A 72089-nucleotide genomic window follows, 5' to 3' on the forward strand; every position below is an offset into this window, starting at 1 on the left:
ACATGAATTCAAAGGGATATATGCACCCCATTGTTTATAGCAGCATTATTTACAATAACCAAATTATGGAAGCAGCCTGTGCTCTTTGATATATGCATAGATAAAGAAGATGTGCTATATATATACACAATGTAATATTATTCAGCCATAAGAAAAGAAAGAAATCTTGCCATTTGTCATGACAAGAATGGAGCCAGTGTGTAAAATGCTAAGTGAAATATGTCAGTCAGTGAATAAGAAATACCATATGAGTTCACTCATGTGGAATTTAAGAAGCAAAGCAAATGAACAAGGGGAAATGGGAAAGAGAGAGAGAGAGAGAGAAGCCAAGAAACACATTCTTCGCTATTGAGAAAAAACTGATGGTTACAGGAGGGCAGGTGGATGGGAGGATGGGTGTAATAGGTGATGGGGATTAAAGAGTGCTATGTTGTGATGAGCACTGGGTGATGTATGGAGTTGTTGAATCACTCACTGTATTGTACACCTGAAACTAACATAACACTGCATGTTAACTAACCGGAATTAAAATAAAAACTTAAAAACGAAGAAAAGTGACAAAGAAAAAAATTAGGTGCTCTGAAGGGCTAGTAGTCTCATAAAATATTAAAACAAATTGTAAAGCTATAATAAACTAGTCAGTATGATACTGACTTCAGAATTGTTAGATAGATCAATTGAAAACAATAAAGCTATGATATGTGATGAGATTACTTCATTAATCAGAAACCAAAAACAGCTTTTCAAATATATGGTGCTAGTGAGGTTTTGTCAATATTTTCAAAAAATAAGTCTGAAGCAATTCACTTATTGTGCCCATAAAGAAATTCCAGGAAGATTCAATAGTTTGGTAGATCAAGTGATAAGAAGTTAGAAAAATGTAGGTATTTCTCTAATTTCTTTATGGACACTTTCTAGAAAGAAAAGAAATAGGAAAAAAAAGCACAAGGGGAAAGAATAGTTTAAATAAAAAATAACATAAAACATGTTTTACGTCTTTTTAATATAAATCAGAAAGAGTCAAAATGACAAAAATAAGCTGGCTCTTTGCTATCTTCAAGAAACACATTCAAAGACACAAGAAGTTTTAAAAGAAAAAAAGTGAAAAATACATATGCCATGGGAACAGTCAGTGGAATTGAACTGGAGTGGCTGTGCTAATATGACAGAAAATAGACTTTAAAGCAAAAATTGTCACTAAAAACAAGGAAGGGAATTTTATAATGATAAAAGTGGCCAATCCATTGTTGAGATATAACCTTTATGATCTTATATGCACTATACAACAGACCTATAATTATGTGAAGCAAAAACTGACAGAAGTGATAAGAGTTACAGACAACTCAACAATAATAGTTGGAGACTTTATTACCTAACTTTCAATAATGAATAGAACAACAAGACAGAAGATCAACAAATATATAGAAGATTTGAACAACATTATGAACAAACTGGACCCAACAGATATCAATAGAATACTCTACCCAACAAATAGCTGAGTACACATTAATTTCAAGTGGACATAAAACATTCTCCAGGATAGATCATGTACTGGCTCATAAAAGGGGTATTCTTTGATTTAAAATGGTCAAAATTGTACCAAGTATGTTCTCCAACCTAAATGAATGTAATTAGAAATAAATAATACAGGGAAATCTGGGAAGTTCACAAATATGTGGAAATCAAAACATAATCCTAAAGGGACAACAGGGAAAAAAGAAACCAGAAGGGAAATCAGAAAATACTTTGAGATCAATGAAAACATAATCACAACCTATCAAAGCTGAAGTGATGCAGTCAAAGCAGTGTTTAGAAGAAATCTATAGCTGCAATCATACATAATAAAAAAAAGACCTTAAATCAATAACTTAAACTTTCACCTTAAGAAACTAGAAAAAGAGGACTAAACTAAATGCAAAGCAAGCAAGAACAAAGGACGAAAAATTATTAGAGTGGAGACAAATAGGGAATTAAAAAATCAGTAGAAAAATTATCATAACCAATAACTATTCCTTTGAAGAGATCAGCAAAATTGACAAATCATTAACTAATCTGGCCAAAAAGAAAAAAAAAAGAAAAAAAATAGAGTAGACTTAAATACTTAAAATCAGTAACGAAAGATGGGACACCACTACCAACCTTACAAAACTAGAAAGTATTGTAAGAGAATACTAGGAAAAGTATGTCAAAAACGAGATAACCTAAACAAAACCGGTAAATTCCTAAAGAGCCTTGAAGCACCAAAAGTGGCTAGGAAGAATAAATTGGTAACCCACATGAAACAAGGAAATAGCTCTTATTAGAGAGTTTTCAAAGTTCAGGATCCGATGGCTTCACTGATGAATTCTATCAAACATTTGAATAAGAATAAACACCAACCCTTCACACTATTTCAGTATATGAGACCGATATTACCATGATACCAAAACAGACAAAAACATCAGAAGAAAAGGAAGCTATTGACCAATATCTCATGACAGAAATCCTCAAGAAAATACTAGCGGTCTGAATCTACCAAGTGTAAAAATGTTTATAATACCATGATCAATTGGGACTTATTCCAAGAATCCAAAGTTGCCTCAACATACCAAAATCTATCAGGTTATTACACCATATCAATGAAGTAAATAACAAAAACACAGGATCATCTCAATAGACACAGAAAAAGCATTTCACAATACCATCTCATGACAACAGAAAAACACACTGAAAACAACTAAAATATAGAAGCAACTTCATCAGCCTGAATAAAGGGCATCTAAGAAAAACCCAAAGCTAATACCATACTTCGTGGTGATAGACTAAATAGCTTTTCACCTAAGATCAGGAAAAAAGACAATGTCTATTCTCACCACTCCTATTCAACGTGGTACTGAAGGTTCTAGGCAGGAGAATTAGAAAAGAGAAATAAACAAAAGGCATCCATATTGGAAAGAAATATTTTTTGTTCACAGATGATATGATCTTGTATGTGGTGAATCTAAAAGGATCATACAAAAGAAAGGAAAAAAAAAGCCAATGCACAAGTTTGGTAAGGTTATAGGATACAAGATCAGTAAAGGCAATTCATGTGTACTTCTATACACTAGTACTGAAAATGGACTTAAGAAGACAATTCCATATTTGCAGTGGCATCTAAAAGCACAAAATACCTAGGACTATATTTAATAATAGAGGTAAAAAGATTTGTACAATGAAAGCTACAAAACATCATTGAAGGAAATTAGACTTATCTATGTGAAAAGACATTCTCTGCCAGGAGACAGAAGACTTCATATTATTAAGATGGCAATACTCCCCAAATGTATCTACAGATTAAATGCAAACACTGCCAAAATCCCAGTTGGCTTTTCTGCTGATATTGAAAAACTAATGTTAAAATTCATGTGGAAATTTAAGACAATCAGAATTGTCAAAACAGCCTAAAAATATAAGAACAAGTTAGAGGACTCACCCTTCTTATTTTCAAAATCTACTACAAAGCTACAGTAATGAAGACGCGTGGCACTGGCAGAAAGACAGGTATATGGACCGATGGAATAGAACTGAGAGTCCAGGAATAAATTGACAATAAATTTGTGTTCAATTGATTTTCAGTGAGGTACCAGGATAATTCAATGGAGCCATAATAGTATTTCCAACAAACGGTGCATAGACAACTGGGTACCCCATGCAAAAGGAATGAAATTGGGTCCCTACATAACACTATATATAAAAATTAATGTATAATATGGATCAGACCTAAATATAAGCATCAAATCTATAAAGCTCTTAGGAGACTGCTTGGGTGTAACTCTATGAATTCATCTAGGCAATGCTTTCTTGGAATGACACTAAGAGCAGTAGCAACCACAAAAATGATAAGTTGGACTTCACCTAAATAAAAAAACATTTGTGATTTCACAAGAAAATGAAAAGACAAGCCCTAGACATGAGAAAATTTGTGAAGTCATATACCTGATAAGAATTTTATACTCAGAATATATAAACAACTCTAACAACACCTAAAACACAAATCATTCAATTAAAACGTGTGAAAAGGATTTGAATAGATATCCCCCCCAAAAGATATGTAAATGGCCAATAATCACATGATAAAAATGATCAACCTCATTAGTCATTAAAAACTGCAAATCAAAACCACAGTGAGATACTCCACACACACTAGGATGGTTATAATAAAATCAACAGAAAATAACAAGTGCTGGAAAGGATGTGGAGAAGTCAAAACCCTCATACACTGCTGGTGAGAATGTAAAACGGTGCAGCCACCTTGAAAAACGGTTTGATATGTCCTCAAAAATTACATGTAGATTTACCTTGTGACCCAGTTATTCCACTTGTAGGAGTATACCCAAGAAAATTGAAAACAAGGTTCAAACACGTATTTCTATAGCAGCATTATCTGTAATATCCCCAAAGTGGAAACTATCCAAATGCCCATCAATGGATAAATACATTGCGGTACACTCCACGTGATGAAGTGTTATTTATTCATCGATAAAAAGGAAGGAAGTACTGATACATGCTACAACATAGATGGACATTGAAAAAATTATTATGCTAAGTAAGTGTAAGAATCCACTCAGAAAAGGCCACATATTGTATTATTCCACTCATATGAACTGTCCAGAATGGGCAAATCCATAGAGACAGAATGCAGATTATTGGTTGCCAGGTGCTAGGGGGAGGGAGGATGGGGACTGACTGCTAATTAGTATGAAGTTTCTTTCTGGACTGATGAAAATGTTCTGGAATTAGATAGTGGTGATTGTTGAACATCCTTGTGACTATACTAAAAAACTACTGAATTGTACATTTAAAAAAATTTATGTTTATTTATTTTTGAGAGAGGGAGAGACAGAGTGTGAGCAGGGGAGGGGCAGAGAGAGAGGGAGACACAGAATCAGAAGCAGGCTCCAGGCTCTGAGCTGTCAACACAGAGCCGGATGCGGGACTCGAACTCACAAACCGCGAGATCATAACCTGAGCCGAAGTCAGATGCTCAGCCTACTGAGCCACCCTGAAATGTACATTTTAAAAGGGGAATCTCTTTGTTATGTGAATTATATCTCAACTAAAAATGAGCATCATTTTGTTACTTGAAATCCTCAGGAATTCCCCCACCTCTAGCTGACCCCAACAGAATGTGTCCTTCCTTCCTCTGTACTCCTTCTTTACCTGATAATACTTCTTATCCTTATCACTTTGAATTGCACTCCTATAATGTTTGGCTCACTTCACCCCATCCATCATTTAACATCCAAATAATGATGCTCAGCGTTATCTGAGATTCTCCTCTCCAGTAGTAGGTGATCAAAAATCAGTTGTACAATTCCTTGTGTTCATATGCCCTCCATAGCATATATTGCATTGTATTCAATGAACATTAGTTGAGTGGAGGATGAGCGGGAAAGGTAATAAACTTAATTCAATGTTTTGTTGTTATTTTCTTCCAGTGGACACTCCAAGTGCCCCATCTGTGAGCAACATGAGATACTGCCTCTAGTATCAATGCACCTTTGTACTAGAGGATTCTTATATTGGTAACGAGCAAAGTATTCAGAGTTCAGAGGCAGATACTATAGTAAAGCGCTCCTGGTTTGTAGACTCATAGACATGGCTTAGAATCACAGCTCTGCTGCTGACTATCTCCATGCCTTCCCTATCCCTCATCCCATTTGAGCCTCCATTTTTCTTCTGTAATCTGTAAATTGAGCATGAAAATGCACACCTGAGTATGTGAACTCAGTGGAAAGAAGACACATCAATTAGCCAGCATAACAAAATGAAAATAAATAATTTAAATAAATGAAAAATATCATGTGACATTAATTTGGTCTTAGATTCAGTATAAAAAAAAGTAAAATCTGGAATTCAGAGTCATATGAATCAGGAAGCATTGGCATCTGGGGAAGGCACTGTAGGAAAAGGAACTTGCCCTTTACCACTGGAATCTGAAATCTAAGTTTATAATGTGACCACAAACACACCAGGGAATACTTTCTAAAAACAAATTCCTGCAAGTCATAATGACAGGTGATCCTTTGAAAATGAACTAGAAACCCCACAAGCCCAAAAGACACTTTAAAAAGAAATTGATGTACAGGGAGGTTTAATTGCCCTTTTAGTTTGATGATAGTTTTTAATAGCACCAAATGATCTTTAAAGAAGTTAAAAATTGGGAAAAAAACTGGGAGTGGGATCAGCTCTGATACTTGAAGCTGATGAAAAACCATTGATATGTAGAATTAAAAGAAACATACAAACAAAAAGTACACACACATACAGGCACACGCACACGCACGCAGACACACACACAGGCACACACACACGCACGCAGACTCACACACACACACATACACACCTCCTCAATTCCCATCTCTCTTCCTCTACCATCTATTTCAAGTAAAATAAAATTGTTTTTGAAAGAAATAAAACAAATTTTGAATATAAGGAAGCAAATCCATGGATAGAAAGAAAGAGAGAAGGGTCTAAGTAAATACCTGGTAATTTCTAACTAGTTCACATCTCAAAACCTGGGTAAGTTATGTCCTTGGGCACTGGGAGATGCTGAACGGGTGACTGCTGATGCAAGGCTTAATGTCTTTTTAGGAGGGAGTACCAGGAGGTATGCAGAAAGTCTGGGGATAAGCAAAGGTAGTGTATTAGTTTCCCAGGGTTGTCTTAACAAATTGCTACCCTAATTCAATATGACCTCATCTTAACCTAAGTAGGTATATCTGCAAGGCCCTATTTCAAAATAATTTCACATTCTGAGGCTCCACATGGACATGAATTTTGGGGGGACACTATGCAATGCACTACAGGTGGGGAACAAAAATGGGGAGAGTGGGGCTATCTCAATTCACCTATAGACCAAAGCTCTTTGTGTCCCCAAGATTCTAGAATGAAATAGAAGAATGGCTTGTGAACACTCAGGGAAAGATGTGGTGATCACCAAGAGTCAGTATATAGTTCTGCCACATTTCCTTTTATGAGTAGACATTAGCATTATGTGTGCAAAGACTATGGGGCCTTCAGCTGACAGGAAGTCAAGTAGGAAACGTCAGAGCTGTAACAGCTCTCAGAAATAACAGAGACTGAACCTACTTTAAAAGTGTGGTCTGTCCCATCAGACCACACTTGGAGCACTATACTGACTCTGGTGAGTGGGACAGTTAATAGGAACAGAGACAGGTTAGGGTCTGCTTAGGAGGGAGAGGACTCAGAGTAAGGACTGTTGAGTTTACTTCCCTATGGCCCTCTAAAATTAAGATGTAACCCATCCCAAGGAGAGGAAAAACTCAGCAAATTACCGGCAAAATTGATGATACAGCTAGAATGCAGACATACCTGATAGCAAATGAATCACACTGACATTTCTCTAATTATCTTGCATTAATTTCTTCAACTTTTACCTAGGGAGCAGCTGAGTTGTTATACTTCTGTGACAAGTGATAGAGACAAATACTTCTGCAATAAGATACCCAAGTCAAGGCAATAAGATAGGCCAAGCTCCCTTTCTCATTATGGCTTTGTCAACATATTGCAAAATGCCTTGCTGAATAAATAATGCTTTCACCTTCTTCTGCGGTTGTGTGGGGACAGTATCTTACATTCTTCATTGTCATGAATTGCAGTGACAGACTTTCAAAACTGCTTCATATCTTAATTTTTTTTAATGTTTCTTTATTTTTGAGAGATAGGGAGAGACAGAGTGTGAGCGGGGGAGGGGCAGAGAGAGAGGGAGACACAGAATCAGAAGCAGGCTCCAGGCTCTGAGCTGTCAGCTCAGAGCCCGACGCGGGGCTCGAACCCATGAACTGCGAGACAATGACCTGAGCTGAAGTCGGAGGCATAACCGACTGAGCCACCCAGGCACCCCAAGACTACTTCACATCTTATTGAGCTGTGTCTCATGCAGCCCCAGCAGAGGGAGACAAAAGGGCTTGGGGATTTTCCTGGATAAAAATGGGGATGAGGTGATCTCTGTCCCACTATTGAGAGAGGGTTTCCACAAGAAGGGAAGATACCTCTATGACTCCCTGAATGGGTCTGCTATGACCTCCCTAGAAATATATTCCCACCACCTATTCCTTGGTACTTAGAGAAGGACTCCAAATCTTCTCACCTTCATCCCCTGAGCAGGCTGCAAAGACTTCCCAAGTCAAGCTCTTAATTTCAGCCACCAATCTACTCCTCTTCTGGAGATACCTATGAATGAAAAGAGAAGGAATATTAGGGACTTCCAAAGGTCAGTGGGGGATGAACTCTTTAGTCTGGTTTAAAATCAACTATCTCCACTTAATACATGTGTTCTTGGGCTGGATGCCAATATATAAATGATACTAGAGTTTTGCCAACAAATGCAAAAATCTGTTCCCTGGTTTTATACAATAGACACCCAAGCACCTTGTATCAGAAAATGCAGGAGTAGAGCTTAGAAGAGAGTGAGAACAGCAGAAGCAGCAGAAGCATACACTCTAAAAGGTAAAGAATGAAGAGATAAAGTGGTACAAAGTTATCTCAGAAAACTTTTGACAAAGACCTTCTGATGTACCAAATGTTTTCAAGTCTTCTACCCACGGGGAGAGTGTGTAGGTTTACAACAGAGGGCTCTCCTACACTAAGGCGGGGGGTTTCCACTGTCTATTTCTCCCTGCCCATCTGTCTCTGTGTCTTTTTTTTCTCTGTGTAGTGCCTGTTATTTTCTGTCTCTCTGTCTCTAATGCTCTGTCTCTTTTTGCCTCTATTTTTCTCTCTCTATCTTTGTCTATCAGTTTCTGTCAGTCTCTATCTCTAGCCATCTGTCTATATGCCCACTAATCTCTGTCTCTCTTTGTCTGTATGTTTGTCTATCTATCTCTCTTTATGGTGGTGTATCTTTGTCTTTCTCTGCCTGCCCCAACTCTGTTTCTGTCTCAGTCTGTTTCTGTAGGTCTTTGAGTCTGTCTCTCACCTGGTCTGCTTGTCTCGCCCTGTTTGTCTGTATGTATGCATTTCTGTTTGCCTCTATCTCCCAGTGTCTGTTCTTCTGTCTTTCTCTGCCTAGATTTCTTTCTCCATGTGTCTATTTATGTCTATATGTCCCACTCTGTCTGTGTGTCTGTCCTTCTGTGTCTGGATCACTCTATCTTTGTTTTTCTCTCTGTCTCTACCTCTCTGAATGAATCTATCTCTGATTATGTCCCTGTCTTCTTTGTCTCTTTCTCTATGACTTTGTTTGTCTCGGACTATCTCTCCCTGACTCTGTCTCCATGTATTTTTTTCTCCTTCTGTCTTTTTTCTTTATGCTTAATCTGTTTTTCTCTGCTTGTCTGCCACTGTCTTTATGTTTCATCTGTCTTTGTGCATCTTGCCTCTTAGTGTCTATCTCCTCTGTCTATCTGTCTCTGTTTCTGTCTACCTATTGCCCGTTTTTTAAAATAAGCTTTTATTTTTATTCCAGTGTAGTTAACATACAGTGTTATATTAGATTCAGGTGTACAATATAGTGATTCAACAATTCTGTACATTACTCAGTGCTCATCATAAGTGTGTTCTTTAATTCTCATCACCTATTTTACCCATCCCTCCACCCAATTGCTCATTTTTTATTCATCTCTGTCTTTCTGGATTTTTTTTATTGTCATTCTCTTTCTATAAGTCTCTATCTCTGTTTTATCTCCCTTTTGCTGTAGGTCTATCTGTCTCTGTCTGTCTTCCTCTTTCTCACTTCTGTCCTTTAATCTCAGACCATCTGTGTAAACCTTTTTTCCCCCTCTTTATCTCTGTCTTTGCATTTCTGTCTTTGTCTCTGCCTCTGTCTTTTCCTGAATTTGCCTCTCTCTGTCTCTGCCAATGTGTCTCTATCTCAATCCTCAATCTACCTATTTATTTTTATCTGTTTCTCTCCATCTGACTCTTTGTTAGCCTGTTTATCTGTCCAACTCTGCTTGTTTCTGTCCATCTCCCTCTTTCTTTGGTATGTCTCTGTCTGTCAGTCAGCCTCTGTCTATATGTCTGTGTCTCTCTGGTTGTCTTTATATTGGTTGTCAAATCAAATATGTCCCTGTAAGTCTCTGTCTTCCTCTATCTTTCTCTGCCTGTCTTTTTACATTTCTCTATTTCTGTGTCTTACCCTGACTTCCTGTCTCTGCCTGTCTCTCTCATTTGGTTCATCTGTCTCTGCTTGTCCATCAGTCAACAGCTCTTCCTCTACTGCTCTGCCTAAACATCCTTTTTTCTGTGTGTCTGTCTACCTTTCTCTGCCTGTCTTTCTGTCTCTATTACCTGTTTGTATCTGTCAATTTCTATCTTTCAGTCTCCCTGTTTGTTTTTGTCTCTGTCTGTAGGTCTGTGTTTTTCTTTTTCTGTTTCTGCCTCCCTTTAGATCTTGATCCATCTGCTTGCTCTGCTCTTTTCCTGCATCTCTATCTCTATCTGTTTCTGTCTCTCCCTTTCTCTCTGTCCATCTTTGTTAGTCTGTCAGTCTGGTTATCTGTCTGTCTCTCACTATCTATGTCACTCTGCCTGCCTGTTTCTCTTTCTCTGGCTGTCATTCTTCATCTGTCTCTGTATGGTTGATTCCATCATTAGTGGACACAGGGATGGAGTGAGGAAAGAAGAAAGACCAGGAGGAACATCCAGCTTCAAGGTAAAGAATGAAGAAATAAAAACGTACAAAGTTCTATCAGAAAACTTTTATCAAGGAGCTCGTCACATCTTAAAATTTTGTCTAGTCTATGAGGGAAGAACAGGGAGTCTTCAATGGAGGACAAAGTAGGAAGAGAAGCTCTAAAGCTGTGAGTGGAGCAGGCATTAAGAGAAGTCTTCTGGTAAATAACCCCCCTACACACATACACACCACTGCCACACTAAAGACAAGGCATCACTAAACTAATGTAAGACCTGTGGTGTACTGAGTGTACATAACAAAAATAAACCACAAAGCCAACCCACCTCCATCCTCTGACTAGATTATTTTCAAACATCCAGACCAAAGTGTAGCAGAACAAAAGGCATTGCCCATTTTTAGACATAAAATCTATTGACCTTAATCTCTACTGCTCTACACATAATGTCTGGCCTTTGACAACAACATAAATTTCAAGGTATGAAAAAAGGCGAGTAAAAATTACACACAGCCAAGTGACAAAGCAATAATCAGAATCAACCTTGGATATTACATAAATATTAGAAATAAATAACAGGGAATTGAAAAGAATTGCATGTTAAAGTCCTCATAGGAAAAGATGGGCAACAGAATTTCAGATGGGTAATTTCAGCAGAGAGATGGAAACTATATCAAAGGGAAATGCTGGAAGTGAAAAACCCAGTAACAGAGATGAAGAATGCTTTCAGTGGGTTCATCATTAGAGTTACAACTGGGGAAAGAATCAGAGATTTTGAACATGGGCTGGCAGAAATTACCTAACTGAAACTCAAAAAGGAAAAAAAGTGCATCAACACACCCAAAAAAACAAAACAGAACAAACCAAAAAGGGACAGAGCACCCAAGACATGTGAGGAAAAATTAAATGGTCTACTTCAGTGTTTGGCTGTCTGTCTGCCTCTCTGTCTGTTTTAAAAGGTTATGCTTTTGTTTCATTCCGTTTTACCTATGCCATTTTTGTTTGTATGAATACATTTGCTTCAGTACTAAAGTAATGCCCATTCATCAGCAGAGTTCAAGAGAAGTACTCCACATTATTTTAATATACCTGAATCTTTTTTTTAATATATGAATTTTATTGTCATATTGGTTTCCATACAACACCCAGTGCTCATCCCAAAAGGTGCCCTCCTCAATACCCATCACCCCTCCCCTCCCTCCCACCCCCCATCAACCCTCAGTTTGTTCTCAGTTTTTAACAGTCTCTTATGCTTTGGTTCTCTCCCACTCTAACCTCTTTTTTTTTTCCTTCCCCTCCCCCATGGGTTTTGGTTAAGTTTCTCAGGATCCACATAAGAGTGAAACCATATGGTATCTGTCTTTCTCTGTATGGCTTATTTCACTTAGCATCACACTCTCCAGTTCCATCCACGTTGCTACAAAAGGCCATATTTCATTCTTTCTCATTGCCACGTAGTATTCCATTGTGTATATACACCACAATTTCTTTATCCATTCATCAGTTGATGGACATTTAGGCTCTTTCCATCATTTGGCTATTGTTGAGAGTGCTGCTATAAACATTGGGGTACAAGTGCCCCTATGCATCAGTACTCCTGTATCCCTTGGATAAATTCCTAGCAGTGCTATTGCTGGGTCATAGGGTAGGTCTATTTTTAATTTTCTGAGGAACCTCCACACTGCTTTCCAGAGCGGCTGCACCAATTTGCATTCCCACCAACAGTGCAAGAGGGTTCCCGTTTCTCCACATCCTCTCCAGCATCTATAGTCTCCTGATTTCTTCATTTTGGCCACTCTGACTGGCGTGAGGTGATATCTGAGTGTGGTTTTGATTTGTATTTCCCTGATGAGGAGCGACGTTGAGCATCTTTTCATGTGCCTGTTGGCCATCCGGATGTCTTCTTTAGAGAAGTGTCTATTCATGTTTTCTGCCCATTTCTTCACTGGGTGTGGAGTTTGGTGAGCTCTTTATAGATTTTGGATACTAGCCCTTTGTCCGATATGTCATCTGCAAATATCTTTTCCCATTCCGTTGGTTGCCTTTCAGTTTTGTTGCTTGTTTCCTCTGCTGTGCAGAAGCTTTTTATCTTCATAAGGTCCCAGTAATTCATTTTTGCCTTTAATTCCCTTGCCTTTGGGGATGTATCGAGTAAGAGATTGCTACGGCTGAGGTCAGAGAGGTCTTTTCCTGCTTTCTCCTCTAGGGTTTTGAAGGTTTCCTGTCTCACATTCAGGTGCTTTATCCATTTTGAGTTTATTGTTGTGAATGGTGTGAGAAAGTGGTTTAGTTTCAGTCTTCTGCGTGTTGCTGTCCAGTTCTCCCAGCACCATTTGTTAAAGAGACTGTCTTTTTTCCATTGGATGTTCTTTCCTGCTTTGTCAAAGATGAGTTAGCCATACGTTTGTGGGTCTAGTTCTGGAGTTTCTATTCTATTGCATTGGTCTATGTGTCTCTTTATGTGCCAATACCATGCTGTCTTAATGATGACAGCTTTGTAGTAGAGGCTAAAGTCTGGGATTGTGATGCCTCCTGCTTTGGTCTTCTTCTTCAACATTACTTTGGCTATTCGGGGCCTTTTGTGGTTCCATATGAATTTTAGGATTGCTTGTTCTAGTTTCGAGAAGAATGTTGGTGCAATTTTGATTGGGATTGCATTGAATGTGTAGATAGCTTTGGGTAGTATTGACATTTTGACAATATTTATTCTTCCAATCCATGAGCAGAGAATGTCTTTCCATTTCTTTATATCTTCTTCAATTTCCTTCATAAGCTTTCTATAGTTTTCAGCATACAGATCTTGTACATCTTTGGTTAGATTTATTCCTAGGTATTTTATGCTTCTTGGTGCAATTGTGAATGGGATCAGTTTCTTTATTTGTCTTTCTGTTGCTTCATTGTTCGTGTATAAGAATGCAACTGACTTCTGTACATTGATTTTGTATCCTGCAACTTTGCTGAATTCATGTATCAGTTCTAGCAGACTTTTGGTGGAGTCTATCGGATTTTCCATGCATAATATCATGTCATCTGCAAAAAGCAAAAGCTTGACTTCATCTTTGCCAATTTGGATGCCTTTGATTTCCTTTTGTTGTCTGATTGCTGATGCTAGAACTTCCAGCACTGTGTTAAACAACAGCGGTGAGAGTGGACATCCCTGTCGTGTTCCTGATCTCAGGGAAAAAGCTCTCAGTTTTTCCCCGTTGAGGATGATGTTAGCTGTGGGCTTTTCATAAATGGCTTTTATGATCATTAAGTATGTTCCTTCTATCCCGACTTTCTCAAGGGTTTTTATTAAGAAAGGGTGCTGGATTTTGTCAAAGGCCTTTTCTGCATCGATTGACAGGATCATATGGTTCTTCTCTTTTTTTTTTATTAATGTGATGTATCACGTTGATTGATTTGCGAATGTTGAACCAGCCCTGCATCTCAGGAATGAATCCCACTTGATCATGGTGAATAATTCTTTTTATATGCCGATGAATTCGATTTGCTAGTATCTTATTGAGAATTTTTGCATCCATATTCATCAGGGATATTGGCCTGTAGTTCTCTTTTTTTACTGGGTCTCTGTCTGGTTTAGGAATCAAAGTAATACTGGCTTCATAGAATGAGTCTGGAAGTTTTCCTTCCCTTTCTATTTCTTGGAATAGCTTGAGAAGGATAGGTATTATCTCTGCTTTAAACGTCTGGTAGAACTCCCCTGGGAAGCCATCTGGCCCTGGACTCTTATTTGTTGGGAGATTTTTGATAACCGATTCAATTTCTTCGCTGGTTATGGGTCTGTTCAAGCTTTCTATTTCCTCCTGAGTGAGTCTTGGAAGAGTGTGGGTGTTTAGGAATTTGTCCATTTCTTCCAGGTTGTCCAATTTGTTGGCATATAATTTTTCATAGTATTCCCTGATAATTGTTTGTATCTCTGAGGGATTGGTTGTAATAATTCCATTTTCATTCATGATTTTATCTATTTGGGTCATCTCCCTTTTCTTTTTGAGAAGCCTGGCTAGAGGTTTGTCAATTTTGTTTATTTTTTCAAAAAACCAACTCTTGGTTTCGTTGATCTGCTCTACAGTTTTTTTAGATTCTATATTGTTTATTTCTGCTCTGATCCTTATTATTTCTCTTCTTCTGCTGGGTTTAGGCTGCCCTTGCTGTTCTGCTTGTATTTCCTTTAGGTGTGCTGTTAGATTTTGTATTTGGGATTTTTCTTGTTTCTTGAGATAGGCCTGGATTACAATGTATTTTCCTCTCAGGACTGCCTTCGCTGCGTCTCAAAGCCTTTGGATTGTTGTATTTCATTTTCGTTTGTTTCCATATATGTTTTAATTTCTTCTCTAATTGCCTGCTTGACCAACTCATTCTTTAGTAGGGTGTTCTTTAACCTCCGTGCTTTTGGAGGTTTTCCAGACTTTTTCCTGTGGTTGATTTCAAGCTTCATAGCATTGTGGTCTGAAAGTATGCATGGTATAATTTCAATTCTTGTAAACTTATGAAGGGCTGTTTTGTGACCCAGTATATGATCTATCTTGGAGAATGTTCCATGTGCACTCGAGAAGAAAGTATATTCTGTTGTTTTGGGATGCAGAGTTCTAAATTGATCTGTCAAGTCCATCTGACCCAATGTATCATTCAGGGCCCTTGTTTCTTTATTGACCGTGTGTCTAGATGATCTATCCATTTCTGTAAGTGGGGTGTTAAAGTCCCCTGCAATTACCACATTCTTATCAATAAGGTTGCTTATGTTTGTGAGTAATTGTTTTATATATTTGGGGGCTCCGGTATTCGGCGCATAGACATTTATAATAGTTAGCTCTTCCTGGTGGATAGACCCTGTAATTATTATATAATGCCCTTCTTGATCTCTTTTTACAGCCTTTAATTTAAAGTCTAGTTTGTGTGATATAAGTATGGCTACTCCAGCTTTCTTTTGGCTTCCAGTAGCATGATAAATAGTTCTCCATCCTCTCACTCTCAATCTAAAGGTGTCCTCAGATCTAAAATGAGTCTCTTGTAGACAGCAAATAGATGGGTCTTGTTTTTTTTATCCATTCTGATATCCTATGTCTTTTGGTTTCCGCATTTAATCCATTTACATTCAGTGTTATTATAGAAAGATACGGGTTTAGAGTCATTGTGATGTCTGTATGTTTTATGCTTGTAGTGATGTCTCTGGTACTTTGTCTCCCAGGATCCCCCTTAGGATTTCTTGTAGGGCTGGTTTAGTGGTGACAAATCCCTTCAGTTTTTGTTTGTTTGGGAAGACCTTTATCTCTCCTTCTATTCTAAATGACAGACTTACTGGATAAAGGATTCTCGGCTGCATATTTTTTTCTGTTTAGCACACTGAAGATATCGTGCCAATCCTTTCTGGCCTGCCAAGTTTCAAAAGAGAGATCAGTCACGAGTCTTATAGGTCTCCCTTTATATGTGAGGGCACGTTTATCCCTTGCTGCTTTCAGAATTTTCTCTTTATCCTTGTATTTTGCCAGTTTCACTATGATATGTCGTGCAGAAGATCGATTCAAGTTACGTCTGAAGGGAGTTCTCTGTGCCTCTTGGATTTCAATGCCTTTTTCCTTCCCCAGTTCAGGGAAGTTCTCAGCTATAATTTCTTCAAGTACCCCTTCAGCACCTTTCCCTCTCTCTTCCTCCTCTGGGATACCAATTATGCCTATATTATTTCTTTTTAGTGTATCACTTAGTTCTCTAATTTTTCCCTCATACTCCTGAATTTTTTTATCTCTCTTTCTCTCAACTTCCTCTTTTTCCATAACTTTATCTTCTAGTTCACCTATTCTCTCCTCTGCCTCTTCAATCTGAGCCATCGTGGTTTCCATTTTGTTTTGCATTTCATTTAAAGCGTTTTTCAGCTCCTTGTGACTGTTCCTTAGTCCCTTGATCTCTGTAGCAAGAGATTCTCTGCTGTCCTCTATACTGTTTTCAAGCCCAGCGATTAATTTTATGACTATTATTCTAAATTCACTTTCTGTTATAGTATTTAAATCCTTTTTGATCAGTTCATTGGCTGTTGTTATTTCCTGGAGATTCTTCTGAGGGGAATTCTTCCGTTTGGTCATTTTGGATAGTCCCTGGCGTGGTGAGGACCTGCAGGGCACTTCCCCTGTGCTGTGGTGTATAACTGGAGTTGGTGGGCGTGGCCGCAGTCAGACCTGATGTCTGCCCCCAGCCCACCGCTGGGGCCACAGTCAGGCTGGTGTGTGCTTTCTCTTCCCCTCTCCTAGGGGCGGGATTCACTGTGAGATGGCGTGGCCCATCTGGGCTACTTGCACACTGCCAGGCTTGTGGTGCTGGGGATCTGGTGTATTAGCTGGGGTGGGTAGGCAAGGTGCCCGGGGGGCAGGAGGGGCAGGCTTAGCTCGCTTCTCCTTAGGTGATCCACTTCAGGAGGGGCCCTTGGCAGCGGGAGGGAGTTAGATCTGCTGCCGGAGGTTTGGCTCCGCAGAAGCACAGAGTTGGGTGTTTTCGAGGAGGGAGCAAGTTCCCTGGCAGGAACTGGTTCCCTTTGGGATTTTGGCTGGGGGATGGGCGAGGTAGATGGCGCTGGTGAGCACCTTTGTTCCCCGCCAAGCTGAGCTCTGTTGTCCGGGGGCTCAGCAACTCTCCCTCCCTTTGTCCTCCAGCCTTCCCGCTTTCTGAGCAGAGCTGTTAACTTATGACCTCCCAGACGCTAAGTCGTGCTTGCTGTCAGAACACAGTCTGTCCGGCCCCTCCGCTTTTGCCAGCCAGACTCGGGGTGTCTGCTTGGCCGGCGAGCCGCCCCTCCGCCCCGGCTCCCTCCCGCCAGTCCGTGGAGCGTGCACCGCCTTGCCGCCCTTCCTACCCTCTTCAGTGGGCCTCTGATTGAAATGCCCAGAGTCCAAGAGACCCCCAAAAAAGAACCACCAGAGTCCAGAGTCAAAGCTAAGCAACAAGGGTCATTTATTGCAGGTTCGAACCTGGACCTCTGCGCCCTCGTTGCCGGTGACGCCAAGAGGTCCTGAGAGAGGTTTTTACATCCCTTTTATAGACAGGTACAAACAAGTCATGGGGAAATCAGGAATTTTCCACAGTTACAGAGCTGCGATCGGTTGGTGTTTAAAGTTGGACACTTAACAGTATTCGATTGGTTCCTGCCTTTAGGTCAGACCACAACCAGGGGTACGGGTATTACAATGATTGATCAGGGATACACGGATGTGCCAAGTAACAATGGTTGATCAGGAATATACAGATGTGCCAGGCAACAATGATTGATCAGGAGTACATGGGCGCGCCAAGGAATTGTACAGAATCGGAACAAGCTGGTTAAGCTTGGTTAGGTTTCAGTTTCCCGTAACTTAAGCTTTTAAGTTTCAATTTTCTCAGGCCTCTCATCATCTGTGCTTGGCTCCAGAGACTCCGTTCTGCTAATCCTCTGGCGGTTTTTTGGGTTATTTAGGCAAGTGTAGGTGGAATCTAAGTGATCAGCAGGATGCTCGGTGAGCCCAGTGTCCTCCTACGCCGCCATCTTCCCTCTCTCCAATATTCCTGAATCTTAACCACTTTAAGGAGCAAAGGTTTAGTTCTTTATGATTTTGGACTTCTGTAGTTAAATTGTTGCCTGTCTTGCAAACAGTGGATGGAATCCAATACAATTTCACTCCAGGTGAATGACTCAAAATTATCCTGGAGAACACCAACTTTAATAGTTTTTTCAGAATTAGTAATAGGGAAGCTTCAAAAGCCAAGGGTGAGTAGAGGGTCTGTTTTATCCCTTTGCTAAATAACTCCTGGGTACTTAAGTTATTTAGCAAAGGAACATAGATGTCACTTTTTGCTACCCGCTTTGTTGTCAGACATCATACTTTATAACTTATTGCCCTTGTCTGCCACACTTGCTACAAGTTGTGCACAGTCCTTAGGTATCAACATGAACAGTATACCTACTACCAAAGGGCTGTAGTGAGGATAGCATTATCTCAGAAGCTAGAACATAGTGGGGACTTTTGTTCTTAAAGCATAGCTCATGCTGTGTGTTCCGTTTTGCATTTTGCATGTTTCACTTGATATTGTGGTAGTTTTCACATGTCATTGTCATATTCTAAGTTAATATTTCTGGGACGCAGCCCAGGTGCAAGATAAACCCTGGTAAACTTAGACAAGGTTGTTAGTTTTATAATTGTGTAGTTTACATGGAAAAGTCCTGTTTCAATAAAAATCAATGTCCTCATGATATAAAGCTCATAGAATAATATGATGTAGTCCATAAAGTTAAGTTTTATAATTGTTTTTTTATTTCTAGCTGACTTAATCTACAAACATCAGAGCACTCAAAACAGATCAAAGAGATCACACTACTTAGGATGAAGCCACTTGTTAGTCATTGCTCTATAGTGATAAAAAAGAAGAAAAAACTATATATATATACATATATATATACATATATATGTATATATATACATATATATACACATATATATACATATATACATATATATGTGTATATATATATATATACATATATGTATATATGTATATATATATATGTGTATATATATATATTACAACCAAAACAATGTTACTATTGAAAATTACATCAGGCAAGGTCATACAGATGAAAAAATATATGACATAAGTGTTGCAAAATCCTCTACCATGTTAAAAATGTATGGTCAGGGGCGCCTGGGTGGCGCAGTCGGTTAAGCGTCCGACTTCAGCCAGGTCACGATCTCGCGGTCTGTGAGTTCGAGCCCCGCGTCAGGCTCTGGGCTGATGGCTCGGAGCCTGGAGCCTGTTTCCGATTCTGTGTCTCCCTCTCTCTCTGCCCCTCCCCCGTTCATGCTCTGTCTCTCTCTGTCCCAAAAATAAAATAAAAAACGTTGAAAAAAAAAAATTTAAAAAAAAAAAAATGTATGGTCAGTAATTAAATTCTCGGGCTATTTAAAATCACGATTTTGCAGAAGTTGGGCATTTACTCTGATAAAATTCTAGAAGGTAATATTTAAAGCAGATAAATATCTCTTAAAACCTACATTGTCTTACTTGCTATATCAATCCTCATGTTTGTAAAAACAAGCAAGTACTGTGGACAAAAATGTGAAATGGTATGAACTTTCTGGAGGTTAGTTTAACAACATATGTCAAAAGTTTTAAAATGCTACTTATTCCTTGGAACCTAGTAATTCTATTCCCACAAATAACTTTAATAGTATTAAAGATTTTGAAAAAGAAATGATGAATAGGATGCTGTTTGTACCATTCTTGTATAACAGTGAAAAACTTTTCCAAAAACAAGGTAGTGGGAATAAATGGGACAAGAAAAGATATCCAATATAGTGTTATAGGGTTATTAAACAGGTTGTGAAACAACAAAACAAAATGTGTGTTTGTGTGTGGGGTGTCGTTGTGGGTATATATATCAAAGAGGCATTTAATGAGATGTTTTGAAAAAAATAAATTGCATCAGGGAGCCAAAAGAATGTAAATGAGTAAAAAAAAAAGAAGGCGAGTTTCTACTCAAAAGAATGGTAAATATTTTTTTCTTTTTTCTTTTTCTTTTTTTATTTTTTAATATGAAATTTACAGTCAAATTGGTTTCCGTACAACACCCAGTGCTCATCCCAAAAGGTGCCCTCCTCAATACCCATCACCCATTCTCCCCTCCCTCCCACCCCCCATCATGCTCAGTTTCTTCTCAGTTTTTAAGAGGCTCTTATGCTTTGGCTCCCTCCCTCTCTAACTTCTTTTTTTTCTCTTCCCCTCCCCCATGGACATCTATTAAGTTTCTCAAGATCCACATAAGAGTGAAAACATATGGTATCTGTCTGTCTCTATATGACTTATTTCACTTGGCATAACACTCTCCAGTTCCATCCACATTGCTACAAAAGGCCATATTTCATTCTTTCTCATTGCCATGTAGTATTCCATTGTGTATATGAACCACACTTTCTTTATCCTTTCATCAGTTGATGTACATTTAGGCTTTTTCCATAATTTGGCTATTGTTGAAAGTGCTACTATAAACATTGGGGTTCAAGTGCCCCTACGCATCAGCACTGCTGTATCCCTTGGGTAAATTCCTAGCAGTGCTATTGCCTGGTCATAAGGTAGATCTCTTTTTAATTTTTCGAGGAACCTCCACACTGTTTTCCAGAGCGGCTACACCAGTTTGCATTCCCACCAACAGTGCAAGAGGGTTCCTGTCTCTCCACACCCACGCCAGCATTTATAGTCTCCTGATTTGTTCATTTTAGTCACCCTGACTGGCGTGAGGTGATATCTGAGAGTGGTTTTGATTTGTATTTCCCTGATGAGGAGCGACGTTGAGCATCTTTTCATGTGCCTGTTGGCTATCTGAATGTCTTCTTTAGAGAAGTGTCTATTCATGTTTTCTGCCCATTTCTTCACTGGGTTATTTGTTTTTCGGGTGTGGAGTTTGGTGAGCTCTTTATAGATTTTGGATACTAGCCCTTTGTCCGATATGTCATTTGCAAATACATTTTCCCATTCCGTTGGTTGCCTTTTAGTTTTGTTGATTGTTTCCTTTACAGTGCAAAAGCTTTTTATCTTGATGAAGTCCCAATAGTTCATTTTTGCTTTTAATTCTCTTGCCTTTGGGGATGTGTCAAGTAAGAAATTGCTGCAGCTGAGGTCAGAGAGGTTTTTCCCTGCTTTCTCCTCTAGGGTTTTGATGGTTTTCTGTCTCACATTCAGGTCGTTTATCCATTTTGAGTTTGTTTTTGTGAATGGTGTCAGAAAGTGGTCTAGTTTCATTCTTCTGCATGCTCCTCAGTTTCTTTATTTGTCTCTCTGTTGCTTCATTATTAGTGTATAAGAATGCAACTGATTTCTGTACATTGATTTTGTATCCTCCGACTTTGATGAATTCATGTATCAGTTCTAGCAGACTTTTGGTGGAGTCTATCGGATTTACCATGTATAATATCATGTCATCTGCAAAAAGTGAAAGCTTAATTTCATCTTTGCCAATTTTTATGCCTTTGATTTCCTTTTGTTGCCTGATTGCTGATGCTAGAATTTCCAACACTATGTTAAACAACAACGGTGAGAGTGGACATCCCTGTTTTGTTCATGATCTCAGGGAGAAAGCTCTCAGTTTTTCCCCATTGAGATGATATTAGCTATGGGATTTTCATAAATGGCTTTTGTGATGTTTAAGTATGTTCCTTCTATCCTGACTTTCCCAAGGGTTTTTATTTAGAAAGATGCTCAATTTTGTCAAGTGCTTTTTTTGCATTGATTGACAGGATCATATGGTTCTTTTCTTTTCTTTCCTTTTATTAATGTGATGTATCACATTGATCGTTTTGCAAATGTTGAACCAGCCCTGCAGCCCAGGAATGAATCCCAATGGATCATGGTGTATAATTCTTTTTATATGCTGTTCAATTCAATTTGGTGGTATCTTATTGAGAATTTTTGCTCTGTATTCATTAGGGATATTGGCCTGTAGTTCTCTTTTCTTTACTGGGTCTCCGTCTGGTTTAGGAATCAAAGTAATGCTGGCTTCATAGAATGAGTCTGGAAGTTTGTCTTCCCTTTCCATTTTTTGGAATAGCTTGAGAAGAATAGGTATTATTTCTGCTTTAAATGTCTCATAGAATTTCCCTGGGAAGACATCTGGTCCTGGACTCTTATTTGTTGGGAGATTTTTGATAACCGATTCAATTTCTTCGCTGGTTATGGGTCTGTTCAAGTGTTCTATTTCTTCCTGCTTGAGTTTTGGAAGTGTGTGGATGTCTAGGAATTTGTCCATTTCTTCCAAGTTGTCCGGTTTTTTGGCACATAATTTTTCATAGTATTTCGTGATAATTGCTTGTATTTCTGAGGGATTGGTTGTAATAATTCCATTTTCATTCATGATTTTATCTATTTGGGTCATCTCCCTTTTCTTTTTGAGAAGGCTGGCTAGAGGTTTATCAATTTTGTGTATTTTTTCAAAAACACAACTCTTGGTTTCATTGGTCTGCTCTACGTTTTTTTTAGATTCCATATTGTTTACTTCTGCTCTGATCTTTATTTCTCTTCTTCGGCTGGATTTAGGCTGCCTTTGCTGTTCTGCTTCTATTTCCTTTAGGTGTGCTGTTAGATTTTGTATTTGGGATTTTTCTTGTTTCTTGAGATAGGCCTGGATTGCAATGTATTTTCCTCTCAGGACTGCCTTCGCTGCATCCCAAAGCATTGGATTGTTGTCTTTTCATTTTCATTTGTTTCCATATATATATATTTTTTAATTTCTTCTTTAAATGCCTGGTCGACCCATTCCTTCTTTAGTAGGGTGTTCTTTAACCTCCATGCTTTTGGAGGTTTTCCAGACTTTTTCCTGTGGTTGATTTCAAGCTTCATAGCATTGTGGTCTGAAAGTATGCATGGTATGATCTCAATTCTTGTATACGTATTCTTTGTGACCCAGAATATGATCTATCTTGAAGAATGTTCCGTGTGCACTCGAGAAGAAAGTATATTCTGTTGCTTTGGGATGCAGAGTTCTAAATAGATCTGTCAAATCCATCTGATCCAATGTATCATTCAGGGCCCTTGTTTATTGATCCTGTGTCTAGATCATCTATCCATTGTTGTAAGTGGAGTAATAAAGTCCCCTGCAGTTTACACATTCTTATCAATAAGGTTGCTTATGTTTGTGATTGTTTTATATATTTGGGGCTTCCCCTATTCGTTGCATAGACATTTATCATTGTTAGCTCTTCCTGATGAATAGACCCTGTAATTATCATATAATGCCCTTCTTCATCTCTTGTTACAGCCTTTAATTTAAAGTCTAGTTTGTCTGATATAAGTATGGCTACTCCAGCTTTCTTTGGGCTTCCAGTAGCATGATAGATAGTTCTCCATCCCCTCACTTTCAATCTGAAGGTTCTCTCAGGTCTAAAATGAATCTCTTGTGGATAGCAAATTGATGGGTCTTGTGTTTTTTTTTTTTTTTTTTCCCATTCTGATACCCTATGTCTTTTGGTTGGAGCTTTTAGCCCATTTACATTCAGTGTTATTTTAGAAAGATATGGGTTTAGAGTCTTTGTGGTGTCTGTAGGCTTCATGCTTGTAGTGATGTCTCTGGTACTTTGTGTCACAGGATCCCCCTTAGGGTCTCTTGTAGGGCTGGTGTAGTGGTGATGAATTCCTTCAGTTTTTGTTTCTTTGGGAAGACCTTATCTCTCCTTCTATTCTAAATGACAGACTTGCTGGATAAAGGATTCTCGGCTGCATATTTTCTCTGTTCATCACATTGAAGATTTCCTGCCATTCCTTTCTGGCCTGCCAAGTTTCAGTAGATAGATCTGTCACTAATCTTATCCATCTCCCTTTATATGTTACAGCATGTTTATCCCTAGCTCCTTTCAGAATTTTCTCTTTATCCTTGTCTTTTGCCAGTTTCACTATGATATGTCGTGCAGAAAATCGATTCAAGTTACATCTGAAGGGAGTTCTCTGTGCCTCTTGGATTTCAATGCCTTTTTCCTTCCCCACATCAGGGAAGTTCCCAGCTATGATTTGTTCAAGTACACCTTCAGCCCCTTTCTCTCTCTCTTCCTCCTCTGGAATCCCAATTATACGAATAATACTGTGTTTCAGCACATCACTCAGTTCTCTAATTCTCCCTTCATACCCCTGGATTATTTTATCTCTCTTTTTCTCAGTTTCCTCTTTTTCCATAATTTTTTTCTTTTAATTCACCTATTCTCTCTTCCACCTCTTCAATCTGAGCTGTGGTCACCTCCATTTTATTTTGCACCTCATTTATAGCATTTTTTAGCTCCTCTTGACTGTTTCTTAGTCCCTTGATCTCTGTAGCAATAGATTCTCTGCTGTCCTCTATACTTTTTTCAAGCCCAGCCATTAATTTTATGACTATTATTTTAAATTCATGCTCTGTTATATTGCTTAAATCGTTTTTGATCAATTTGTTAGCTGTTGCTACTTCCTGGAGTTTCTCTTGAAGAGAATTCTTCTGTTTTGTCATTTTGGATAGTCCCTGGAGTGGCGTAGAACTGCAGGGCACTTCCCCTGTGCTGTCTGGAGTAAGTTGTGTTGGTGGTCGGGGTTGTAGCCAGACCTGATGTCTGCCCCCAGTCCACCGTTGGGGCCACAGTCAGACTGGTGTGTGCTTTATCTTCCCCTCTCCCAGGGGCAGGACTCACTGTGGAGTGGTGTGGCCCCTGTCTGGGCTACTTGCACACTGCCAGGCATGTGGTGCTGCTTCGATGGGATCTGGTGTATTAACCGGGGTGGATCCGCCAGGTGCACAGGGGCGGGAGGGGCAGACTCTCCTCGCTTTGCCTTCAGTGATCCACTGCGGGAGGGGACCTGTGACACTGGGAGGGAAGCCGACCTATTGGAGGGATGGATCCACAGAAGCACAGCATTGGGAGTTTGCACAGTGCAAGCAAGTTCCATGAAGAGAGGTGTTTCCCTTTGGGATTTTGGCTGGGGATGGATGAGGGAGATGGTGCTGGCCAGCGCCTTTGTTCCCCACCGAGCTGAGCTCTGTCTTCCGGGGCTCAACAACTCTCCCTCCCGTTGTCCTCTAGCCCTCTCACTCTCCAAGCAGCGCTGTTGACTTATAACATTCCAGATGTTATGTCCCCCTGGCTGTCAGAACTCACTCCATCCGGCCCCTCTGCTTTTTCAATCCAGACTTGGGGGCTCTGCCTTGCTGGGCGGGCTGCCCCTTCACTGTCCCAGCTCCCTCCCACCAGTCCCTGTAGTGCACACCTCCTCTCTGTCCTTCCTACCCTCTTCTGTGGGCCTCTTGTCTATGCATGGCTCTGGAGAGTCCATTCTGCTAGTGTTCTGGTGGTTTTCTGGGTAAATTAGGCAGATGTGGGTGGAATCTAAGTGATCAGCAGGACTCGGTGAGCCCAGCATCCTCCTATGCCGCCATCTTCTGGGAGACCCTGTTTCGGTAAATAATTTTAATAACTAGAAATAGCCAAGTAGATATTCATACATGAGTTCTAGTATCTTTTGGTGGAGTCTTTCAGGTTTTCTATATATTGTATCATGTCATCTGCAAATAGTGAGTTTTATTTCTTACTTGCCCATTTGGATGCATTTTCTTTCTTTTTATTGTCTGATTGCTGTGACTGGCACTTTTAGTATTACATTAAGTAACAGTGGTGAAAGCGGACATCCTTGTTTGCTGCTGACCATAGAGAAAAACCTTCCAGTTTTTCCCCATTTAAGATGATATTAGCTGTGGGATTTCCATAGACAGCCTTTATTATATTGAGACATGTTCCCTCTAAACTTACTTTGTTGAGGGTTTTTATCATGAATGGATGTTGTACTTTGTCAAATGATTTTTTTTCTGCATTTATTGAAATGATATCATTCTTAACCTTCATTTTATTATTGTGATGTGCATATTGAAACACCCTGGCAACCCAGGAATAAATCTCACTTTATTGTGGTGAATGATCATTTTAATGTATTGTTTGATTGGGTTTGCTAGTATTTTATTGAGAAGCTTTGCATCTATGTTCATCAAGGATGTTCTCCTGCAGTTCTCTATTTTAGTGGTGTCTTTATCTTGCTTTAGTATCAGAGTAATGCTGGACTCATAGAATGAATTTGGAAGTTTTCCTTTCATTTCTTTTTTTTTTTTTTTTGCGGGGGGGATAGTTTGGAAAGGTTAGGTATTAACTCCTCTTTAATGTTTGGTAGAATTTGAAAAACATAAATAAATAAATAAATATTTGGTAGAATTCACCTGTGAAGCCATCCTCTGTTGGTCCCAGACTTCTGTTCATTGGGAAGTTTTTAATTATTGATTCAATATCGTTGCTGGTTGTCAATATATTCTAGTTTTCTATTTCTTCTTGTTTCAGTAATTTGCATTTCTTTAGGAATTTATCCACTCCTTCCAGATTGTACAGTTTGCTGGCACATCATTTTTCATAATATTCTCTTATAAGTTTTTTATTTGCTGTCAGTTTTAATTCCTCCTATCTCATTTGCAGTTTCATTTATTTGGGTCATTTCTCTTCCCTTTCTGATAAGTCTGGAGAGAGGTTTATCAATTTTATTATTTTTTTCAAAGAATCAGCTCCTGGCTTCATTTATGTGTTTCTTTGTTTGTTTCTATATCATTTACTTCTGCTCTAATGTTTATTATTTCTGTCCTTCTTCTGACTTTAGGCTTCATTTGCTGTTTTTTTTTCTAGCTCCCTTAGTTATAAGGTTAGGTTGTTTGAGAGTTTCCTTTCTTCTTGGAGATGGGCTTGTGTTGTTTTATACTTTCCTCTTAGGGCCACTGTTGCTGCATCCTAAAGATTTTGACCATTGTGTTTTCATTTTCACTTGTTTCATGTATTTTTTTAACTTCTTTGATTTCCTGGTTGATCCATTCATTGTTCAGTAGCATGTTGTTTAACCTCCATGTCTTTGTGGTCTCTAGATTTTTTCTTGTGGTTGACTTTTTGTTTCATAGTGTTGTGGTCAGAAAAGGTACATGGTTAAGACTTCAATATCTATTGTATTTGCTGAGGCCTGTTTTGTGACCTAATATGTGATCTATTCTGGAGAATATTCCATGTGCACTTGAAAAGAATGTGTATTCTGCTGTTTTAGGATGTAATGTTCTGAAGGTATCTGTTAAGTCCTTCTGGTCTAGTGTGTCATTCAAAGCATTTTTTCCTTGTTTGTTTTCTGTTTAGATGATCTGTCCATTGATGTAAGTGGTGTTAAAGTCCCTTACTATTATTCTATTATTACCAGTTAGTTCCTTTATGCTTGTTATTAATTGTTTTATAATTTGGGTGCTCTCATATTGGGTGCATGAATATTTACAATTGTTATATCTTCTTGTTGGATAGACCCATTTATTATTACATAGTGCCCTTCTTTGTCTCTTGTTACAGTCTTTGTTTTAATGTTTATTTTGTTTGATATAAGTGTTACTACTCCACCTTTCTTTTGACATCCATTTGCTTGATTAATGCTTCTCCATCCACATCACTTGCAGACTTCCGGTGTCTTTAGGTCTAAACTGAATCTCTTGTAGGCAACATACAGACGAGTCTTGCTTTTGTATCCTTTCTGACACACCCCTCATCTTTTGATTGGAGTGTTTAGTCCATGAACATTCAAAGTAATTATTGATAGATATGTATTCATTGCCATTTTATTTCTTGTTTTCTTGTTGTTTATGGAGATTTTCTCTGATCCTTTTTCATCTTTGTTACTTTTGGTCTCTCTTTTCCTCTCAAAGAGCCCCCTTTAATGTTTCTTGCAGGGGTGAGTTAGTGTTCTCAAACTCCTTTAGTTTTTGTTTGTCTGGGAAACTCTTTATCTCTCCTATTCTGAATGGCAACCTTGCTGGATAGAGTATTCTTGGCTTCAGATTTTTCCCTTTCAGCACTTTCAATACATCCTGCCAATGCCTTCTGGCTTGTCAAGTTTGTGGTGAGAAATCTCCAACAGATTGTAAGTCTTCCATTGTAAGTGAAGGACTTCTTTTGTCTTGCTGATTTTAAGGATTTTTTTTTCTTTATCATTATATTATGCAAATTTAATTACAATATGTCTTGGTGTTGGTCTGCCTTTATTGATTTTGATGGGAGTTCTCTGTGACTCCTGGGTCTGGGTGTCTGTTTCCTCCCTCAGATTAGGGAAGTTTTCTGCTATGATTTTTTCAAATAAATGTTCTGCCCCCTTTTCTCCCTCCTCCTCCTCCTCCTCCTCCTCCTCCTCCTCCTCCTCTTCCTCCTCTTTTTGCTTCTACTCCTTCCTCTTCTGGGATTCCTATAATAAAAATGTCATTACATTTGATGGCATCACTGGGTTCCATAAGTCCTTTCTCATGTGACATAATTTTTTCTCTCTTTGTTCAGCTTAGTTATTTTCCATTATTTTTCCTTGTAGGTAATTTATTTGTTCCTGTGCTTCTTTGAACCTGCTGTTATTGCATCAAGCCACTTTTCATTCTCATTTATTGCACTCTTCATCTCGGATTGATTGTTTTTTAACTCTTTTATCTCTGTGGTAAGGGTCTCAGTGATGTCTTCTATTCTTTTATCAAGCCCAGTGAGTATCCTTATGACTGTTGCCTTAAATTCTCCATCAAGCATGTTACTTATATCTGTTTCACTTAGATCTCTGGACGTGGCTTTATCTTGTTATTTCTTTGGGGAAAATTTCCTCCATCTTGGAATTTTCTCTAAGTCTCTGCCTTCTTGTCTGTGTTAGAAAAACCAGTTGTGTACCCTGCTCTTACAAGTAATGGCCTTATGAAAAAAACATGATGTAGCGCCCAAGGCCTGATGCTTCAGGGAGTGTCCATGGTGTGTGCTGGTTGCACTCTGCTGCTGTGTTTTGGCCACTCTGTCCTTCAGGCCAATCATCTGCAGATGCTTTCCTTGCCTGCTGTGGATAGTGTTTGGTCTCTGGCCTGAATGACAAGTTTTAACTAGATGTGCTCTGGTATGCTTGTGAAATGAGACATGACACCAACTCCACCAGAACTGAGGTCCTACAGAACTCTGTAGTGGGAAGACATGGTGTGGGCAGGGGTTTGTGCTGGTCTTCTGAGGGAGGAGCCCACCCTGAGACAAGTGTGACTTAAAAGGGCAGTTACACTGGAGTGCAGGAGTGTGGGGCTCGGTGTAAGCAAGTTAGGCGGCCAGTGTCAGTTTTGTGCTGCTTCCTGTGGGTGCTTCTGTATTTATTATGAGTGGCAGGAGAGGGAAATGGCACCAGCCAGCTCTTTTGTCCACGTGTGGTGTCCCCATGAATGCAGCCTCTCAGGGACACACTCCACAATGAGGGAATAATCTCCCCCACTGTGTGCCCAGACTCTCTTCAGATCACTGTTTCCATGCCATCTTCCCCCGGGTTTTTTGCCTGCCTTCACTCCAGGATGAACACAGTGTCCTCTGGGCTCTATTCCAGCCAAGCCCGCTGACTTTTCAAACTCCAGGCTTTAAGCCCCACTGGTTGCAACAACCCATGAAATTCAGCCCCTCTCATTTTCCAAGCCAATGGCTTTGGGTGACCATTCTCTCTGTGTGTTCCCTTGTTTGCTTCTCTCTCTCTTGAACCCTTCTCCACGACCACATCTCCTTCCCTTCCACAGCACCCACATCCTGTCCCCCCCCCCCCCAAGTCAGGTCTCTACACTTCCTGCCTTCCTTGACATGGCCTCTTCTCTTTTTCTAGTTGTGCAGTTTGCTCTGTCAGTCTTAAGGTCGCTTTCTGGGGAATTTAGGATGATTTGATAGTTATCCAGTTGTGTTCACAGGATATGTTGAGCCTAGGGTGCTCCTACTCTGCCATCATCTTCCAACTCTCAGAGCAAAATCAGTTCAATACACACACACACACACACACACACACACACACACACACACATATATATATATATATATATATATATATATATATATAATAACACATAGCAGACTGCCAGTAAATTCAGATGTAGAAGTAAAAATAAGAATTACTTAGGGAAAGTTTTGCAGAAGGAAGACTTCATGACATGGCAGCTTCTACTACTAAAGGACCACTTGTCCCTACCCAAAATATCCTCTTCCTGTGTGAAAACCATCTTATTTACTTAAATGCAATTCTTACTAAGATCCTTCAGATTTCAAACAGACTAGAGCAAATGAATCAGATGGTTTTCTTTTCCTTTCTGTGCCTTTTCCATTTAAATGACAAATTCTTCTGGGGGAATTAAGGGCTTTTCGCTCACATCTTAACACAAATTGGCACATATTATTTTCTTTCTCTAAACTGCAGCATAGTACACTTTTATATACCTTCAACTATGTCCAATGTTTCAATTTTGATGCATTATGGAGTAAAACCATGGTTTATGAATGATTGCTAAAATTTCCTTCTGAAAATGTGTACAAGTCCTAAAACAGACTTTCTTCTGCATGTTTAGAACAAGTCATTCCTAAGGACTGCACATATACTAAACAGCTATTATTGACCATCTGGGTGGGTGGTATAACATGCTGCTGTAAGGCTCCTATGTATACTTCGGCTCTCTTGAAAAATCTCTGTTTGTGTTCAGAAGATTATAATATGACACATAAGTGACAATTCACAACAAGTTTATTTTGACAGGTCACAGTATTTTTATATAATATCTAGCATAAGAAATGCTCAGAAAACCTATTCAGACAAAATTTTGTTTTCTAAAACACAAACATGTGGTGGTTTAATCTTCAACAAACATGCTTAAGACAAAGTTGTCTCTTCCACCCCCACCCCAAGATACCACTATGAGTGTCTTTCTACACCTTTACTTATATTGGGAGTTGAGCTCTATTTATTTTGTTTAAAGTATGTTGTTTATATGTGATTAGATACTGATTTAGGTGATGCCTTTCAAAGTTTTATCAAAGTGAATTCCCATCGTCTACAAAATAAAAATTCTCATTTGTTTGTGGGTGCAATTTCTGGTAATCAGTTTCCAGAGTGGAAGCAGTTGATTACTATACTTAATGTTCTTTTCCTTTTGATCTGTATGCCCACTGCTGCTGTAACTTTCAATAGACCTTATAACAATTCACTGACTGCATCATAATTTTTCAAACACAGGGCAATAGCCAATAGCCAATAGCCAAATGGTGATTGCCTTCATCCCAAGTAGTGTGGCTTCTCTCATCACTTTTTCCCACTCTGCCATCTGCAGATTGCTGTTAAAATAGGAATAAATTCAAAAGACACAATGTAAAGTTCAACTTTCTAAGAATGCCTATTCCATTATTTGAAGAATTTTCTGTCATTAAGCGACTCATATTTCCTATGTAAAAGTATATTTCTACATACTTGTTTATAGAGTCCACCACCTGTCATATTTTATGATGCTTTCATTCTGGACCCAACACCATGTGAAAAGCAAAGTCTTCTATTACACATAAATATTCATCAATTTTTGCACTATCAGGAACTGTTCAGGGTCTATGATTTTATTGTACTTACAAGTTCATAAACTGACCTATTACTGTTTGATTGATACAAGTGAAGACATGAAACTCCTGGAACAGAGACAGAGAGCTTCATTACTTGAATATGAAAAGGGAAGTATTCACAGTTAATGTTCTGCTTTGGTTTCCCATGGTCCCCAAGTCCCACAGGAGCTGGGGGAAGTGGCAAAGAGCCCATGATGGATACCTGCATATGCTGTTGACTGTGAAGGTGAAGAACAGCAATTTAGAGGATTCACCACTTTTACAACAAGCAGAAATATTCCTCTTCTGTGGGGTGAGAGATGTTACCTCACCACTCCAGGTTGCTTGTTGAAATCATATCACCCAGAAGTGCCTTTTGTAAAGAGCAGACAGGGCTCTTTCATTCTTTGTATTCGCAACAAGAATACGCAGGGAATGGTGCAGGGCCCATGGTGGATTGCCCCTCCCATACTGAAGCTACACCTTTTAAATCATATCTATCTATCTATCAATCAATTGATCTATTTATTAGACCTTTTAAATCATGTCTATCTAGATAGATAATATGTAAATCATATATATATATATATATATACATATATATATACACACATATATACATATATATACACATATATACATAATCATGTAATCATGTATATGTATGTTTTACATATGTGTGTGTAAACATATCATATTTAAAACATATACATATATTTTTTTCAAGTTTTTATTTAAATTCCAGCGAGTCATCATACTGTGTAATATTAGTTTCAGATGTAAGATTTAGTGATTCATCACTTACATACACACCCAGTGCTCATAATACCAAGTACCCTCCTTAATAACCATCACACATTTAACCCATCCCTCTGCCCACCTCCCATCTTGCAACCTTCAATTTGTTCCCTATAGTTAAGAGTCATTGTCTGGATTGCCTATCTCTTTTTTTCCTCCTATGTTCATCTGTTTTGTTTCTTAAATTCCACAAACGAGTGAGATCATATGGTATCTTTCTATGACTGACTTATTTCACTCAGCATAATACTCTACCTCCATTCATGTCCTTGTAAATGGTAAGATTTCATTCTGTTTTTTTTTACAGCTGAGTAATAGTCCACTGTATGTGTATACACACACACATGTATATATATTATATATATATACATATATATATAATATATATATTATGTATATATATAATATATATAATATCTTCTTTATCAATTCATCAATATATTAGTATTTGGGGTCTTTCAATATTTTGGCTATTGTTGATAATGTTGCTATTAACATTGGGGTGCGTGTATCCCTTTGGATCACTATTTTTGTATCCAAACCTAATAATGGAATTCTTGGACTGTTGGGTAGTTTTCTTTTTTCTTTTTTGGGGAACCTCCATACTGTTTTCCAGAGTGGCTGCACCATGTTGCATTCTCACCAACAGTGTAAGAACATTCCCCTTTCTCCGCATCCTTGGCAAAATCTGTTGATTCATGTGTTGTTCACTTTAGGATTCTGACTGGTGTGAGGTGATATCTCATTGTAGTTTTGATTTGTATTTCCCTGATGATGAGTTGAGCAACTTCTCATGTGTCTGCTAGCCATCTAGATGTCTTCTTTGGGAAAATGTGTATCTATGTCTTCCGTCCATTTTTAAACTGGATTATTTCTTTTTTAGGTCTTGAATTTTATAAGTTCTTTATATATTTTGGATACTAACCCTTTATCAGATAGGTCATTTGCAAATATCTTCTCCCACTCTATTGGCTGCCTTTTAGCTTTCTGGATTGTTTTCCTCACTGTGGAGAATATATATATATATATATTTTTATGTACTCTCAATAGTTTTTCTTTGCTTTTGTTTCCTGCGCCTCTGGAGACATTTCTGGTAACAAGTTGCTATGTCAAAGAGCAAGAGGTTGCTGCCTCTTCTTGTTCTTCTGTAGGATTTCAATGGCTTCCTGTCTCATATTTAGGTTTTTAATCCATTGTGTATTTGTTTTTGTGTATGGTGCAAGAAAGTGGCCCAGTTTCATTCTTTTGCATGTTGCTATCCACTTTTCCCAGCGCCATTTGTTGAAGAGACTATGTTTCCCCCCCCCCCCCCCGCCCCATTGGATATTCTTTCCTACTTTGTTGAAGCTTAGTGGAGCATATAGTTGTGGGTTCATTTCTGGATTTTCTACTGTGTTCCATTGATCTATGTGTCTGTTTTTGTGCCAGGACCATACTGTCTTGATCACTACAGTTTTGTGATATAGCTTGAAGTCCAGAATTTTGCTGCCTTCGGCTGTGCTTTTCTTTTTCAAGATTGCTGTGGCTCCCCCTGAGGGTCAGGGGAGGGAAATGGCACCCCCTGGTTCTTTTGGCCTAGAGAAGCAATGCCCCTCTCACAGATTCACTCCAAGAAGAAAGAACAGTCTCTCACCAAGGCTCTTAGGCAATTCTCAGATCATGCCCAGGGGTTCTCTGCCTGTCTTCTCTCCGGGAGTAGGGAAGCAACCTCAGGGCTCTATCCCAGCCACACCGCAGACCTCTACAACTCCAGTCTTTGAGGTCCACTGGTTGCAAAAACACAAAATTCAGCCCCTCTTATTTTCCCAGCCAATGGCTTTGGGGAAGTGTTCTCTTTGTGCAATCCCTGTGTGCTTCTCTCTCTCTCTCTCTCTCTCTCTCTCTCTCTCACTTTTCTACATGACTAGGCCTCCCTTCCCTCCACAAGACCCGTGATTCATTTCTCCTCCAAACCACATTTTCACACTTCCTACCTTCCTCTATGTGGTCTCTTCTCTCCCTCTAGTTGTGCAGTTCATTCTGTCTGTCCTCAGGTAGATTTCCTTAGTATTCAGAATGATTTGATAATGATCTAGCTGTGTTTGAGGGACGAGGCAAACCTAAAGTCCTCCTACTATGCCACCATCTTAGCCTTCCCTCTCTGTAATACATATAATTAATTATTTATTATATATACCTTATATTATAAGATCTGCCAAAAAGGAGAAATGAAAGAACATTCCGACCATCCAAACCTGGACACATCAAGTGAAAGAGCCACAAACATGAAGAACGTGACAAATAGCCATCACAAAGTCAGTAGGAAAAATCTGCCCAGTCCTAGAAGGGGGGGAATCCAGCAGTGCATATAATTGTAGTAGAACTCCTTCCTCCACCTAGGCAGACTGACAAAAAAGGGGCTACTTTAGGTGACTAGTCTCTTCAACCTATTGGTGAACAGCTGAATCAAGCAAATCTGCTGTCACCATTACTAGGCAATGCCAACAAATTCAGAATGCATGTGCTATACGTATTCCCAAGTAAAGTTACCTGCAGGTTATATACCCTCTCAAGTTTTTCCTTAGTTTATTTAATGTGGAAATCCCTCATTTGTTTTCCTGTGCACTGACATGGTGACAAAAACAGAAAGGTATTCAATGAATAGGAGATTTCAGATAGCACCTTTTGCATGCTTAATCTTTGGGTTTCTCTCTTTAGGAAGAGTGTCTTCTCTTGGAGATACTTGGATTGTGCCATCTTTTACACGACACCAGGAAATTATAATCCCACTATTGTAGTGAGAACTAATTTCAAAAATCTCATTTTAGGGGCATCTGGGTGGCTCATTGGTTGAGTGTCTGACTATTTTGGGTCAGGTCATGATTCCCAGGTCGTGGGATCAAGCTCTGCATCGGGCTCCACACTGAGCATGGAGCCTGCTTAAGATTCTCTCTCTCTCTCTCTCTCTCTCTCTCTTTCACTCTCCCCTCTGTCTAGTTAGTGCAATCGCTTCTTCTCTAAAATAAAATAAAATAAAATAGTTAAAAAAAAAGAAATTTCATTTCAGTGTGAATAGGGAATGGAAAAGTGGGTTTCTGAGGCATGGGACAAGGTTGTTGATAAAAGTGTGATCATAAACCCTTGACACTTCCAACACATCTAGTTCTACCCTTAGTCCAGTGATATAATCCGACCCCCCAAAAAGATAATTTTCTATATATTATCACTCCTATAGGTTTCTATATGTAGACTCCTATAGGTTTCTACAAATTTGAAACTGAGAATCTTTGATGTTTGAGATTTAATGGTCGATTTTACTCAATAGTAAATCTGGTTTATGCACAATAAGTGACCTAAGAAAAGGCATCTTCCAGCCCCACAATTCCAAAATCCTTCGTGACTTTTATTGAGGGAATAATCTCCACTACAGTTTCCAGACCCTATTCTATATTGTGATGAACGTCTTCCATAATGGGAGAGGTTCATCTCAAAGTTATATATAAGAACCCTCAAAGTAAATTGAATGTTTCCATTTACTTTTCAAGACTCCTCCCAAATTTTTGAGCAGCCACATACCAACTTTCTGCAACTTGATGTCAAGGGACAAGCTTAACAAACACTTCTACAGACTAGGTAGCTTCATGTTAACTTGGGCTCAGTGAGGTGAGACCTACCTGTTTTCTAGATGCCTTAGTCCTCCTCCTTTTTTCACTTATGCATAAGTTCCTGGCCAGTAGTCACCTACTGTCACCAAGTTTGACACTAGGGTCTTCAGTACATATTTGGCTTTGTCATACAAAGGTCCAGAGGATTCAGAACTTAAAATGAGTTTTCCCATATGAAAAACATTTTTGGAAGTCCAATGCTCATATATATTCCTAAATTTATGTGTATGTTCACTTCTCTCACATTATTTTTTCAGAGGTCCTCAGTACTTGAAGACTCAGCTAGAAGTTTGTCATCACCATGTGCCAGTCCTGGTGTGTCAGCATGATAAAAGGTTTTGTTCTACTCTCACACAGTCAGTGTAGGACACTAGCTTCAGCGCCATTAGTATGCTCATTCATGCAGTTTGATACAGGCTCCCAGATGCCTGTTTCCTTACCACAGAAGGTAAAGTCTTCCACTTTCCAAAGTGGAGGTCCGTATTTTAATACTTTAAGAGTCTTGATGTAATTCTTAATAACGTCAACTTCCCAAACTACAAGAAAACTTTCCTTCTTCCTAATTATGTTACCTAATTTAATTAAGGTTATCAAATCTAAACATTTCATCCAATGCACTTTTCCCCTCCTGCCATAAATCCAGTGGTTCTCTACCTTACACTTTAGTTCTAAACACAAAAGGTTACCCTTTATTGGAATACTTTGTTACTAGGGTATCCAAAGGCTTACTCAATTCTGTCAGGAATCTCAGCTGATTTCACTTAAAAATACTGGCTGGGGCGCCTGGGTGGCTCAGTCGGTTGGGCGTCCGACTTCAGCTCAGGTCATGATCTCACGGTCCGTGAGTTTGAGCCCCGCATCGGGCTCTGGGCTGATGGCTCAGAGCCTGGAGCCTGCTTCCGATTCTGTGTCTCCCTCTCTCTCTGTCCCTCCCCCGTTCATGCTCTGTCTCTCTCTGTCTCAAAAATAAATAAAACATTAAAAAAAATACTGGCTGAACACACCATGTTATTATCCATCTATATGAACCTTCTAACCAACTAAACATGGCCAGAAATCCACCCATATAATTTTATAAACAATATTATCTATCGCATGCCACTGTTAAATTCACACCTACATGACAGCTGGCATTCATTCATTTGTTCACTTATTAAAGATACTTATTGGGGACTTAAGTGGTAGGAGCTGTGCTATGGAGATACACAGGTAAATGAAATTGACACAGACCCTATCATCATGGAAGTGAAAGTGCAGTTGAGGTGATAAACCATACCTGGATTGTCACAGATAGAATCGTATAATTACAAATTATAATACACACTCTGGAGTAAAATCCAGGTGTATGCAAGAGTGTAAAACAAGGAGAACATCAACATGCCATGGGCATGTTGGGGAGGGTTGGGGGAAAGACAGTTTCCAAAAGCTAACAAAGTAATGACATTTGAGTGGTAATGGAAGGATTTGGGGTTTTATCTAAGCATACTTCCTAAACCTGTTTTGGGGAAGGGATGCCTACTGAAAACTTGATGGAAGCTATGACCCTCTCCCCAGAAAATAATGTCAGCAAAAATCACAGGAAATATGCATAAAGTATTAAGAAGTTCATGGACCTTCTGAAGCCCATCCTTGAACCGTTAAGCCCAGGGCAATACCTGTCCTGAAAATAAAGGGAAATATCTGAAGATTTTTGAAAATAGATTATGACATAGCCATCTTCATTATGTAAAATATGCCACTGAATGTAATAATATGAGTTATGAGTCTGGAGGCTTGGGCCAGATTGTTGCTAGTGGAGATCAAGAGAAGGGAGTGGAGTTCAGACAGTCTAGGAGGTAGAACTGAGAAGGATTGGACAGTTAGAGGCACCTGGGTGGCTCAGTTGGTTAAGTGTCTGACTCCTGATTTTGGGTCAGATCATGAGCTCATGGTCGTGAGATCAAGCCCTGCATTGGGTTGGGCATTGAGCCTGTTTAAGATTCCCTCTCTCCCTCTCCCTCAGGCCCCCGCCCTCATAAAAAGAATTAGACAGTTATAGGAGGTGAAGAAGAAAATAATAAGTATTAATGATGGCTCCTTGGTTTCTGGTTTGGGCAACAAGTGGACAAGGATGCTACCCACTCACAAACCCCATTCATTTGGTTTCAAAGTTTAACCATTCTAATATGTGTGCAGTGGTATGCCATTTTTATTTAAATGTAAATTTCCCTAATGACAAATAATTCTGATTATCTTTTCATATGCATATTTGCCAAATATCTATCTTCTTTGGTGAGGTTACTGTTCAGATTTTCTGCCCATTTTAAAATCAGGATGATTTTTTTTTATTATTGACTTTTAAGAGTTTTGTGTATATTGTTGATGCAAGTCCATTATCTGATATGTTTTGAATTTTTTCTTCCAGTGTCTTGTCTTTTCATTCATTTAACTGTATTTTTCGTAGAGCAGAGCTTTTTAAGTTTAATTTAATTTAATCTCTGTGTGTGTGTGTGTGTGTGTGTGTAAAAGAAATATCAATTGATACTGCAGAAAATAATCTGTATGAAGTAGAAATTGGTTTCATTAGCATTAGTAGAAAATACATTGTATAAAGTGGTTGTAACAGGATGCAAAATCCTGGCAGCAATTTAATAGAACAATTCTAGATTGTTAGGCTGAAGCCAACACCTAATGAGGACAAAAACCTTGTCTGTGATAAATTTTGAGCAATCCCTGAAGAAGCATTACATTAAACATAGACCAAATTGAATTGCTTTTATAAATGTTATAAAGTTGTATACAGTAGAGGAATTTTTCTACATGCACATTGATTTCACAGCAAGAGTGGCAAGAGAATACCTAAATACAGAAAAGAACATTCCTGCCAGATATCTAAATCCTTGATATAATAATGCATATAATTCAAAATTATTACACTATGATTATATCCAGGGTTCTCTGCAACTACATGGTGGTGGATTTAGAAAGCACAGCCCCCCCTAGAAAGCAGTCACCACCTTCTTCTATGTGTGCGTGTGTGTGTGTGTGTGTGAATGTATTTTTTATTTTCTTTATTTTTCTTAACTCTGCTGTTGCTGCTGCTTACCAAAACTGGTCTAGACAAAGTTGTATTATCTGTTGAACATAGCACTCTGGCAACCAAGAGGTTTAAAACTTCAGTCTTCTGGGGGTGAAGAAAACATTTTGTGACATTTGGAACTATGATTTATAAACGAGGTAGTCACAAATTTTCCTGGCATGAAGATTCCTACAATTTTCCCAATCAGAACATTATAAGAGATGACTAAAGTTTGTTTCAAAGGTACCATAAGAAAATTCTAGTTGTGGACTGATGTGAATATTCCACTAAGTTCCCTCTGATTCCATTCTACTCATTAAATACTCACAAAGATTGTACAGTATGGCAACAATTACAGAGCCTGGTATTAAGTCACAAAGTCCATTCTTACCAGTGTCATCCTTTATAGTAACACCATCTTTCCTGTACAGCTGGTCCATCAATACTGGGTCCAGCTTAGTCATCAGAATTTCTAAGGTTTGATCTCACTGACACATTACCTGACTCTCTGGGAAATCCAGAATATACAAGTACCAGCAGTCAAAATTCAGATATCCCATGCAATATGCTGCTCTACGAGGGAAAATTGCATTGAGAAACACTGTGTTTTCAGTCTACTTAAGTTCCAGTTAGTTAACATACAGTGTAATGTTACTTTAAGGTGTGCAATATAGTGAAGAAACACTATTTCTTTCTGGAAGTTCTGGTATGGGCACCCTTGGTGAGAAATTCTTACAAGAATAAAAGAAGTTTTTAATTCAGTCAAATCCACTGTAATCCCTACATGCTTCAACAGGGAAACCTCTGTTTTCAGTGGAGAGGGTGGTACCACATGGAACATCTGTAGGCAACCTCACTATCCTCTCTGAATACATAAGCTTCCTACTTTCCAGTTATTTGTCACATTGATGATTGCATGTTGTACATTCTTCAAAAATATGTCTCACTTAGATCTTGGGATGTTGTGAAGATCCCCAGATGTTTGGTTTGCTCCAAGATATCACCTTGAGAACCAACTCTCCAGTAGTTTCTCTGTCCCTTTAAAAAATGGCTATGCAGTTTCCATCACCATGAGACTGGCAAACAATTAACAACCACAGAAAATCAACTAAATTAAATTTATTCTCCTGATGCTGCCACTACCATTGCAGATTGTCCTATCCCTGTTACTAAATATTCTTTTTCTTGTGAAAAGTATTATATTCACTTAAAAATAGATTAATTACATTTTTTCCATATTTTTGTTTTGTTTTGTTATGCTTTGGGCAAGCAAAAGTTGAACCTGCAACTGTTGGAAATAGAAACAGATGCATTTCAGTCTCTTGTAGTCCGTGGTTTCCCTATTTGAGAGTTAAGTGAGTGCTAGCTAATTTTGCCTATCATACATTGTAAGCCTAATTGTTCTGAATAAAGGTCAAATTCTATGGTTTTGTTTCTTTCTTTATCTCTTTGCATATCATATTTTTGATATTGTATGGAAAACTCATCACCATATCTATGCTCATGTAGATATCCTCTGTTTCTTCTAGAATTTTTTTAGTTGTTTCTTTTGTTTTATTTTTTTGTTTTTGGATTTTGGATTTAGGTTTATAATTTTGAGTTAATTTGGGGATAAGTTGTAAGTTGTATGTCTAGGTTTGTTCTTTCTTTTTCTCTTTATCTTGTTCTTTCTATTCTTTCTCTTCTTCCCTCCCTCCCTTGTTGTCTCCTTCCCTCCTTCCCTCCATCCTTCCTTCCCTCCCTCCCTCTCTTCTTCCTTCCTTTCTTCTTCCTTCCTTCCTTCTGTCCTTCCTTCCTTCTTTCCTTCCTTCTGTCCTTCCTTCCTTCCTTTCCATATTTTTGTTTTGTTTAAGGATATCCATTTTTTAGCACCATATGTTAAAAAGTATATATTTTTCTGTTTTATTACCATTGTGACTTTGTCAAACATCAGTTGACTCTATTTTTGTGCCTTTACTTATGGGATCTATATTCTGTTCTATACATTTGTATCTCTATCTCTACAGCAATACCACACTGTCTCCAGTACTATATAGCTTTACAATTAAGTCTTAATATTGGGCAGTATGAATCTTGAAAATTTTCTCTTCAGTATTATTTTGGCTATTATTTTTTTAAGTGTTAATTTATTGAGAGATAGAAAGGGGGGGGAGACAGAGAGAGAGAGAGAGAGAGAGAGATAAGGAGAGAGAGAGATTGCAAGCAGGGAAGTGGGGCAGTGGCCGAGAGAGAGAATCCCAAGCAGGCTCTGCACTGTCAGTGCAAAGCCTGACTCCGAGCTCTATCTCAAAAACACTGAGATCATGACCTGCGGAAATCAAAAGTTAAATGCTCAACTGACTGAAGCCCCTGGCACCCCTTGTGTTGGCTATTTTTTTGTTAATGTTTATTTTATTTATTTTTTGAGTGAGCGAGAGTGAGAGACAGAGAGAGAGAGAGATTGCTAGCAGGGGAGGGGAAGAGAGAGAGGGAGACAGAGAATTGAAGCAGGCTCCAACCTGCCAGCACATAGCCCAACATGGGGCTCAAACTCACAAACCGCGAGATCACGACCTGAGCCGAAGTCCTGGTCACTTAACCATTTGAATCACCCAGGCGCGCCAAAGTTGGCTATTCTTGATCTTTGGCCTTTCCCTATGAATTTTAGAATCTTTTTGACAATATCAACAATATAACTTGCCGGAAACTTGATTGGGATTTTGTTGAATTTTACAAATCAAGTTGGGAGAACTGACACGTTAACTTTATCATCAAAACCATGAACACAGAATGTCTCCCAATTTTGTTAGATCTCTATTTTTATTTCATGTTTCAGAGCTTTGTAGTTCTCCTCCTATAGATCTTATACATATAATTTTATATTTTACTGTGTTAAGGACACTTGACATGAGATCTGCCTTAACAGACTTTTAAGTGCACAGTGCAGTATTATTATCTACAGGCATCATGCTGTAACAGCAGATTTCTAGAAGTTATTCATCTTGTATAATTGAAATTTTATACCTGTTGATTAACAACTCTCCATTTCTCTCTCTCCCTAGCCTCTGGTAATACTTTCATTAGTTTGATTTTTTTTAACATTGCATATAGAGCAATCATGTGTATTTGCCCTCTTGTGAATAATTTATTTCACTTAGTATAATGTCCTCCAGTTTCATCCCTGTTGATGCATATTGCAAGATTTCCTCTTTATAAGGCTGCATCATACTCTATGTATGTTTATACCACATTTTTTTCCCATTCATCTCTCCAATGGATGTATAGGTTGTTTTCCACATTTTGGCTACTGCGAATAGTGCTGCAATGAAAAAAAAAAAAAAGAGTGCTAATATCTTTTCAACACCCTGTTTTTAATTATTTTGGATAAATACCCAGAATTGGGGTTGCTGGATCGTATGGTAGTTCAATTTTTTTTTTAATTTTTTGAAGAACCTCCATACTGTTTTCCATAGCTGCTGTACCATTTTGCATTCCTACCTGCAATGTACAGAGGCCCAGTATCTCCACAACCTCATCGACATTTGTTGTCTGTTTTTTTTTTTTTTTAATAGTAACCATCCTAAGAGGTGCCTCACTGTAATTTTTATTTGCATTTTCCTGATTGGTGAATTTTGTAGTTTTCCTCCTAGTGTTGCCTGCCCTTTAATTTTTAAAAGAGTTTGAGAAGGAGTGGTGTCAATTACTCTTTAACTGTTTTGAAAAACTTACCAGTGAAATTGCCTGTTCCTGGAGTTACCTGTGTTGGGAGGTCCTTGATTACTGGTTCAGACTTTTTAGCTCATTATTGGTATTTTTAGACTTCCTAATTCTTCCTGGTTTAGTCTAGTAGGTTGTGTGATTCTAAAATCTTCTTTATTTCTTCAAGGTTACCTAATTTGTTGGTGTATAGTTGTTCATAGTAGTCCCTTACGACCCTATGTATTTCTGCAGTGTTAGTGGTAACTTTTCCTCTGTCATTTCTAATTACATTTATTGGAGCCATCCTCCTTTTTTTTCTTAGTTGATCTCACTAAAGGTTTGACATTGTTGCTAATCATTTTGGCAAAGCAGCTGTTAGCTTCACTGATCTTTTCTATTGTTTTCTGGTCTTATTTTGTTTATTTCTGCTGTGACCCTAATTTTTCCCTTCCTTCTGCTAATTGTGGGTTTAGTTTGCTCTTCCATTTCTAGTTACTTGAGGTGTAAAGGTAGGTTTTTTGTTTGTGAGCTTTTTCTTTTCTTAATACATCCATTTATCGCTATAAATTATATTCTTCTGTCAGTACTGTTTTGGCAGCACCCAGTAGGTTTTAGTATATTGTGCTTCCATTTTACACTGTTTGAGATATTCTTCGATATCCTTTTCGATTTCTTCTCTGACTCACTGCTTTTTCAGGGGTGTGTTGTTTAATTTGCACGTTTGCAGATTTTTCAGCTTTCCTCATTTTTTCCTATTTCTAGCTTCATACCATTGTGGTTGGGAGAGATATCTGACATGATTTCAATCTTTGTAAATTCTCCAAGACGTTTTATGGGTCCTATCATATAATCTATCCTAGAGAATGTTCTATGTGCATTTGAGAAGAATGTTCTGCTGCTACTGGTTAAGTGAATCCATTTACATTTAGAATAATTATTGATATGCAAAGTCTTATTAATGCTGATGTGTTTTTTTATTTAACTTTATTTTTTATTTTTTTATAATTTACATCCAAATTAGTTAGTATATAGTGAAGCAATGATTCCAGTAGAATCCTTGATGCCCCTTACCCATTTAGCCCATCCCCCCTCCCACAACCCCTCCAGCAACCCTCAGTTTGTTCTCCATATTTATGAGTCTCTTTTGTTTTGTCCCCCTCCCTGTTTTTATATTATTTTTGTTTCCCTTCCCTTACGTTCATCTCTTGTGTCTCTTAAACTCCTCATATGAGTGGGAGTCATATGATTTTTGTCTTTCTCTAATTTCACTTAGCATAATGCCCTCCGGTTCCATCCACGTAGTTGCAAATGGCAAGATTTCATATTTTTTTTTCAACGTTTTTTGTTTTTTTTTTTTTTTTAATTTATTTTTGGGACACAGAGAGACAGAGCATGAACGGGGGAGGGGCAGAGAGAGAGGGAGACACAGAATCGGAAACAGGCTCCAGGCTCCGAGCCATCAGCCCAGAGCCTGACGCGGGGCTCGAACTCACGGACCGCGAGATCGTGACCTGGCTGAAGTCGGACGCTTAGCCGACTGCGCCACCCAGGCGCCCCTAGATTTCATATTTTTGATTGCTGAGTAATATTCCATTGTGTGTGTGTGTGTGTGTGTGTGTGTGTGTGTGTGTGTATGCCACATTTTCTTTATCCATTCATCCACATCGATGGACATTTGGGCTCTTTCCATACTTTGGCTATTGTTGATAGTGGTGCTATAAACATGGGGGTGCATATGTCCCTTCAAAACGGCACACCTGTATCCCTTGGATAAATGCCTAGTAGGGCAATTGCTGGGTCATAGGGTAGTTCTAGTTTTAATTTTTCGAAGAACCCCCACACTGTTTTCCAGAGTGGCTGCACCAGCTTGCATTCCCACCAACAATGCAAAACAGATCCTCTTTCTCCGCATCCTCGCCAACATCTGTTGTTGCCTGAGTTGTTAATGTTAGCCATTCTGACAGGTGTAAGGTGGTATCTCATTGTGGTTTTGATTTGTATTTCCCTGATGATGAGTGATGTTGAGCATTTTTTTCATGTGTCGGTTGCCCGCCTGGGTGTCTTCTTGGGAGAAGTGTCTATTCATGTCTTTTGCCCATTTCTTCACTGGATTATTTGTTTTTTGGGTGTTGAGTTTGATAAGTTCTTTGTAAATTTTGGATACTAACCCTTTATCTGATATGTCATTTTAATGCTGATGTATTAATTGCTTTCTGCTTGTATACTATTCCCATTGCTTCTTTTTCACTCTATTTCTGCCTACCTTTGTAAATTGGTGGTTTTCCATGGTGGTATGCTCTATTTCCTCTTTTTACATGTTTCACAAATGTACTAGATTTTTTCCTTGTGGTTACCATGAGGGCTACGTAAAACATTTCATAGATAAAACATTCCATTTTATGCTGACAGCAACTTCTCTTTGTTCACTTATAAAGGCTCCATCCTTTACTCCTTCTTTTCATAATATTGATGTCACAATTCACCATTTTCCTGTTGTGTATTGGTTAACAACTTATGATAGGTGTAGTTATTTTAACTACTCTGTTCCTTAGTTGAGTAAGTACCAACTTACTCTGTACCATAGTTGAGTGGTTAACTCACCATACTAATACAGAATTTCAGTTTTTTAAGTCTGTCTTTTTTCACCTTTACCAGTGTGTTGTATATTTTTTGTGAATTTCGTGTTGTTGGTTAGTATCTTTCCATTTCAGCTTGAAGGACTCTTTTCAGCATTTCTAGCAAGGTGGGTCTGTAGTCATAAACTCCCTCAAGCTTTGTTTGTCTGGGAAAACATTAATTTCTCATTCATGTCTGTAGAAGTTTGCCAGATGAAGTATTCCTGGCTTGTCATTTTTTTTGTTTTTATTTAAATTCTGGTTAGTTAACATAGAGCATAATATTAGTTTCATGTGTACAATTTAGTGATTCAACACTTACATACAACATCCAGTGCTCATCACAAGTGCACCCCTTAAAACCCATCCCCCCACCCATCTCCCCTCTGGTAACCATTAGTTTGTTCTCTACGGTTAAGAATATTTCTTGGTTTGCCTCCATCTCTCTCTCTTTTTTTTTTCTTTTGCCATTTCCTTATTTGCTGTGTTTCTTAAATTCCACCTATGAGTGAAATCATATGGTGTTTGTCTTTCTCTGACTGACTTACTTTACTTAGCATAATATTCTCTAGCTCCATCTGTGTCATTGCAAATGGCAAGGTTTCATTTTTCTTCATGACTGAACAATATTCCTGTGTGTGTGTGTGTGTGTGTGTGTCACATATATCACATTTCTTTTATCCATTCATCGGTCGCATATGTCATTCCAGTTTCTCCTGGCCTGTAGGTTTTCTGCTGAGAAGTCTGATGGAACAGAGGTTACTTTGGAGGTGTTTTTCTTCTTTCTTTGATGCCTTTAAGGTCTCTTTTTGGTCACCTAACTTTGACAGTTTTATTATAATGTGTATTGTAGAAGGTCTTTTAGCACTGATATAATAGGGTGTTCTGTTAGTTTTGTGGACATCTATCATGTTCTTCCCTAGTTTTGAGTAGTTCTCCCATATTATTTCCTTAAATAACCTCTTTGCCTATTTCTCCCTCTCTTCTCCTTCTGGTATCCTGATTATTCTTATATTTGTCTTTGTTATGGTTTCCCATCGCTCACATAGGCTTTCTTTGCTCTTTTTAAATCTCTGTTCTTTATTCTCTTCTGATTCTGTTATTTCAAAATTCAGTCCCTCCAGTCACTCATTCTTTCTTTCATCTGGTCTGCTCTGCTACTCATGTTGTCTATTGCCTCTTTCACCTAATTCATTGAATTCTTCAGCTACAGTGTTTCTGTTTGGTTCCTTTTCGTTCAATCTCTTGGTAAAGAATTCATGTTGTTCATGTATTTTACTCTTGATTCATTGAATTGTGTTTCTAACTTTTATCTGTAAGTTGTTGAGCTTCTTCATACCTGTCAGTTTGGATCCTTTACCAGTTAGGTTGCTATATTCTGTGCTTTTGAGCTCCATTGCTGGAAAATCATTATTTTCTTTTTGTGATACCACGTTCCTTGATTTTTTATTTTCCTTGCATTTATGTGTTAATTCCCTTGCCTTTCAAGTAGCAGATACATCCGTAATGTTTTCCTCCTTGCCTCCAGCAGATGTGGTGTTATGTCCTATTTTATTGTTGTTATCTGACATTCCCTTGGTGTTTATGAAGGTGTGCCTGATCTACTTTTCTTGCTTTCTCATGTTCAATTTTTTAAAGTTTTTATGTCTTCTCTGACTCTTGCAATTTGCCATGCAGGCTATTGTTTTCCCAAAGATGGAGCTAGAGCTCACGTTTATGGCTTCTCCATTGTCCAGCAACCAAGGTTTGTTTTCCTAGTGTGCCCCCTGCATACCAGAGCTTGATATCATGGATACACTTGAGAGCACATACAGAGCTGGCAGCAGAGTAGGGGGACGTGTGGGTTAGCACTTTTGTGTATTGGGTGTGTCCACGGACCCTGATCCTCAGGGGTGGTACTCCCAGTGCTTCATGGGTGGACTTCCTGCTGAGCACAATCCCTTTAGTGCCCTTTGAGATACTTATCTGCTTCTTTACCAATATTCTCCCTCCTTCCCAGTGGGGAGCTTTCACATTAATACTCTGAGTGCTTGTGAATGGAAGAGTGTTTCTTCAGTTATATTATGTCTAGCTGAGGTAGCCAAGCACTCACTCACCAGTTTTCTTTTTTCCTGTGGGGGAGGTTGCCTACACCAGATAAATCAGATCTGTTCAGTGTTTCTTGAGGGTGGGTTGGTGCCTGGAAATCTTCTCCTACCACCTCAACAGCAACCAAAGTCATATTACAACAACAACAACAACAAAACTTTTCTTAGCATAATACCCTCTAGTTCCAGCCACGTAGTTGCCAATGGCAAGATATCATTCCTTTTGATTGCTGAGTAATACTCCATTGTGTGTGTGTGTGTGTGTGTGTGTGTGTGTGTGTGTGTGTGTGTGTGTGTGTGTGTGTGTGTGTGTGTGTATACCATATCTTCTTTATCCATTCAACTATCGATGGACATTTGGGCTCTATCCATACTTTGGCTATTGTTGATAGTGCTGTTATAAACATTAGAGTATATGCGCCCCTTTAAAACAGCATACCTGTATCCCTTGGATAAGTACCTAGTAGTGAAATTGCTGGGTCATAAGGTAGTTCTATTTTAAAATTTTTGAGGAACCTTCATACTGTTTTCTAGAGTGGTTGCACCATTTTGCATTCCTACCAGCAGTGCAAAAGAGATCCTTTTTCTCCACATCTTCACCAACAACATCTGCTGTTGCCTGAGTTGTTAATGTTAGCCATTCTGAAAGGGTGAGGTGGTATCTAATTGTGGTTTTGATTTCTAACCGAAATTAGTCAGAGAAAGACAAATATCATATGACTTCACTCATATGAGGACTTTAAGATACAAAACAGATAAACATAAGGGAAGGGAAGGGAAGCAAAAAATATATATAAAAACAGGGAGAGGGACAAAACATAAGAGACTTTTAAATAGGGAGAGCAACAGAGGGTTACTGGAGGGGTTGTGGGAGGGGGGATGTGCTAAATGGGTAAAGGGCATTAAGGAATCTACTCCTGAAATCATTGTTGCACTATATGCTAACTAACTTGGATGTAAATTTAGAAGAAAAAATAATAAAGAAGAAAAAAGAGAAAAAAGAAAGAAAGAAACCTTTTTTTCTCCAACTGTGTGATAGAGTCTTCCTTCAAGAAACCTGAACTGCTGCATGTTATCTCATACATGAGTGTTTTCCCTGTTCAATACTCACCCAAATTTTGCCCAAAAGTGGCAAGAGGGGTCTAGGCAATTTCATTGTCATTGCTACTTCTGTAGCCTGTGTGGAAGTGAGTCTCTTACTGATTGCACAAGTGAGTGAGACTATTTTTTAGGTCGTGTGCAGTAAGGTATTATGTTCCAAAACCCACCACGACACTTTTGTTCCTGTATGGATGTCCAATTTCTTATTACTATTATTTAAAGGGGGGTATAAATGAGGACTCTCTTACACAGTCATGTTACTGGCATCACACCACTACAAGCATGAAACCTACAGATATCACAATGACCCTAAACCCATATCTTTCAATAGTAACACTGAATGCAAATGGACTAAATACTCCAATCAAAAGACATAGGGTATCAGAATGGATAAAAAAAACAAGACCCATCTATTTGCTGTCTACAAGAGACTCATTTTAGACCTGAGGACAGCTTCAGATTGAAAGTGAGAGGATGGAGAACTAGCTATCATGCTTGGAAGTCAAAAGAAAGCTGGAGTAGCCATACATATATCAGACGAACTAGACTTTAAATTAAAGGCTGTAACAAGAGGTGAAGAAGGGCATTATATAATAATTACAGGGTCTATCCATCAGGAAGAGCTAACAGTTATAAATGTCTATGCACTGAATTCGGAAGCGCCCAAATATATAAAACAATTAATCACAAACATAAGCAACCTTATTGATAAGAATGTGGTAATTGCAAAAAAAAAAAAAAAAAAAAAAAAAAAGAATGTGGTAATTGCAGGGGACTTTAATACTCCACTTTCAACAATGTATACATCATCTAGACAGAGAATCAATAAAGAAACAAGGGCCCTGAATGATACATTGGTTCAGATGGACTTGATAGATACATTTAGAACTCTGAATCCCAAAACAATGGAATATACTTTCTTCTCAGGTGTACATGGGACATTCTCCAAGATAGATCATATACTGGAACATAAAACAGACCTTAATAAGGATAAAAGAATTGAAATCATACCGTGCACAGTTTCAGATCACAATGCTATGAAACTTGAAATCAACCATAGGAAAAAAGTCTGGAAAACCTCCAAAAGCAAGGTGGTTAAAAAACATCCTAATAATAAATGCATGGGTCAACCAGGCAATTAGAGAAGAAATTTAAAAAAATATATGGAAACAAATGAAAATGAAAATACAACTCTGGTAATTTATTTATTTAGTTTTGGTATTATGGTAATGATTGCCCCAACAAATAAGTTAAGAAGTACCTGCTATGCTTGTATTTAATGGAACGATTGTGGTTGTTTGGTAATATTTCTTTTCATACATTGATACTTTACTGTGGTAAGCATAATGATCTATCTTCAACATAATTTAAGAGTACACTACATTGTTGTTGAATATAGGTGCAATGTTGTGCAATAGATCTTCAGAGCTTATTCATCTTGCTTAACTGAAACTTTATGCTGCCTTATTAATAACTCTGCATTTCCCTTACCCCCTGCCCATATCCTGGTAACGATCATTCCAGTCTTTGATTTTATGAGTTTGACTCTTTAGATACCTCCTATAAGTGGAATTATGCAGTTTTTGTCTTTCTGCGTTTGGCTTATTTCACTGAATAGAATGTCCACAACATCAATCTGTGCTGTCATATATTGTAGAATCTCCTTTGTAGGGCTGAATAGTATTCCATTGTGTGCATATGCCACATTTTCTTAATCCATTCATCTGTCACTAGAAATTAAGGCTGTTTCCACGTCTTAGTCATTATGAATAGTGCTGCAATGAACATGGGAGTCCAGATATCGTTTTGATATCCTGATTTCAATCTTGTTGCATAAGTACCTAGAAGTATATGTTGTATGGTTGCTGGATCATATGGTAGTTCTATCTTTATTTTTTGAGGAGCCTCCATACTATTTTCCATAGTGGCTGCATCATTTTGTATTCCTACCCATCGTGTGTAAAAGATTCCACCTTCTCCGCATTCTTACCAACACTTGCAGTCTTTTGCTTTGTTTTGCTGATAATATTCATCTGGACAGGGAGTTGGTGATATCTTATTGAGGTTTTCATTTCCGTTTCCCTGATGATTAGTGACAATGAGCACTTTTCCCCCATATATCTGTTGGTCATTTGCAAGTCTTCTTTGGATAAATGTCTAAAAAAGTACTTGGCTCATTTTCAAATTGGGTTCCTAGATTTTTTGTTATTGAGTAGTATGAATTCCTTATACATTTATGAAATTAATATCTTATCAAATCTACAATTTTCAAACATTTTCACCCAATCTGTAGTTTTGTATGTTCACTCTGTATGTTCACTCTCTTCCCGTGCAGAAGATTATTAGTTTGATATAGCTCCACTTGTTCGTTCTGCGTTTTGTTGCCTGTGCTTTTGGTGCCCTATCCATCAAATCATTGCCAATGCCAATATCACGATTGTTTTCCTCTATATTTCCTATGATTTCTTCTAGAAGTTTTACAGTTTCAGGTATTATATTTAGGTTTTTAATCTATTTTGAGTTGACATTTGTGTATATGATAAGTATCAAGTTTCATTCCTTCTATATGGTGGATATCCAGTTTTCCCAAGACTATTTGTTGAAAAGATTGCCATTTTCCCATTGTGAGCTCTTGGCACCCCTGTCAAAGATTAATGGACCATATATGCATGGACTTATTTAGGACTCTTTATTCACTTCCATTGGTACATATACCAGCCTTATGCCAGTACTATACTCCCTTCATTAATGTAGCTTCAAAATATATTTTTTCATGATTCATTATTTAAATTCTTATTACTTAACATATAGTGTAATATTTCTTTCAGCAGTAGAATTTAGTGATCCACCACTAACATATAACACCCAGTGCTCATCACAACAAGCACCCTCCTTAATACCCTTCACCAATTTAGCCTACCCCCCTACTCACCTCCCCCCCCAGCAACCCTCAGTTTGTTCTCTATAGTTAACAGTCTGTTTCTTGGTTTGATTCCTTCTCTCTCTTTTATTTCCTTCCCTTATTTTCATTTGTTTTGTTTCTTAAATTCCACATACAAGTGAAATCATATAGTATTTTACTTTCTCTGACTGGCTTATTTATTTGTTTTTTTTTTTATTTTTTGAATGTTTATTTATTTATTTTGAGAGAGGGAGAGAAAGAGAGAGAGAGAGAGGCTGAGAGTGTGAGTGGGAAGAGGAGTAGAGAGAGAGGAGAGATAGAATCCCAAGCAGGCTTCACCCTCTAAGTGCAGAGCCCAATGTGGGACTCAAACCCATGAACCTTGAGATCATGACCTGACCTGAAATCAAGAGTCAGACGCTTAACCACTTGAGCCACCCACCCCTCTGCCCCTCTGACTGACTTGTTTTACTCAGCATAATACACTCTAGCTCCATCCACGTGTTTCCAAATGTCAAGATTTCATTCTTTTCAATGGCTGAGTAATGCTCCATTGTTTACATATACACCACACCCTTTTTATCCATTCATCAGTTGATGGACAGTTGGGCTCTCTTCATAATTGTTGTCATTGTTGCTGTAAACATCGGGGTGCATGTGGCCCTGTAAATCAGTATTTTTGTATCCTTTGTGTTAATACCTAACAGTGCACTTACTGGAGCATATGGTACTTCTATTGTTAACGTGTTGAAGAACCACTGTACTTTTTTCCACAGTGGCTGCACCTTTTTTCATTTCCACCAATAGTGGAAGAGGATCCCCCTTTCTCCCCATCCTTGCCAACATATGTTGTTTCCTGTGTTGTTAATTTTAGCCATTCTGACAGGCGTCAGGTGGTATCTCATCATACTTTTGATTTTAATTTCCCTGATGTTGAGTAATGTTAAGCACCTTTTTATGTGTCTGTTATCCATCTGTATGTCTTCTTTGGAAAAAATTTCTATTCATGACGGCAGCCCATTTCTTCACTGGATTTGTGTGTGTGTGTGTGTGTGTGTGTGTGTGTGTGTGTGTGTTGAATTCCATAACCTTTGAACAGATATGTCATTTGCAAATATCCTCTCCCACTCCATGGGTTGCCTTTTAGTTTTTTTGATTGTTGCTGTAGCAGAAGGCTTTTATCTTGATGAAGCCCCAATAGTTCATATTTGCTTTTGTTTTCCTTGCCTCGGGAAATGTGTCTAGTAAGAATTTTCTCTGGCCAAGGACCAAGAGGCTGCTGCCTATGTTCCCTTCTAGGGTTTTGATGGTGTCCTGTGTCCCATTTAGGTATTTCACCCATTTTGAATTTATTCTTGTGTAGGGTGTAAGAATGTAGTCCAGTTTCATTCTTATTCATGTCATTGTCCAGTTGTCCAAAAAGGATTTCTTGAAGAGACTTTTTTCCATTGGATATTCTTTCCTGATTGGTAGAAGATTAGTTGGCCATATAGAGGTGGGTTGATTTCTGGGTTTTCTATTCTGTTCCGTTGGGATATGTGTATGTTTTTATGCCAGTACTATACTGTCTTGAGGAGTACAGTTTTGTAATATAAGCTAAAGTCAAGAATTGTGGTGCCTCCACCTTTGCTTTTGCTTTTCAAGATTACTTTGGCTATCTGAGTTCTTTTGTGTTTCGATACAGATTTTAGGCTTGTTTGTTCTAGCTCTGTGAAAAATGCTGTTGGTATATTGATATGAATTGCATTAAATGTTTAGATTGTTTTGGGTAGTATAGACATGTTAAATTTTTGTCCAAATCTATGAGAATGGACTGTGCTTGCATTTCTTTGCATCCTGTTTAAATTCTTTCATAAATGTTCTATAGTTTTAAGAATATAGATATTTTACCTTTTTGTTAGGTTTATTCCTAAGTATCTGATGTTTTTTGGTGCAATTGTAAATGGGATTGATTCCTTGATTTGTGTTTCTGCTTCTTCATTATTGGTGTATAGAAACACAACAGATTTATGTATGTTCACTTTCTGTCCAGAGATTATACTGATATCCTATATCTGTTCTAAACAATTTTTTTGTGGAATATTTCAGGTTTTTTACATAGAGTATCATGTCATCTGTGAATAGTGGAAGTTTGACTTCTTTGCCGATTTGGATGCCTTTCATTTCTTTTTGTTGTCTGATTGCTAAGGCTAGGACTTCCCCTACTATGTTAAATAATAATAGTAGGAATGGACATCTTTGTCTTGTTCCTGACCACAGAAGAAAAGCTCTATTTTTCCATGCTAGGATGGTATAAGCTATCTACGTACGTGGCCTTTGGCCTGAGGATGATATAAGTATGTCTTTCGTACCTGACCTTTGTTCCCTCTATCCTTACTTTGTTGAGGGCTCTCATAATGAATGGATGTTATACTGTGTAAAATGCTTTCTCTTAATGTATTTAGAGGATCATATGGTTCTTATTCTTTTTTATTAATATTGTGTATCACACTGATTGATTTGTGAATATTCTTGCAGCCCACCACTCTTGCAGCCCAGGAATTAATCCCACTTGACTGTGATGAATTACTCTTTTAATGTACCATTGGATTCGATTTGCTAGTATTTTGTTGAGAATTTTTATATCTGTTTGTCAGGGATATTGACCTGTAATTACCCTTTTCAGTGGGGTCCTTTTGGGTTTTGGAATTAAGGTATGGCTGGCCTAGTAGAGTGAGTATGGAAGTTTTCCTTCCATTTCTATTTTTTGGAACAGTTGAGAAGAATAGGTATTAACTCTGTTCTAAATGTTTGGGGAAATTCCCCTAGGAGCCATACGGCCTTGGAGATTTGTTTGTTGGGAGATTTTTGTTTGGTTGGTTGTGGTTTTTTTCTTTCCAGGATTTTCTTTAAATTCAAGTTAGTTAATATATGGTGTAGTATGGGTTTCAGGAGTAGAATTTAGTGATTCCTCACTTACATATAACACTCAGTGCTCATCACAAGTGACCACCTTAATGCCCCTCACCCATTTAGCCCATTCCCCTACCCTTGGTCCTGCAACCCTCAGTTTGTTCTCTGTATTTAAGAGTTCCTTGGCTTTCCTCCCTCTCTGTTTTTATCTTATTTTATTTTCTCCTCTTTTGCTCTATGTTCATCTCTTTTATTTCTTAAATTCCACATATGAGTGAAATCATATAATTTTCATATAATATCTTTCTCTGACTTATCTCACTTAGCATAATATACTTTAGTTCCTAACACATCTTTGCAAATGGCAAGATTTTATTCATTTTTATGGCTGAGTAATATTCCAATACACACACACACACACACACACACACACACACCACATCTTCTTTATGTATTCATAATTTGACGGACATTTGTGGACATTTGGGGTCTTTCTATAATTTGCCTATTATTGATAGTGCTGCTATAAACATTGAGGTCCATGCACACCTTCAAATCAGTATTTTTGTACCCTTTGGATACATACCTTGTAGTGCAATTGCTGGGTCATAGGGTAGTTCTATTTTTACCTTTTTGAGAAACCTCCACACGGTTTTCCAGAGTGGCTTCACCAGTTTGCATTCGTATCAACAGTGTAAGAGTGTTTCTTGCCCTTTCTCCTTATCCTTGCCAACATCTGCTCTTTCCTGACTTATTAATTTTAGCCATTGTGACAGGTGTGAGGTGGTATCACATTGTGGTTTTGATTTGTATTTCCCTGATGGTGAGTAACTTTGAGCATTTTTTCATGTGTCTTTTATCCACTTGTATGTCTTCTTTGGAGAAATGTTTGTTCATGATTAGTTCCCACTTCTTAGCTGGATTATTTCTTTTTGGGGGGTTGAGTTTGATAAGTTATTTATAGATTTTAGATACCAACGCTTTATCTGATATGCCATTTGCAAATATCTTCTCCCATTCTTTAGGTTGCCTTTTAGGTTTGTTGATTGTTTCCTTCACAGTGCAGATAATTTTTAATTTTTTTTTTTTTTTTTGAGAAAGAGAGCACTTGAACAAGCAGGGAATAAACAGAGAGAGAGAGAGAGGGGGAGAGGGAGAATCCCATGTAGGCTCCAAATGTCAGCAAGTAACCCCATGCAGGGCTCAATCTCACCAACGTGAAATCATGACCTAAGCCAAAATCAAGAGCTGGATGCCTAACCGATTGAGCCACCCAGGCTCCCTTGTGCACATGCTTTTTATCCTGATAAAGTCCCATAGTTCATTTGTACTCTTGTTTCCCTTGCTTCCTGAGACATTTCTAGTAAGAAGATGGACATTTGGGCTCTTTCCATATTTTGTCAAGAGTTGATAATGCCGTTATAATCATAGAAGTGAAAATATCCCTTTAAATGAATAATATCGTATCCTTTGGGTAAATACCTAGTAGTGCAATTGGTGGATTGTAGGATAGCTCTATTGTTAACTTTCTGAGGAACTTCCATACTGTTTTCCACAGTGGCTGCAACTGTTTTCATTCCCACCAAAAGTGTAAGAGGGTATCCCTTTCTCCCCATCCTCACCAACATCTGTTCTTTTGTGTGTTGGTAAGTTTACCCATTCTGATAGATGTGAGTTGATACCTCAGGATGGTTTTGATTTGTATTTCCCTGATGATAAGTGATGTTGAGCATCTTTTCATGTGTCTGTTAGCCAAATGTATGTCTTCTTTGGGGAAAAAATGTTTATTCATGTCTTCTGCTTATTACTTAACTGGATTTTTTTGTTTTTCGGGTGTTTAGTTTGCTAAGTTCCTTATAGATTTTGGATACTAACCCTTCATCCAATATGACATTTGCAAATATCTTCTCTATTCAGTACTTTGTCTTTTAGTTTTGTTGATTGGTTCCTTCATTGTGCAGAAGTTTTTATTTTGAAAAAGTCTCAATAGTTAATTTTTGCTTTTGTTTCCCTTGCCTCTGGAGACGTGCCTAGTAAGAAGTTGCTGTGGCCAATATCAAAGAAGTCTCTGCCTCTGTTCTCTACAATTTTGATGGTTCTCTGTCTCCCATTTAGGTCTTGCATCCATTTTGAATTGATTTTTGTGTATGGTGTAAAAAAAATGGTCCAGTTCATTCTTTTGAATGTCCTTGTCCAGTTTTCCCAACACCATTTGTTGAAGAGACTTTTTTTTCCATTGGATACTCTTTTTTGCTTTGTCGAAAGTTAGTTGACCATATAGTGGTGGGTCCATTTCTGGGTTTTTTATTCTGTTCCATTGATCTATGTGTCTGTTTTTTTCTACCACTACCATACTTTCATAATTACTACAACTTTGTAATATAGCTTTGAATCTGGAATTGTGATGCCTCCAGTTTTGCTTTGTCTTTTTCAAGATTACTTTGTCTATTCAGGAGTTTTGTGGCTCAATACAAATACTAGGATTATTCTAGATCTGTGAAAAACGCTGGTAGTATTTTTATAGGGATTACATTAATATGTAGATTGCGTTGGGTAGTATAGATGTGTTAACAATATCTGTTCTTCCAATCCAAGAGCTTAGAATATTTTTTTCCATTTCTTTGTGTATTCTTCAATTTTTGATAAGTGTTCTATACTCTTCAAAGTACAGATCTTTTACCTCTCTGGTTAGGTTTATTTCTAGGTATCTTACATTTTTTTGGTGCAATTATAAATGGGACATATGCCTTGATTTCTCTCTCTGCTGTTTCAATATTGGTGTATAGAAATGTAACAACTTTCCGCCCATTGATTGAGTATCCTGCAACTCCACTGAATTCGTGTATCAGTTCTAGAAATTTTTAGTGGAATTTTTCAGGGTTTCTACTTAGACTATCATGTTGTCTGTGAATAGCAAATGTTTGAGTTCTTTTTTGTCAATCTAGTGACTTTTATTTCTTTGTCTTGTCTGACTACTATGACTGGCACTTCCAGTAGTATGTTAAATAAAAGTGGTGAGAGTGTACATCCTTGTTTTGTTCCAGACTGAAGAGGAAAATCTCTCAGTTATTCCCAATTGAGGATTATATTAGCTGTGGGTCTTTTGTATATGGTCTTTATGACATTGAGGTATGTTTCTTTTATCCCTCCTTTATTGGGGATTTTTATCAAGAATGGATGTTTTACTTTGTCAAATGTTTTCTTTTTCTACATCTACTGATTGGATCATATGGTTCTTTTCTTTTATTAATGTGGTGTATCATATTGATCGATTTGTGAATACTGAACCTCCCTTGCAGCCCAGGAATAAATAGCATTTTGTTGTGGTGAGTAATTCTTTTAATATACTGTTGAATTCGATTTGCTAGTATCATTTTGAGAATGTTTTAATTCATGTTCATCAGGAATAGTGGCTTGTAATTCTCCTCTCAAGTGGGGTATTGTCTAGTTTTGGAATCAAGGCAATGCTGACCTCTTAAAATGAGATTGGAAGTTTTCTTTCCATTTCTATTTTTTCAGAACAGTTTGAGTAAAATAGGTATTAACGCTTTAAAAAATGTTTGTGAGAATTCCCCTTGGGGGCCATCTGACCTTAGACTTTTGTTTGTTGGGAGATTTCTTATTACTGATTCAATTTATTTGCTGGTTATGGGTCTGATAAAATTTTCTATTTCATCATGTTTCAGTTTTGGTAGTTCATATGTTTCTAAGAATTTATCCCTTTCTTCCAGATTGTCCAATCTGTTGGCATACAATTTTCATAGTATTCTCTTGTAATTGTTTGTATTTCTCTTGTGTTGGTTGTGATCTCTCTTCTTTCATTCATGATTTTATTTTTTGGGTTCTTTCTTTTTTCTTTTTTATGTGTCTGGCTAAGGGGTTATCATTTTAATAATTGTTTCAGAGTACCAGCTCCTTTTTTAAAATTTATCTGTTCTAGGGGCTTTTTGTTGTTCTTTTTGTATCACTTATTTCTGCTCTAATCTCTATTATTTCCCTTCTTCTGGCCTTAGACTTCATTTGCTGCTCCTTTTCTTGCTTCTTTGTCTGTAAGGTTTATTTGAGACTTTTCTTGCTTCTTGATGTATACCTATATTACTATATTCTTCTTTCCCATGACTGCTTGTGTTGCATCCCAAAGGGTTTGGATGCTCATATTCTCACTTTCATTTGTTTCCATGCATGTTTTTATTTCTTTTATAATTTCCTGGTTAACCCATTCATTCTTCAGTAGGATGTTTATAAACCTCCATGTATTTGCGGTCTTTCTAATTTTTCTTCTTGTGGTTGACTTTAAATTTCATAACATTGTGGTCAGAAAGTATGAATGATATGATCTCAATCTTTCTGTATTTGTTGAAGTCTGATTTTCAACCAAGTATTCTGGAGAATACTATTCTGGAGAATAGTACTATTGGAGAATATTATTCTGGAGAATTTCTCATGTGCACTTGAAAAGAATGTGTATTCTGCTGCTTTAGGATAAAATGTTCTGAATATAAGTCCATCTGGTCCAGTGCACCACTAAAAGCCATTGTTCCTCTTTGATTTTCAGCTTAGATGATCAGTCCATTGTTGTAAGTGGGGTATTAAAGTCTTCTACTATTATCATATTAATATATGCATTTCTTTCTTTTTTTTAAGGAGTTGTTTTTGTTTTTGTTTTTTCTTAAATATAATTTATTGTCAAATTGGTTTCCATACAACACTAATCCCAACAAGTGCCTTCTTCCCTGCCCATCACCCACTTTCTCCTCTCCCCCACCCCCATCTACCCTTAGTTTGTTCTCAGTCCTTAAGAGTCTCTTATGGTTTGCCTCCCTCCCTCTCTGTATCTATGAGTTTCTTTTGTCTGTTATCAACCGATTTATATATTTGGGTGCTTTCAAGTTGGGTCATAAATATTTACAATTGTTAGATCTTCATTTTGGATAGACCCTTTTATTATGGTATAGTGCCCTTCTTTATCTCTTGCCACAGTGCTTGGTTTATAATCTAGTTTGTCTGATATAAGTATGACTACTCCAGCTTTCTTTTGACATCCATTACCCTGATAAATATTTCTCTATCCCTTCACTTTCAGTCTGTCAGTGTCTTTAGGTCTAATGTGAGTCTCTCAAAGGCAGAATATAGATGAGTCTTGTTTTTATCCATTCTGATACCCAATGCCTCTTCATTGGAGCATGTAGTCCATTTACATTCAGATTATTGATAGATATGAATTTAGTGCTAGTGTATTACCTCTAAAGTCATTGTTTCTGGAGATTTTGTTGGTTCCTTTCTAGGATTTGGTGTTTTTGGTCCTTCTTTCCCATTCAAAGAGTTTCCTTTAATATTTCTTGCAGGTCTGGTTTAGTGATCATGAACTCCTTTAGTTTTTGTTTATAAAACCCTTTGTCTCTCTTTCTATTCTGAATGCCGCCTTGCTGGATAAAGTATTCTTGGCTCCATATTTTTCTCTTTCAATATGTTGAATATGTCATTTCATTTTCTTCTGGCCTGCCAAGTTTCTGTTGATAAGTCTACTGCTAGCCTGATTTGTCTTCCATTATGAATTAGGGATTTCTTTTCCCTCATTGCTCTCAAAATGTTTTCCTTGTCTCTGGATTCTGCAAATTATACTATGATATGTCTAGGTGTAGGCCTGCTTTTGTTGATCTTCATGGGATTTCTCTGTGCCTCCTGGGTTTCTCTGTCTCTTTCCTTTCCCATATTAGGGATGTTTTCAGCTATAATTTCCTCAAATAAACTTTCTGCCCTCTTTTCTCTTTCTTTTTTTTTTTTTTTTTACTGATATTCCTAAGATATTAATTTTATTACTCTTTATGGAGTAGCTGAATTCTCTATGTTCACGATCCAAGATTTTTCTTCCTCTCTTCTGTGCACCTCATTATTTTCCATAATTCATCTTCTATATCTTTTATGTTCTTTTGCTTCTTCTATCCTTGTAGCAATTACTTCCAGTTTGTTTCAAATCTTGTTCATTTATTGCATTTTTCATTTTGGCCTGATAGGATTTTAGCTCTTTTATCTCTGTGGTGTCTCTCTGATGTCTTTCATGCTTTTCTCAAGCCCCGCTAGTATCCTTATCATGATTGTTTTTAGTTCTGGTTCAAGCATATTATCTACATCTGTTTCAATTACATCTCCGGTCATGAATTTTTCTTGTTCTTTTTGGGGGGGGGGGGTGAATTCCTCCTTCCTGGCATTTTGCCCAAGTGTCTATTTTCTTTGTGAAAACCTGTTATATTTTCTGCTCTTGGGAGTAATGGCTATATTATAAAGATGTCATATAATGACTAGTGCCTGCACTTCAAAGAGTGTTTCTGGTACAGGTTTGTGAACTCTTGTTTTTAAGCACTCTTCCCTCAGGTTAGTTCTCTGCAGGGTTTCACCTTGCCTGCAATGGGTAGTGTATGGACCTTGTCCAGTGTGTGGCAAGTTTTCACTAGGTATGTTTTGGTCTACTTGTGAAAAATGTCATGATCCAATTTCCACTAGAGCTGAAGTTTTGTAGCATTCTGGTCAGTAGACTTGGTGTGTATGGGGGGTTTGCTGGTCTTCTGGGGGAAGGGCCTTGCTGCTGCTCTGGCTCTCAGGCACACTTGACCTAAGAAAAAAGCACCAGTAGAACACGGGGTGGGGGGTAGGCTTGGGGTAAGCCACTCAAGCCTGCACTGTGGGCACTGTGCTGCTCCCTGAGGTTTGTCCCTGCTGATGGGCCAAGATAAAAATGGCCTAACCTGGTTCTCTCTTTCTCAGACAGAGGAGTTCTTGCCTTCCTTTGTTCGGAAGCCCTCACAGAAGATTGAACCATCTGCTCTCATTTGTCCCAGGCATCCCTCAGATGCCTGCTTTTACCCTGTGTCTGAGCCATCTGCTCACCTGGCAATGCAATGCTCCTGTGTTTTATCTCAGGTTCACTGCCTGTTTTTCAGAACTCCAAATTTTAGGGATCCAGCACAGCATGGAACTGCACTGATTCTCTGGGAGAGGGTCTCACCATGCTGGGCCTGGTACCAGTTTGTCCAGAAGGGTAGTTGCATGAATGCACAGGGTATGGAATTTATGGACAAGCACAGCAAAAACTGGCATCCAGGTTAGCTACCCTCAGCAGGTGCCTCTGCACCTATGATGATGAGCAGAACAGCTCAATGTCATCCACCAGCTCTTTTGTCCCCAGAGACGCAGTGCTACCTCTCCCAAATGCACTCCAAGAAGGGGAACTGTGTCTCCCAGTGTGGCCCAGCAGATTCTCAAGCTATGTTGTTTTTTCCTGAGCCCCCACCATCATTCTCCACAGGAGAACCACTATGTCTGTCAGGCTGTACCCTGGCAATGGCATGGACTTCTAAAATGTCAGACATTGAGTTATGCTGCTTATAAATACTTGCAATAATCAGCCTCTCTCATGTTCCTGGTCAATGGTTTTGAGGAAGTGTTTTTCTTATGCAATCCCCTGCACACGTGCTCTCTCTCTCTCTCTCTCTTCTCTCTCTCTTTCTCTCTCCTCTGTGGTCAGGGTTTCATCCCCTTCACAGCACTTGCAATTTTTTTCTACCTCAAATCACATCTCTGCAACTCCTATCTTCCACAATGTGACCTCTTTTCTCCCTTTAGTTGTGCAGTTTGTTCTCTCAATCCTCAAATTGATTTCTTGGGTGTTCAGAATGATTTGATATTTATCTAGCTGTGTTCCAGGGATGAGGAAAGCATAGGGTCCACTTATTACTCTGCCAACTTCTCTCTCTCCTGAGACTGACCTTCTCAACATGATTCCCTCTCCTGGATATGGTGAAAGTCACATGTATAAATATTATACTTAGGTTCAACTTAATTATTATATTGCTCATTTATTTTTCTCTATAGACAAAATTTATATAAATAATTTTCATTAACTATTAATAAAATCAATATTCCCTTAAGTTTAACCCATGTTTATGTTCTCAGGATAAAGTAACCCATTGTAAAGGGAATTGTATACCAGATTATTTTTTTCATATTGGAAAACACATATACTGTAGCAATTAAAATCTTTCTGATCAGTTGTTTCTAATGCTTTAGAAATTTATTTTGAACAATGGGAATATCTTATTATCTTTAAAAAATTGATGATAGCTGTCCTTCTAGAAAAGATGGATTAACAAAGACTGAACATATTCTTCTGAGTTTGAAATTAAAAAAAAAAAAAAAAGACAAAGTACAGAAACAAACAGCTTTCAATACACAGGACATATGACACTAAAGTACATTCATACCTGAAAAATAGTGAAAATAAACAAATAAATAAAACGTCAGAACTTTGATTACCCAGTCTACTGCCGTGAGCATTTGCAGGTATTATAGATTTAGCTAAAATACTCCACAATATTGCTACCTCAGTATCCAATTTTAAATTTTTATTTATTGTTTAAACTCCAGTATAATTAGCATACAGTATTATATTAGTTTCAGGTGTACAGTATAGTGACTCCACATTCTGTACATTACTCAGTGTTTATCATGGTAAGTGTGCTTTTAATCTCCTTCACCTACTTCCCCCTTCCCCCTTTCCCCAATGACAACAAACAGTTCCTTCTCTGTATTTAAGAGTCTGTTTTTGTTCCTCTATTTTTTCCTTTGTTTCTTTGTTTTGCTTCTTAAATTCCACACCTAAGTGAAATCATATGCTATTTATCTTTCTGTGATTGACTTATTTCATTTAGCATTATACTTTCTAGATCAATCCATGTTGTTGCAAATAGCAAGATTTTATTCTTATGGCTGAGCAATATTCCAGTGTGTGTCTGTGTGTTTGTGTGTGTGTGTGTGTGTGTGTGTGTGAGTGTGTGTTGGTGTGTGTACTGCTTTTAATTATTCATTTATCTACAAATGGACATTTGGATTGCTTTCATATCATGGCTATTGTAAATAGTGCAGCAATAAAGATGTTGCATTTCTATACACTAACAATAAAGTGGCATAAAGAGAAATCAAGGAAAAATTCCATTTAAAATTGCACCAAGAATATTAAAACACCTAGAAATAAATTTAACCAAAGAGGTGAAAAATCTGCACTCTGAAAACTATAAAATATTTATAAAAGAAATTAAATATGATACAAAGAAATGGAAAGATATTCCATGTTCATGGATTTGGAACACCAATATTGTTAAAATGTCCATACTACCCAAACAATCTAAAGATTTAATGCAATCCATACCAAAATACCAACAACATTTTACACCGAACTAGAACAAATAATCCTAAAATTTGTATAAAACCAAAGACCACAAATAGCCAAAGTACTCTCAAAAAGGACGAAAACTGGAGGTATCACAAGCCCAGATTCAAGATACACTACAAAGTCAAATAGTATTCAAAATAGTATAGTATTACTATTCTATTGAATAGTATTGAATTCTATTACATAGTATTCAAAATAATATGCTACTAGCACAAAAATAGACACACAGATCAATGGAAGAGAATAGAAAACCCAATAATAAACCCATAATTATATCCTCAACTAATTTGTAACAAAGGAGGCAAGTATATGCAATGGGAAAGATGCAATCTGTTCAACAAATGGTGCTGGGAAAATTAGACAGCTACATGCAAAAGAATGAAACTGGACCATTTTCTTACACCATACCCAAAAATAAACTCAAAATAGATTAGAGATATAAATGTGAGATCTCAGCATTCATTTTACATGGTCAAGTGGCCTGAGCTGCAGGGGCTTTGAGCTTACCCTAACCTCTTTTGAATGCCTATGCCTTAGATAAGAACCCACAGAATCACAAGTAAATGTCAGCTTCTAACTCCCCCAACTGTCCTTGTGATAAGCATTGTCTCATAGCACATTCTTCTTGTGTATCCCTTAGATAATACCTTGTTATTTTTCGCTTGAATAACACACGCATGTGCTCCGGGTTTCCCCTTGCACTCTCTGCCTGCACCCTGCATTCCTGCGTGGTTCCTCAAGGTGTGTTAGGTCCTCCAGGACTTATATTGTTACCAATTACTAAGTTACCACTTCTGTATGTCAATTCTTTTGTGTTGTTGTTGAGCTCAGGCTCACCATCCAACACCACAGGGATCTACTTAAATGTTAATTTAACAAAGTCACAATAGCAGGTCACAGCACAAAGAAGGGAAACACAGGTAAAGGTCAGTAGAAGAATTTGTATGTTGAGCACACGAAGTTGAGCACCTGAGAAGATGAATGTGAAAGTAATTCATGGGACAAAGACCAAAAAGAAAGTTGTCTAGAGAGAGATTTCAGAGATCTTGAGTATTCATCTTTAACAACTTGAGAAAAGGAAAAGAGTCAAATGAAAGAATTAAAAGTAACAATGCCCCGCATTCACTATACTGAGAGCAGTGCATTGGAAAAACGTAGATCAGAGAGCATTGGATATAGCAATTAGAGAGGTCAGTAGTGAGCAATAAACCTAGACTGAGCCCTGCTCAGGACGTGCCTAACTGATTGCCTAAAAATACACCAAAAGATCAAACTGTTTCCATCCATTTTAATTGCACCCAGCAACAAAGAGTGCTGAATAAGATATAAAATGATGCAATAATACACATCACACTAAAATTTAAATTCATAAGTCTAGTTTTAAAGCAAAAATCACCAATCTACCTTTCCAGGTGAGGCCTCTTTAAATTACAGAGCTGCTGGTCAGACTCTGTGCTGAGTGCTCAAGTGCTGCTGAGATATGCAACTTTCTAGGTGCTGTGGACAGGCTTCCTGGTCAGGTGGGGACAAAGACGATTCTTAGAAGTAGGTCAGACTATAAATTGTTTCCCCTGCTTGGATAGATCAGCAAATCAGTCTCCATGACTAGCAAATCACATTTTTAGTGTCTGAAAACAGGCAAAACTGTGCCTTGAGTTTCATGGGCAGATGGGGCAAATGTATTGGCTCTGCAGATTGGCAATGCAACTGGTTGAAAAATATACTTGGATGCTGCTATATATCACTTCTTGGGGGTTCTCAGTACTGATTGCTGCAAGCCCTTCCAACCTTATCTGTCACAATCTAATCACCAGTGGTCAATTCCCATAAACTCCCCCATGATACCCTTGTGAGAAGACCTGAGAAAATCACCCAGAAAGTGACCCACAACACTGAGTGAGCTGGATGTTGACTTTGCAATCTCTTTTTCCCGCTGGAGAAACCATAAGCTCAGAGGGGCCTTCACAGTTCAATGCTACACTACCTTGCAAAAGATGTTTTGTACTCAAAACATAGTTGCTTCTCTTACCTTTCTAATTTGGTTCCTCTTGATCTCTGTGATGCATAGGTGCACTTCACCCTCACCTCTATGTTCTAGAATTTTCACAATGATATCTTGTATATGTATAGTTGCTAGTTTCTTTTCTTGTGAAGGGGACTAAAGTTAGAACAACCTATATTGCCATTTTGAGAACTCTCTCAAAGCAATCTTTATAAAGAAAAACAAAGTTAGGGAACATACACTTTTCAATTTCAATATATACTACAAACCTGTAGTAAACAAGATAGTGTGTAATAAAAAGTATGATAAAAATACTATAAAAATTATACACCAGTAAATGGATTATTCCTCAGTAGATAAAATGGGAAAATATCTAAGAACAAATATATTAAAAGTGATTCAAAAAGAAATAAGAAATCTGAACTAACTTATAACAAGTAAAGATGAATTAGTAATTAAAAGCTTGTAAAACCTTGCTACTAATATAGATGCAAAGTTTTTAATGAAATAAATACTAGTAAACTAAATACACAAGCATATTAAAATGATTATACATTATGCAAAGGCGAGATATAGGCCAGGAATACAAGGTTTATTCAACACATTAAAATTAAATATAGGGGGAGGCTGGGGCCAACATGGCAAGGTAGGGATCCATATTTCCCATGTCTCTCAAACAAAGAAGTGTTGAAGCCAAAAGACTTTTAACCCCAAGAGTCTGGGAGGAAAAGACACTGAATGTGCCGGAAAGAACACAAGACAACTTGAGAAAGCATAGCTGGATGATAGCGAACTGGGGGAGATAAAACAGGCCTGGTAGGCACGGTGGGGAGGGATCCCCTTCTACAGAGAGGCAAAGGGAAAGAGAGAGCGGCTAGGGAAGTGCAGGACTTTACCTGGGCAGGAGAAAGACCTCAGACTGGGACTGAGAGGGATCTTATCTCTAACTGCAGGGCTTTTTTCAGACTGGGGCTGGCTCCCTGTTCATGCACCTGGGGAGGAGGGGAGCCAGCCTTGGGTTTAGTGGTAGGTCAGAGACGCAGACCAAAGTAGGAGAAAGTGGCCCCCTCCCTGAAATACTGTAGGACAGAGCAAAGCTTGCCTGCATCCATCACCCCCCAGGGCTTGGCAGCGGAAGTGAGGCTGACAGCACAGTCCATAGGAGACGGTGGTCCTCCGTGAAGTGTGGTGGCACAGACAAATCCAGACAGGACCACATATGGGGCTGCACTGAGAGGTGCTTCCCCAGTGCCATAAAACACAAGCGGGTCTTTGAATCCTAGCCAAGCACACGGTCGGGGGGGGGGGTGGTTGAGTGAGAAAGATCGCCCCGTCTGTGTCTATGGCACAGTGAGGATGACTCAAACGGAGTCCACCGGGTCCAGGTCTGTGGAGAAGAGAATGGGAGATTGCCATTTCCCACCCCACTACCACCAAGGCGGGGCCTCAGGGATCAGTCCTGGGGCCCATAGTGGAGGTGGGACCAGCCTACACAAAACCATGCCCCTCCATGCCTGGTAACTGCATATTGACTGGAACCAAACAGACCCTGTTTAACCAGATGGAAAGCTCCTCTAGACCAGCACTGCAGCATGGATTAATTCTAGGTCAATTCTAGGTATATAGACATATTCTCCCCTCCATTTCTCCTCCTTATCTCTTCCTCCTCTAGACTGGTTACTCTGGTTATTGGTTTGCCTAAACAGACATATTTAATCCATTCTCTTGATACATGTTTTACACCTGCTTCTTTTCATTCCTTTCTCTCTCTTGAATAATCAAGCCATACAGTTTCTCTGTCTGGGTAACATTATCTTGTTTCTTTTTCCCAGCCTCCTTCTTTATTTTCCTTTCTCTACCTATGGATTAAGACTTTTAGTCTCTCTGCCTAGTCACTGTTTATTTATTTTTCCCCCCGGTCCTGTCATTTCTCTCTGTATGTACTCTTCCATCAGCACTGTCTCCACATGTTCTTTACTTGTAGTGGGTGTTTTTGGGGTTTTTTTTTTGTTTTTAGTTTTTAGTTTTTTGTTTTTATCTGTTTGTTTGTTGTATCTGTTAGTGTGTTTGCATGTTTTTGTCTCCTGTTTGTCTCTCTGTTTGTTTTCCTTTACAGGGCTACTCCAGTGAACAAATCAAAGCACACCTGGTGGAGGGTACAAAACATCACTACGAGTAGGGAAACAAAATAACCAAAGTCATAACAACAGAGAGCAAATGACACTCAACAACAAAAAAAGTCCTGAAGGGCCAGGCCCAAGAAAGTGTATGACCTCCCCTTTAACATAGCAGTGCTTTCAGGTGCAGAGCACATAACAAAGTTTTAAAACTCATAAGGGACAGAAAACAAGCCAAAAATGATGAAACAGAAGAATTCTCCTCAAAAGAAATTCCAAGAAGTAGTGACAGATAATGAATAGATCAAAACCGATTTAAGCAATATAACTGAACAAGAATTTAGAATAATAGTCATAAAATTAATTGCTTGGCTTGAAAAAATCATAGAGGACAGCAGAGAATCTATTGCTAAATATATCAAGGAACTAAAAAATAGTTATGATGAATGAAAAAATTCTATAAACAAGGTGCAAAATAAAATGGAGGTGGCTACCATGTGGACTGAAGAGGAGGAGGGGAGAATAGGTGAATTGGAAGATAAAATTATGGAAAAAGAGGAAGCTGAGAAAAGGAGAGAAAAAAAATCCAAGATGAGGGGGAGAATCAGAGAAATAAGTGATGAATTCAAACAGAGCAATATCTGCATCATAGGAATTCTAGAAGAATAGAGACAGAAAGGGGCTGAAGGTATACTTGAACAAACCATATCTGAGAACTTCCCCAATTTGGGGAAGGAAACAGGCATTGAAATCCAAGAGGCACAAATAACTTCCTTCAGACATAACTTGAATCAATCTTCTGCATCACATATCATAGTGAAACTGAAAAAATACAAGGATAAAGAGAGAATTCTGAAAGCAACTAGGGATAAACGGGCCTTAACATACAAAGGTAGACACATAAGGGTAGTAGCAGACCTATCTACTGAAACTTGGCAGTCCAGAGAAGAATGGCAGGAAATCTTCATTGTGATTAACAGGAAAAATATGCAGCCAAGAATCCTTTATCCAGCAAACCCGTCATCCAGAACAGAAGGAGAGATAAACATTTTCCCAAATAAACAAAAACAAGGAATTCATCATCACTACAACAGCCTTACAAGAGACCCTAAGTGGGACTCTGTGAGTGAAATGTTGCAAGGACCACAAAGTACCAGAGACACCACTACAAGTATGAAATCTACAGATAACACAATGACTCTAAACCCATATCTTTAAATAATAACACTGAATGTAAATTGACTAAATGTTCTAATCAAAAGACATAGGGTGTCAGAATGGATAAAAAAAAAAAAAACAAAAACAAGACCTATCTACTTTCTTTCTACAACAGACTCATTTCAGACCTGAGGACACTTTCAGGTTGAAAGTGAGGGCATGGAGAACTATCTATCATGCAACTGGAAGTCAAAAGAAAGCTGGAGTAGCCATACTTCTATCAGACAAACTAGACTTTAAATTAAAGGCTGTAACAAGAGATGAAGAAGGGCATTATATAATAATTACATGGTGTATCCATCAGGAAGAGCTAATAGTTATAAATGTCTATGCACTGAATTCGGGAGCACCCAAATATATAAACCAATTAATCACAAACATAAGCAACCCTATTGATGAGAATGTGGTAATTGCAGGGGACTTTAATACTCCACTTACAACAATGGATAGATCATCTAGACACAGAATTAGTAAAGAAACAATGACTCTGAATGATGCATTGGACCAAATTAACTTAACAGATATATTTAGAGCTCTGCATCCCAAAGCAACAGAATATACTTTCTTCATGAGAGCACATGGAACATTCTCCAAGATAGATAACATACTGGGTCACAAAACAACCCTTCATAAGTATACAAGAATTGATATCATAACATGCACTCTTTCAGACCACGATGCTATGAAACATAAAATCAACCACATGAAAAAGTCTGGAAAACCTCCAAAAGCATGGAAGTTAAAGAACATCCTACTAAAGAAGGAATGGGTCAACCAGACAATTAGAGAAGAAATTAAACAAATATATGGAAACAAATGAAAATGAAAAGACAACAATCCAAATGCTTTGGGGTGCAGCAAAGGCAGTCCTAAGAGGAAAATATATTGCAATCCAGGCTTATCTCAAGAAACAAGAAAAATCCCAAATACAAAATCTAACAGCACGCCTAAAGGAAATAGAAGCAGAACAGCAAAGACACCCCAAACCCAGCAGAAGAGAAATAATAAAGATCAGAGCAGAAATAAACAATATAGAATCTAAAAAAAACAAAAAAACAAAAAAAACCTGTAGAGCAGATTAATGAAACCAAGAGTTGTTTTTTTTTTTTTTTTTTTGAAAAAATAAACAAAATTGATAAACCTCTAGCCAGGCTTCTCAAAAAGAAAAGGGATGGGGCGCCTGGGTGGCTCAGTCGGTTAAGCGGCCGACTTCGGCTCAGGTCACAATCTCGCGGTCCGTGAGTTCGAGCCCCGCGTCGGGCTCTGTGCTAACAGCTCAGAGCCTGGAGCCCATTTCAGATTCTGTGTCTCCCTCTCTCTGACCCTCCCCCATTCATGCTCTGTCTCTCTCTGTCTCAAAAATAAATAAACGTTAAAAAAAATTAAGAAAAGGGAGAGGACGCAAATAGATAAAATCATGAATGAAAATGGAATTGTTACAACCAATCCATCAGAAATATAATCAATTGTCAGGGAATACTATGAAAAGTTATATGCCAACAAACTGGACAACCTGGAAGAAATGGACAAAGTCCTAAGCACCCACACACTGTCAAAACTCAAACAGGAAGAAATAGAAAATTTGAACAGACCCATTACCAGTGAAGAAATTGAATCAGGTATCAAAAATCTCCCAAGAAATAAGAGTCCAGGACCAGATAGCTTCCCTGGGGAATTCTACTAGACCCATTTAAAGCCGAGATAATACCTATCCTTCTCAAGCTGTTCCAATAAATAGAAAGGGAAGGAAAACTACCAGACTCATTCTATGAAGCCAGCATTACTTTGATTTCCAAACCAGAGACCCAGTAAAGAAAGAGAACTACAGGCCAATATCCCTGATGAATATGTATGCAAAAATTCTCAGTAAGATAGTAGCAAATCGAATTCAACAGCACATAAAAAAAGAATTATTCACCATGATCAAGTGGGATTCATTTCTGGGCTACAGGGCTCATTCAATATTCAGAAATCAATCAATGTGATACACCACATAAATAAAAGAAAAGAAGATAAGATCCTGTCAATAGATGCAGAAAAATCTTTTGAGAAAATACAGCATCCTTTATTAATAAAAACCCTCAAGAAAGTTGGGATAGAAGGAACATACTTAAACATCATAAAAGCCATTTATGAAAAGCCCACAGCTAATATCATGCTCAATGGGGAAAAACTGAGGGTTTTCCCCTTGAGATCAGGAACACGACAGAGATGTCCACTCTCACCACTGCTGTTTAACATAGTGCTGTAATTCCTAGCATCAGCAATCAGGCAACAAAATGAAATCAAAGGCATCAAAATTGGCAAAGATGAAGTCAAACTTTCACTTTTTGCAGAAGACATGATACTCTACATGGAAAACCTGGCAGACTCCAGCATAATTCTGCTGGAACTGATACATGAATTCAGCAGTATCACAGGGTACAAAATTAATGTACAGAAATCAGTTTCATTTTTATACACCAATAATTAAACAAGAGAAAGTGAAATAAACTTATCCTATTCACAATTGCACCAAGAATCATAAAATACCTAGGAACCAACCTAACCAAAGATGTAAAAAATCTGTATGCTGAAAACTATAGAAAGCTCATGAAGGAAATTGAAGAAGGTACAAAGAAATGGAAAAAACCTTCCATGCTCATGGACTGGAAGGATAAATATTGTTAAAATGTCGATAATACCCGAAGCAATCTACACATTCGATGGAATCCCAAGCAAAATTGCACAGGCATTCTTTTCAAAGCTAGAACAAATAATCCTAAAATTTGTATGGAACCAGAAAAGGCCCCGAATGGCCAAAGTAATATTGAAAAAAAGTAGGCCAAAACAGGAGGCATCACAGTCCCAGACTTTAGCCTCTACTACGAAGCTGTAATCATCAAGAGAGTATGGTATTGGCACAAAAACAGACACATAGACCAATGGAATAGAAGAGACAGCCCAGAATTGGACCCACAAATGTATGGCCAACTAATCTTTGACAAATCAGGAAAGAATATCCAATGGAAAAAAGACAGTCTCTTTAACAAATGGTGCTGGGAGAACTGGACAGCAACATGAAGAAAAACGAAACTAGACCGCTTTCTTACACCATTCACAAAGATAAACTCAAAATGGATGAAGGACCTGAATGTGAGACAGGAAACCATCAAAACCCTAGAGGAGAAAGCAGGAAAAACCCTCTTTGACCTCAGCCACAGCAATTTCTTAC

General features: G+C 38.2%; 1 pseudogene; it reads right to left on the reverse strand.

Moving 5' to 3' along the window:
* Positions 1–39038: 39038 nt before the first annotated feature.
* Positions 39039–40103, reverse strand: LOC145714209 (S-adenosylmethionine decarboxylase proenzyme 1-like; annotated as a pseudogene).
* Between the last annotated feature and the right edge of the window lie 31986 nt (positions 40104–72089).

This window comes from Panthera onca, chromosome X (genome assembly GCF_046562875.1).
Source record: "Panthera onca isolate mPanOnc1 chromosome X, mPanOnc1 haplotype 2, whole genome shotgun sequence".
NCBI classification, from domain to species: Eukaryota; Metazoa; Chordata; class Mammalia; order Carnivora; family Felidae; genus Panthera; species Panthera onca.